The sequence below is a fragment of the Vicia villosa genome, linkage group LG1, assembly GCF_029867415.1.
Source record: "Vicia villosa cultivar HV-30 ecotype Madison, WI linkage group LG1, Vvil1.0, whole genome shotgun sequence".
Lineage (NCBI taxonomy): Eukaryota > Viridiplantae > Streptophyta > Magnoliopsida > Fabales > Fabaceae > Vicia > Vicia villosa.
This window is the reverse complement of record NC_081180.1, coordinates 110,106,646-110,178,734: the sequence shown is the minus strand read 5'-3', so window position 1 is coordinate 110,178,734 and position 72,089 is coordinate 110,106,646. Positions and strand designations below refer to the sequence as shown.

The following is a 72,089-nucleotide window of genomic DNA, read 5'->3' as shown; positions in this document are numbered from 1 at the left end:
CGTGACTCAATTGTCGTGACTCAGTTGTCGTGACTCAGTTGTCGTGACTCAGTTGTCGTGACTCAGTTGTCGTGACTCAGTTGTCGTGGTCTTTTGAGTGGCATGATTAACTCTTTAATGGCACGCTTCAACGGTCTATCATCCTTTACACCATAACCAGGATTGTTCGAATCATAAGCACATCTCGCATTGTAATTGTACCCCAAGAATAGGAGTGCCTTTAATTCTTCTTTCCCCTTGGCCGGGTTAAGGATCATCCCTCGGAACTGGTTATTCTGAGCCTGAAGATTTATGACTGATTGCTCGAGATCCATTTGTGCTGAAATAAACAGCGAGGAAGGACGAGAGACCTGTTATGCGATGTTATGAATGCAAATGCAATGTTTTCAAGGATCTATAGGAAATTTATTTTGCAACGTTTAGACATTGAATCAAACAGAGTTATGTCTAGAGAATTCTGGCTTTCGTCTTTGGACGTCCTTCTTTGAGAATCAAGCTTACCATATCGAGTGGGTCATCGCCTCTGATTCGGGATATTTCTGAATTTGAAGGTACATGGCTAGAGGAAAATAAATCCTCTTGCCCCTTGATAGGTATCGAGTCTCTGGATTGGAAGGTACGTGGCCAGAGGAAAATAAATCCTCTTGCCCCTAGATGGGAATTCAGTCTTTGATAAGAGCACCTGAAATTGTGCGCCCTAAATTCCTAAGATCCTTGAAAGGGTTAGTTGATCATTTTATGCTTATGATGTCATGATGTCATGATGTTATGCAAATGCAGTTCATTAGTCATGGTGTGAGATAGTAAGGACAAACAAGTCCTTTCAATAAAACCTGCGAGGAAATGACGGTTAGTAGTAAACACGAACAAGTCACACAAGTCACACAATTTTTGGCTTAAGGCTTGCATGGAGTCTGATCGGGTGTCCTTCCCAAGGATATTTCTATGGATAAGGAGATTTCAGCAACGGGTTCTACCAAGTGACTCAGAATTGTCAGCCCTCCTAAAGCACCCTCGAACATGATACATACATACCATGCAATGATACTTTGAGAAAGAACCTATCTGAGTTGTAGTATCGGGTAGCGACTATGCTCTCAACATACATCAAGAGTAGTCCCCCCACTACGTTCCTAAAAGTCAGGATGGGTTAAAGGTAACTAAAGGTCCTTAAGCTCCGACTCACCCACAGACATCGGCACGAACCTCCCTCATACAAGAGAAGCATGCAAACACCCATGGAGGCCTAACTTAAGCGTGAACTCTCATATTGACCAATCCCAAGCATACACAAGGGAGGTCGCCATGACTATGCCACTTCCTGTCTTAGATGTACTTGAATCCGGGAATAGGATTCGTCCTTCAGTTAATTCCCAAAACGCCCCTGAAAAATAAAACAAACAAAGCAAACAATTTAAAATGAATCCTAAACTTTTAAGGTAACCCCTCTTTTATCGGAAAATCCCCAGCAGAGTCGCCAGTTCTGTAATACGGTGAACTGACTTTTTGATAATCGGAATGTACGGTAAGCAAGAGTCGCCACCGACTTTTATTTTATCCAAACAATATTCGGAAAGGCAAAAAGAAACAGAAAAAAACCTTTTTAAAGAAATCTAAGTTCGGGGGGTAATTTATGCAAAGGGAAGGTGTAAGGCACCCTTTGCATCCATGGTTTTCCATGGGCTCTTAATTGCTTTGCTTGCTCGTTTGTTTAAAAAAAAAGTAGATGAAAGAGATAGGGACTTTAGCTTGTGAATAAGCGTTGCCCTTTTGAAAAATTATGAGAAAGAATATAATAAAAGGGTTTGAGCATTGCAAGGCAATTAGGGGCAATTACCTTAAACTCAGATGATAGGTCTCTTTTTAGCCTTTCAGAATGAAAGGGTCTATCCTTGCCATAAGAGGGCAGGAAGCCTTTCGTTTGGAGGTTGAAGGGTCATCGAAGCATCCTTTGCCATAAGACTGTCCCATGCCATAGAAGGGCAGGTAGTCTGAGGCAAGGATCAGAATAAGCCATTTTCGTAGGCAGCCAGAAGATACCTCAGCCTTTTTCCGTAGGCAATATCCGAGGGTCGAGGTCATATTGTGTATCGAAGGCAGCATCATTAGGGTCGTGACCTTTTTATCGAGGCAACATGGCTGAGGTATCCTCGAATTCGAGGGACGAGGCTTATTCTGCAAAAACACAAAGGCAACAGGCAACAGGCAACAGGCAACAGAGAGGGTTACCCAAAAAGCGTGCGTGTGTGCACCAATCATGTGATTCAATTCAGATTATATTATCTTGTGTTTAGTTATTCTAATTGATTCAGAGTTGCACTCCCTAAATTACTAACCACGCAGTACATAATAATATAAAGCAATAAAGGGGGCGGGAAATTGTAACCAGTGGATCCCTTATCAGGGTTTGATACAAGTAATAATAAAACAGAGAAAATATTAAGACAGGGTTACCAGTAACGTAGCTTCGATAATTGATAAACCTGACAAGAAAGAAGAAACAGAGAATTGAAGGTGAGCGCATAATCGGTTCGAGGGCAGATTTCATTAATTAAGAAAAATAAAATAATGAATTAAAGGTAAAACAGAGAGAATGTACTTAGCTTTGGTGTTTGCCTGCCAGGGTTGAGGGCAAGGGTTTGTCAGAAACATTGACTCTGATCATTAGAACAGACAAGGAAACGGACAAGGCGTGAGTGTATTATTAATTCGAAGATAATCAGGGTCAACGTAAATAAAATGAAAGAGAAATAAACTAATAATGAATAAATAGGGAATACTTAGCTTCGATTCGAATTTGATCTGATATGGTTGTTAGGCGCCTTTAGGATTGACCCTGAAACAAGGCAGAAAATAGGTGAAGGCAAAGCAAACCCTAAAAGTAAATTAATTTAAGTATAATTAAAATTAAATAGAATAGAACACTTATCTTTGAGGTTTGTTGAGATTGGCGCGTATTCGGACGGCATTTGAAAACACAATCCTGAAAAAGGCACAGAAGAAGAAGATTTTTTTAGTGTAGGGCATGATCTTCGTAAACCCTGATTAGGGTACGAATTAAATAAGAAGATAATTTAATTAATTATTGGCCGAACGACCTAATTAATTAAATCGAATCGAGAAAATAAAATTGAATATGATATTTTTTGTTTTAGGATTTTTAGAGTTAAAACAAAGTAAATATGAGATTTTGAAATAATTGAATAATTAAGTGTAATATAAGAAGTAAAAATAAAAACAAATGAAATAAATGAGTTATTAATTAAAATAGAAAAAGTTTTGAAAATAAAACATAATGGTTTTTATAATAATAGTAAAAAAACAACTACATATATATATATATATATATATATATATATATATATATATATATATATATATATATATATATATATATATATATAAATTAAACAAGTTGTATGTAATAAAAAATAATAAAAATTGAAAATTTCTTATCTCTTGATTGTGTGTAGCATGGTTGAGGGTGCATATGATGGAGCTTCGCCCAGATACCCTTGGATCTGACCTTGAATCGAATCCAGTGGTTGATGGCTGATGGTGTATCGTAGGCCACGTGAGGGCATGAGCATTAGATCTGGAAGCAAGTATTTCACAAAAATGTTGTTGTGAGAGGGACTCGAACCACGCCCCTTACGTATCCAAAGCCTTAAACGCTTTTCACTTGCCACTGAACCAGAGCTAATTCGCTGTTAATTGCACACATACTAAACAATATATAAAAAAACTTAATGCAATCAAAAGTTTAAATGGAATTTCGCGCCCAGCAGGTCTTCTTCTTCGCCAATTTTCTGCAACATGCTTTTTACAGCGCTTGCCCCAGATGTGCTATAAAAGGTCTTGCTTTTAACACCTGCAAAAATAGCGAACCATACCTAGAGCACAAATAAATTGTTCGCGAGGGCACCATCAGATTCGTATGTCCTTCGCGAATCTAACCATGGTCTTAATTTGACCAAAAGCTACCTGTATCAGAAAGCCCTAAAAAAAAACTTTGGAAACCTAATTATGGCATCTTGCTCACGACACCACCATAACTCGATTAAACATCCAGAAATAACAATCATGTGATGCTAAACACGAATATATGGATTAAATGCTTGAATGATGCATGGATAAAGCAAATCGAACAAACTTAAAAGTGCCCAAACCGTGGCTTATTGGAGCGTGTTCTTGACGTTCTGGGTCTCGAAAGCAATCGAGAATCCTTCAATGATGATCAGGGAATGTTTCGCAATCACCAAAAACACTTGAATCGTCCTGGAATTAGGAATTGGAACTTTGATTTTCTTGGAGCTTTTGACTCGGGTTTGGAGCTTTTGGAGGCCGAATTCTTGTCCAAAAACCCTGCTCTTGCATCTGAGTGACTTAAGTATATATGGAGACCAATTTAGGGTAACAAGAATAGGAGAAAATCAATTTGAATCAATCTTTGCCAATTTGGAAAATTTGATTAGAGATTGTTTCTAAACTAGGCCAAATTTCAATATTTTCCACCAAATTATGTGTGCCCGAATTTGTTGTCATATACTGAGTAATATAGTGATTGATTTTGATTGGAGCTATTTTTAAAATCAAATCTTTGATTTTCTCATAATTATTTGTTTTATATCACTTTTAATTGAAAGTAAAATTAATATAAAATCAAATAATTATGTAAAAAAACATGGACTTGAGATATGATATCATGGGTTGCTTGAGGATCAAGATTGGATCACAATAACTTGGGCCCATTTGCAAAAAGTTTCAAGCTTCTTCACATTTTTCCTTCCAAAATAGTCCATCTTTAACAAGGCCTATTTCTCCCAATTTTTGAGGTATGGAAGTGTTCTAGGACTTTTTAGAAACCTTAGGGAGTCCTCTAACCAGTGTCTTTGGTCTCATATAAAAATTATTTTCCATGTTCATTTTATGTCCTTTTGAAAAAAGTGTCCTTTTGTTGACTTTTGAAAAGGACCTATAATGTATGAAGCCATATCTCTTAAACCATTGACCTATGAGCTCTGATTCTTGGACCATTGGATAGAGGAATGAATTCCCTTTAAAATGAGCTTTGGTGGGAATTTTTCTGATGAAGTATGAATATTTGGTGAATTTTCCAAGTTTGGTTGACTTTTTCAGTTCATGCCCAAAAATAGTAACTTTTGACTTTTGACTTCTCTGATCTTTCCTTGCATCATCATGATCAACCCTTGATCAAATGATGATTTTAGGGTTATGAGAATGTTGTTGACCAAATATCTTGAGTTTTGACTGTATAATGTCTGTTTTGCCCTTGGGAGTCGACTGTTGACCTAATCAGGATTTGAGGGACTAAATTTGCTCTGTTTGACTTGAAACTTTATATGGAGATACTTTGGGATGTTAGTGACCCTATGGAACCATCTTGAGCCATTGATTCAATGATTTTCCTCTGAATTATTCAAACCCTAGTTTAGAACTTCTGTGTGGGAGACTGTGTTTTGGAGCTTTGTCTTTTGATTTGGTTTTGTGTATGAAAAATAGCATGGGCAAATTTTGGGGTATGACAGATGAAAATATGAAATGTTGGGCTTTCAGTTCTTCCACAATTCATAAGGAGTCTTATTAAGAATAGGTCTTATAGAGATTCTATTCTGAATATAACATGCAGTGTTTATTGCTTCTGCCCAGAAATGCTTAGCCATATTGGTTTCGTTGATCATGGTTCTGGCCATTTCTTGTAGAGTCCTATTCTTTCGCTCTACAACTCCATTTTGCTGTGGAGTTCTAGGGCAAGAGAAATCATGGGCAATACCATTTTCTTTGAAGTACTCCTCAAAGAATCTGTTCTCAAATTCGCCACCATGATCACTTTTGACCTTTATGATTTTACACTCCTTCTCAGATTGAATCTGAGTGCAGAATTCAAAGAACACTGAATTAGAATCATCCTGGTGTTTCAAGAACTTTACCCATGTCCAGCGACTATAATCATCTACGATGACTAATCCATAATTCTTCCCTCTGACAGATGCTGTTTTGACAGGGCCAAACAGATCAATGTGCAGAAGTTCTAGCGGCCTAGAGGAAGAAACAACATTCTTAGACTTGAATGCAGGTTTGGAAAACTTCCCTTTCTGACATGCTTCACAAAGAGCATCTGATTTGTATTTCAGATTAGGGAGTCCTCTGACCAGATTTAGTTTGTTAATCTGAGAAAGGCAAGTTACCTTCTGATTCTTAAGATCTTGAAGATCAATCTTGTAAATGTTGTTCTTTCTCTTGCTTGTAAATATGATTGAGCCATCCTTCTGATTTATAGCCTTATAAGACTTTTGATCAAAGATTATGTCATAACCATTGTCACTTAATTGACTTATGGACAACAAGTTATGAGCTAATCCATCTACCAGAAGAACATTAGTTATGGAAGGAGAGTTACCAGTACTTATGGTTCCTGAGCCAATTATCTTGCCCTTCTGATCTCCTCCAAACTTAACTTCTCCAGCAGATTTAAGCACCAGGTCTTGGAACATAGACGTTCTTCCCGTCATGTGTCGAGAGCACCCAGAGTCCAGGTACCATGACATGCTTTCCTTTGTCTTCTTTGCAGCCAAGGATATCTGCAACGGGAATAATCTTTTCCTTAGGTACCCACATTTTCTTGGGTCCTTTCTTGTTAGTTCTCCTCAAGTTCTGATTGAACTTGGGTTTAGCATTATAAACAACAGGAGGTACAACATGATAATTCTTATTCTGAGTTACATGATATTTTCTAGGTTATGTCACATGCTTCTTAGTGTGTGTAATGTGAAAGCTTTTAGCATGTGATGTGAGCCTAATATCATGGGAGTGACCATACTTGAACTGATCATACAATGGCTTGTATGTGATTTTCATATCATCTACAAGTTCAAGTTTTTATGGGGTGTCACCCTATTATCCTATGCCAACTCTCTTGTTTCCACTAACAGCATATATCATAGAGGCAAGTTGACTTCTTCCAATACCTCTAGATAAGAACTTCCTAAAGCTCAAGTCATATTCTTTAAGAATATGGTTCAGACTAGGAATAGAATTTTCTGAATCAGAAGGAGATCCAACATTTTTGGATAATTTTAAAACTTTTTCCTTCAGTTCAGAATTTTCTACTTCCAGCTTCTTAGTTTCAAAATCAAATAGCTTTTTCAGCTTTTTGTATTTGATACTAAGATGATCCTTGAGTTCCAGAAGTTCTGTTAAACTGGAAACTAACTCTTCTCTAGATAGTTCAGAAAATACCTCTTCAGAATCTGATTCTGATGTAGATTCTGATCCATCATCAACTGTGGCCATCAGCGCAATGTTTGCCTGCTCGCCTTCAGAGTCTGATTCTGATTCTGATGAATCTGAATCATCCCAAGTTGCCATAAGACCTTTCTTCTTATGAAACTTCTTCTTGGGCTTCTCCTTCTGAAGCGTTGGACACTCATTCTTGTAGTGACCTGGCTCATTGCACTCAAAGTACGTGACCTGCTTCTTGTCATATCGTCTGCTTCCAGAAGATTCTCCTTTTTCAAGCTTCTTAGAACATTTGAAGTTCTTGAACTTCCTATGCTTGCTTTTCCATAGTTGGTTTACCCTTCTGGAGATCATGGACAGTTCATCTTCTTCTGATTCTGATTCTTCAGAATCTTCTTCTTCAGCCTGAAAAGCGTTAGTGCATTTTTTATAATTAGATTTTAATGCAATAGACTTACCTTTCTTCTGAGGTTCATTAGCATCCAGCTCTATTTCATGACTCCTCAAGGCGCTGATCAGCTCTTCCAAAGAGACTTCATTCAGATTCTTTGCTATCTTGAATGCAGTCACCATTGGGCCCCATCTTCTGGGCAAGCTTCTGATGATCTTCTTGACGTGATCAGCCTTTGTGTATCCCTTGTCAAGAACTCTTAATCCAGTAGTTAAAGTTTGAAATCTTGAGAACATTTTTTCAATGTTTTCATCATCCTCCATCTTGAAGGCTTCATATTTCTGGATTAAAGCAAGAGCCTTGGTCTCCTTGACTTGGCATTTCCTTCATGAGTCATTTTCAATGATTCATATATGTCATAGGCAGTTTCTCTGTTTGATATCTTCTCATATTCAGCATGAGAAATAGCATTCAGCAGAATAGTCCTACACTTGTGATGATTTTTGAATTCTTTCTTTTGATCATCACTAATTTCTTGTCTTGTCAGCTTTACTCCTCTAGCTTTCACTGGATGTTTGTAACCATCCACCAGAAGATCCCATAAGTCACCATCTAATCCAAGAAAGTAACTTTCGAGCTTATCTTTCCAATATTCAAAGTTTTCACCATCGAATACTGGTGGTCTAGTGTAGCCATTGTTACCATTTCCATTGTGTTGCTCAGCAGAGCCAGATGTAGATGTAGGTGGTGGAGTCTCAACCATCTTAACTTAGTGTTTTTATCTTCCTAAATCTTTTCTAACACAGTTAAGTGCTTGCACCTTAGAACCGGCGCTCTGATGCCAATTGAAGGATAGAAAAACACTTAGAAAGGGGGGGGGGGTTGAATAAGTGTGACTTTAAAAACTCTTAAGATAAAAACAATTGCACAATGATTTTTATCCTGGTTCGTTGTTAACGAAACTACTCCAGTCCACCCCCTTAGAGTGATTTACCTCACCTGAGGATTTAATCCACTAATCAACCTTGATTACAATGGTTTTCCACTTAGATACCCTCTAAGTCTTCTAGAGTATTCTGATCACACCTTGATCACTCTAGGAACCTTTTACAAATTAATGTAAACAAACTCTTACAAGAGTATTACTATGCTTCTTAATAAGCTATAATCACAACTGTGATATTTCTCTTAAGTTCTAAGCTTAAATCTCACTAAGATATTACAACAGTAATGAAGTGAGGTTGAAGATGAAGTTTGAGAGCTTTTAAATTTGACAGCGTTTCTGTATTTTTGCGCAAGAGTTCCTATTCAGCTTCTCATCAGAATTTCTATTTATAGGCATTTTGAGAAGATGACCGTTGGGAGCATTTAATGCGCTGCGTGATCCGTACAACATTGCATTTAATGTTTCACTCTTTTGTCAACTACCTCGAGCCTTGCTTTTCCTGCTTTAACTGACTTTGCCTTTAATAGCTTCTAACGTTCCTTTTGTCAGTCAGCGTAGCCTGCCATCTTGTACTTGCTTCTGATCTGATCTTTGTAGATACAACGTTTGAATTAATCAGAGTCAAACAGCTTGGTGCAGAGCATCTTCTTGTCTTCTGACTTTGGAGTGCTTCTAGCGTGATACCATAAGAACTTCAGTGCTTCTGCTTCTGATCTCAAGTTCTTCTGATGCTTCAATAGACCATGTTCTGATTCTGCTTGACCATCTTCTGATGTCTTGCGAGAGCATGTTCTGATGTTGCATACTGAACCTTCTGAGTCAGTGCTTCTTGCGCTGAATTGTGCATACTCTTTATATATTTCCTGAAATGGAAAATGCATAGGATTAGAGTACCACATTGTCTTATACAAAATTCATATACATTGTTATCATCAAAACTAAGAATATTGATCAGAACAATTCTTGTTCTAACACCATCCTTGCCTCTGGTCCTCACTGCAAAATTTAAAAAATCAGGAAAATAGCATTTTAAAAAATAGAAATACCAGAAATTTCAAAATTCCGGTATGATAATTAGTAAATAAAATTACCGTAAATTTCAAAATTTCCGGTATATTTCAAAATGATCGCAAATACCGTAAATTTTAAAATTTCCGGTAAAAAATATCAGAAATTTTACAAAAAAAATACCGTAAATCTTCCTTGTCTTCGCCAAATTTGCGGTATGCACTCGAAACTTTCGGTATCGTCCAAAAAATTGAAATGTTCGATTCCTCACGTAAATTTGTTAAAATGTGGTAAGAACATTTTGGTCTTTTCATAAGTTTGGGGAGGTGCCATGTTTAATTTGAGGGGTGGCATGTTAATTTCTCAAAAATTTACCGTAAAGGATTTTAATGATCAGTTGCTTGTTCGACAAAAACAAGGATTTTAATGATCAATTGCTTGTTCGACAAAAGCAAGGTATGGATAGAAGCTCAATTAAAAATATTTTGTTTCATCATTTCCAATAACTAATCAACGAGGTTTTACCATTGAATTTAACTATCTGAAGTCTAGTAATTTGAATGAAAAATCTGAGACTTACACTTATTATTAATTAAATGTGTTGGAAGATCTATTTTTGAAAAAACACCTGAATTTAAAAATAGGAATTAATTTTGCAATGCATCTTCGAATTAAATTTTGACAAAGTAAAAGAAACTCATTTTTGTTTATTTTATGTGAAAACGATACATCTAGAGATGCATCTTTGAAAATTTGAGCCATTTAGTCATTTTTTTTTTTAAATTTCACCGGGAGTTAGGGAGAACCTGTGAAGATGACAAAAAAATTTCCAAAATTAAGTAGAGTATATATGATAGGTGTCAATAGAATCATTGGCAATAATTAACAAATTATTAGAAATAATTTTGTTGAGATTGTACATTTATTTGTAATATTTATTCTCTTAATTAGTATATTCTGTTGAGATTTTATACTAATTAAGTACAAACCTTTCTCTTAGTTAACATGGTATCAGCCTAGCTAGGATAAAATCCAAGAACCTAGTCTGTTTTTTTTCACGACCATAGTCTGTTTTTTTCACGATCCTGTTTCACTTTTGTTCACGCTCTCGTTTTTTTCTCTCTTCTTTTTCAATTCTCGGTTATTTGTTTCCCAATCCAAATTATCCCCTCATTCTTGTTCAATTCTTATTTCCATAGTTCCATGTTTACCGAAAAGTATGAAGTCCTGTTGGTTCGCCTCAATGGCAAAAACTACTCAGCTTGGGCATTCCATTTTGAGATATTCGTCACTGGAAAAGATTTGTGGGGTCATGTCGATGGCAGCACTACAGCCCCTAACAAAGACAAAGATAAATTTGCACACGCCAAATGGGTAGTCAAAAATGCTCAAGTCATGTCCTGGGTCCTAGGTTATGTTGATCCCAACATTGTCCTGAATCTTCGACCTTACAAAATAGTAGCAACAATGTGGAATTATTTGAAGAAAGTCCACAATCAGAACAACACCGCTCAAAGATTCCAGCTTGAACACAACATAGCTGTCTTTAAACAGGATAGTCTCTCGACCTCTAATTTTTACTCTCAATTCATGAATCTGTGGGCTGAATACACCGGTATAGTTTATGCAGATTTTAATCCTACAGGTCTTAGTTTTGTACAATCTGTTCATGAAACTAATAAACGAGATCAATTTCTTATGAAATTGAGATCAGAATGTGAAGGCATTCAGTCCACCCTCGTGCTTAGAAACCTTGTACCATCATTGGATACATGTTTCAATAATCTGTTACGTGAAGAACAACGTCTCCTTACGCAGTCCATCATTGAAGACAACAAATCACCTATTGTTCCAGTGGCATATGTAGTACGAGGAAAATCAAGAAGTCATGACATGAGTGTTGCTCAATGTTTCTGTTGCAAGCAATTGAGACATTACGCTTCAAACTGTCCGAAAAAATTCTGCAACTATTGCAAAAAAGACAAACATATTCTTAAGGAATGTCCAATAAGGCCACCAAATAGAAATGTCACAGCTTTTACAGACTCGGTTGGTTCATCTATTCCAAACAATTCAGCCGATCCAGCACCAGTTCAACAAAATGTTTCTACTACTACTTCAACGGTGACCCCTGAAATGGTTCAACAAATGATCGTTTCAGCATTCTCTACTCTCGGATTCTCAGGTAAACCTTCTTCCTCTTGGTAATTAGATTCAGGGGTTTCCAACCTGTCATACCCCAAAATTTGCCCTCATACATTTGCAAATGTCATTTTATTTCGAATAAGTGACGTAGCACAGTTGGTAAGGATTTGAGGTTAAAAGCTACAAGAGCGAGAGGTCCTGGGCTCAAATCTCACTTTTAACATTTCTCCTTTTTTATTTGTTTTTTAATTTTAATTCTAACTTTATTTCTATTTATTCAAAAACCATAAAAATTGCATTTTTTATTATTTTAATTTAATTTTCGCACTAATTAAATAAGTATTTTTTAAAATAGTCAATTTTCACTTTTATGCAATTTTTAGTCAAAAAATCGCCAAAAATCATAAAATATTCAAAAAAATCCAAAAAAAGAAGTTTTTAATCCTAATTTTTGTTTTTTATTTTAAATTTTTTTAAATATTAATTTTTAATTGTAATTCATTATTTTATGCATTTTATAGCAACAGCAAAAAAATCAAAAATTAAAATAGTATTTTTTGCTTAGCTTTTGGTCCAAGTCAATTGACATTAAAATTTATTTGATTTGATTCTCTCTAATTTTAGATAAAATCAAAACAAATAATTTTGTTATGTCAATAGTATTAATGTTAATTTATTTTTTCCTTTTTTCTTTTAACCTAACTTTACACTATAAATTGAGTCACTTTGTACATTTTAGAAAAAAAACAATTACCAACTTTTCAATTAACTCTCTCACAACTAAACTTTTTTATTAACACCTTCAACATCATTCTCCATTACTGATTTCTACACATACATAACAATTCACCACAATTTCTACACTATACTAACATTTTTTTACACACTTTTCTTCAATCTCTTTTCTTTCAAGAGTCTCTTCAATATGTCTTGTTGATTTTTTTCTTGGTTCATGGCCAGTGATTTCATATGAGGCCTCCTCCTTTTAAAAACCTTTTTTCAAATCATGTAACTAAGATTACAATATTTTTGGCCAATGATTTCCTTTGAGGCCTTCTCTTTTTTTAGAAAAACTTTTTCTAAATCTTTTTATCAAAACTAAAAACAAACCTTTTCTTTTCAAAAACCTTTTGGCCAATGATGATACATGAGGCTTGTCCTCCAAAAACCTCGTTTTGACCGATGATTAAAACATTCATACGAGGCCACTCTTTTTCTTTTTTTATTTATTTTTTCTTTTCTTTCCTTATTATTATTATATTATTACTATTATACTATTATTATTATTACTATTATTATTATTATTATTATTATCATCATCCTTTTTAGCAGGTACTTCCTTTGGCCATTAACCATGTTTTGGCGATAAAATCTCTATTTTTAAATTCGAACTTTTTGGTCAAAAGCCAAAAGCCAAATCAGATATTCCTGCCCTTTTGTCCAAGATCTAATTTTCTGAACCTTTCTTTATTTCTTGGGAAAATTGTATAATTTAAAAACCCGGTAATAGTTTAGTTTAATTTCTCGCACTTTTTGGCCAATATTTATAACTGGTGATGGTTTGTAATAACTAGTATTAAGTTTTTTATTTGTTTTGACATAAATTTTTTTTAATTAATAAATTAGACATAAGTTTTTATAATTTAATTAATTTGTAAATAACTTATAATTAGGTTAATTAGTCTTTTAATTAAAATTAAATCATAAAAAAACACAAAATATTAGTTCTAATTTGATTTGATTTTTTTTCTAACATTAATTTTTTTGATTAAATTTAGGATTTGATTAGGATTTAATAATTAGAATTAATTTAAAATTTAAAATTTCATTAGATTAGATTAGATTTAGTAATTAGAATATTTCTTTAAATAATTAGATTTAGGTTTTTTATAACTTAAAATATTTTTCTAATTTAAATCTCTTTCTCTCCATCTCCGCTATTTTCTCGATTTCCTGATTCGTGCGATATTTATATTTTACTTGCATATTATTTTTACAATTATTATGTAATTGTCCATATTTTGTAATAGTTTAATTAGGATTTATTTTCCGCATTTTTTAAATTATGTAAATGCTCCTGGTTTGTAATAGTAATTAGGATATTTATTTTCCCGCACTTTTACTTTCCCGCAACATTTTTTGGTTATGTAATCCCCCATCCCGAAGTCTTGTAATAGCGTAGGATTTTATTTTCCGCTCTTTACTTTCCGCACCATATAAACTGCTATAACTGTTAGATGTATGTTTATAGGATTGTATGGTAAGATAAAACTGAACATAGCTAACAACTAATTCAAGATTAAAATAACTGAAAACAACACACTCTTTTTACTTGTTCACACACGCACCTTTAGGGTAACCCTCTTTTCGTTGCCTTCGATTAAATGGTCAAGTCCCTCGAGCATAGGGATACCTTAACACATGTTGCCTACGATTCAAATCATCATGGTCCCTCCAATATAAAGATCATAGTCCCTTCGAGTTGCCTATGATAAAATGATCTTGTCCCTCGATAAAATGATGATAGTCCCTTCGAATTGCTAAGGTATCCTTACATGTTGCCTTCAATGACAATCTGATGACCGTTCGATGTCCCTTTACATCCAATGTATAGGACTACCTATCCACAAATGGTATGGATAGTACTATCACTCAAGGAAAGCCTTAAAGTATAGGAAAGGCCTTACAATTTAGGGTAGGTAACTCCTGATTGCTTTCTCAACTCAAAACATTCAAAATGCTTTTCACACCTCGTTTTTCAAAACATCTTTCAAGATAAATACTTTGTATATATTCGAATGATGAATCATTACAAAGTTAAACAGTTTTTCTATACACACACTACACTCTTTCAAACAAATCAAACAAAAACAAGTGAGCTAAGCAATTAAGAGCCTATGGATAACCATGGATACAAAGGGTGCTTACACCTTCCCTTTGTATAACCTACCCCCCGAACCCAAGTCTTTTAAAAGGTCTTTCCTGTTCTTTTTACCTTTCCAAAAATTGGATAAAATAAAAGTCGGTGGCGATTCTTGCTTACCGCAACATGTTTTGTGCAATACAAAACAAAAAGTCAATTCTCTCACTGTATTACATAACCACATGACCAGCAATGCCCAATTTCTTACGAATATAAAAAATTATTTTGGAATTCTCAAGATTCATACTGCTGATGGAAATCAATTGCCTATCTCAGCCACTGGTGATATTTCTTGATATCTAACAAATGTTTTTGTCTCGCCTGGTCTCACTAGTAATCTCATTTCAGTCGGTCAATTAGTCGAGAATGATTGTCAAGTACAATTCTCACAATCTGGTTGTCTTGTGCAGGACCAACAATCAGGGAAGATAATTGCGAAGGGGCCTAAAGTTAGACGTCTTTTCCCAATTCAGTTTTCATTGCCTCCAAGTCTTTCTCTGCCTTTAGTTTCATGTAATTCTACTATTGTTGATTACCAAATATGGCATGCGTCATGGACATCCAAACGCAAATGTACTTCATGACCTGTTAAAATCTAGTTTTCTTGGAAATAAACACATTCCATCTCTTAATTCTGTTAATTTTGATTGTATTCCTTGCAAGCTTGGTAAAAGTAAAATTCTGCCTTTTCCAACACATCAATCTGTTGTAACACAAGTTTTTGATATCATCCACAGTGATGTCTGGGGTGTGGCACCAGTTATATCTCATGCTAATTATAAATATTTTGTAACTTTTATTAATGATTATAGTCGATTCACGTGGGTCTATTTTTTGCAATCAAAAGATAAAGTCTTTTCAAATTTCAAATTTTTAATGCTTATGTTCAGACCCAATTTTCATCAAAAATAAAAATATTTTGCTCTGACAATGGAGGGGAATACATGTCACACTCATTTCAGGAATATTTGCAATCCAATGGCATTGTATCTCAAAGGTCATGCCCCTCAACTCCATAACATAATGGAGTAGCGGAAAGAAAAACCTGACATTTGCTCGATGTTGTTCGTACCCTTTTGTTGGAGTCTCATGTGCCTTCACGATTTTGGTGTGAAGCCATTTCCACTGTTGTCCATCTTATAAATAGAATGCCATCTCCATCAATAGGTAATGAATCCCCTTTCATTCGGTTATATGGTCACGCACCAAATTACTCCACTCTTCGAGTCTTCGGTTGTGTGTGTTATGTCCATCTTACTCCACAATAACACACCAAGCTCACTGCACAATTTGTTGATATGCTTTTCTCGGATATCCTCCTCATCAAAAGGGATTTCTATGTTATGATCCTAACCTTCGTAGGATTCGTGTATCTAGAAATGTCATTTTACAAGAAAATTTATATTTTTTGCATCACATCAGGATCTCGTCTCGTCTCCAATTTCTATTTTGCCACTATTTTCTAACTCCCATTCAGGTCAACAATCTTCTAAATCTCTCTTGACCTACAAAAGACGTAGTACTGCCGCTCAAAATCAACCAACGGATGGGCCCCCTCAAGAAAATTCCTTGGTTGTTGGTCCAGTAGAAGAAGAACCAGAACCAGCTCCTCTACGACGCAGCTCACGCGATAGAAAACCCCCGGAAAGGTATGTCAATTGCATGACAGCATCATTATCTTCTATTCTCATTCCTTCATCTTATAAACAGGCCATGGAGAATGATTGTTGGTAGAAAGCTATTGAAACAGAACTTCTTGCTCTGGAAGAAAATCAAACTTGGGATATAGTGCCATGTCCCTCATCTGTTAAACCTTTAGGCATCAAATTTGTGTTCTCCATAAAGTTGTGTTCGGATGGATCCATAGATCGATACAAGGCTCGTTTAGTTGTGCTTAAAAATAAGCAAGAATATGGACTAGACTATGATGAGACTTTTGCTCTGGTTGCCAAGATGACAACCGTACGCATTATTCTTGCTATTGCTGCATCACAAGCTTGGCCACTACATCAAATGGATGTTAAAAACGCATTCCTCCACGGTGATCTTAAGGAGGAAGTTTACATCAAGCTTCCTAATAGTATGCCTACACCTTCACATAATACTATTTGTAAACTGAAACGATCTTTATATGGATTGAAACAGGCACCAAGAGTATGGTTTGAAAATTTTCGATCGACACTAATTGGTTTTGAATTCAATCAAAGTCAGTATGATCCATCTCTTTTCCTACAAAGGACTTCTAAAGGCAATGTGGTTCTTCTTGTCTATGTGGATGACATTGTCGTCACCGGTTCTAATCAAGATGGTATTTCTATAATCAAACACCTGCTGCATTCAACTTTTCAAATGAAAGAGTTAGGTCGTCTCACTTATTTCTTGGGTTTAGAGGTGCATTATCATCATGAAGGTATTTTTCTAAATCAACAAAAGTATATTCAAGACTTGGTCCTGCTAGCTGGACTCACAAATGCAGCCCCTGTAGACACTCCTATGGAAGTTAATGTTAAATATAGAAGAGATGAAGGTGACCTTCTTGATGATCCCACTCAATATCACAAATTGGTAGGAAGTCTTATCTATGTAACTATCACTCGCCAAGATATTTCTTTTGTCGTACACACAGTTAGTAAGTTCATGCAAGCTCCGCGACATTTCCATCTATCAGCGGTACAAAGAATCATTAGATACCTCCTTGGAAGTCCAAAGCGTGGTTTATTTTTTCATTTTGATTCATCAATCAAACTCCAAGCATATAGCGATGCCGATTGTGCAGGATGCCCAGACACTAGAAAATCCACTAGTGGATGGTGTATGTTCCTAGGAAATGCTCCTATTTCATGAAAATGTAAGAAACAAGATTTAGTCTCTAAGTCATCCACAGAAGCAGAATATCGCGCAATGTCTGCCGCTTGTTCTAAAATAATATGGTTGCGCGGTCTTCTTACTGAGCTTGGATTCTCTCAACAACAACCAACTCCGCTACACGCTGACAATACCAGTGTCGTTCAGATAGCAGCAAATTCAGTTTACCATGAACGAACAAAACACATCGAGGTTGATTGTCACTCTATTCGGGAAGCCTATGATAGAAGAGTCATCAATTTACCACATATCTCAACATCAGTTCATACAACTGACATTTTCACTAAAACATTGACACGCCAGCGATAGAATTTTCTACTTGGCAATTTGATGCTTGTAGATTTACCAGCATCAATTTGAGGGGAAATGTCAACAGAATCATTGGCAATAATTAGCAAATTACTAGAAATAATTTTGTTGAGATTGTACATTTATTTGTAATATTTATTATCTTAATTAGTATAATTAGTTGTAAATGTAAATATGACAGTTTAGGAAATAATCGTGTATTTATCTGCAAAATCAGAATGAAAAGAACAACAATTTTGTCCAAACCTTTATCTTAATTAACAATAGGGGCCCATGGCCCTACGGATTTGAGGATTTAATCATTGGTCCTCAGTGACATACTTATAGGTTCTAGGAGGTTGTGGAAGCTAAAACAATACACCCTCCATTCTCTTCTCTTTTATAAGTCAATTTGACTTTTTATCTTCATTCAATAAATAATGTATTTAAATTATATATATAAACTATATACATCATTTATTCAATGAATATAGAAATCATTTATTCAATGAATATAGAAAGATAAATTTTACTTATGGAATGGAGGGAAAAATAATTAGTTGGCATAGTCCCTAGATTTTAGGGAAATGAGTAATGAAGCAAGAAAGTTCAGAAATACTCTCTAGGAGCAATTCTGCTCTAGTTTAGGATTTTTTGGGAGCTTTTGTTTAGTTTTCTGTTTTATTCACCATTGTAAGAGTTTTAAGCTCAATCATTTGCAGTGATACAAAGTGTTCATCATAATTTTCTGAGTTATATCAGTATACTTAAGACACATAAATTGTATTCCAAATTGTATAGCACAGTAGTTTATACTGACCCATCTCAAGCTTTATAACTTGAAATAGGTTATACAAAATTCCACTTATTACATTGTCGATGAGCTTTAAGGTTTTAAAGTCAAATGAATGTTTTGAAATTTATATTATGGAATACTCTCTTTTCAACTCTCACTCTAACACAGAGTTGTTCATTAAGTAAGAGAATGAGTATTAGAATAAGGGTTGAAAAAGAGTATTACTAGCACTCCTTCCAAATCTCCTTTGACATTCAGAATATTATCTAGTTACATTTCTCCTGGAAGCATGGTATCACCAGGAAGATCACAAACAGCAATTCCCTGATAAGACATAATATGAATGTTTAGATCAAAGTGAATATCACAAATATGCAGATTTTTTTAAAAAGGTCGACGACTGCAATTTAGGCTATGATATTTACCTCGCCTGTTAGGTGAGCCACACATTTTTTCTCGGCCAATAACTCAGCTTCCGTCTGCAAAATATGATATTTTGACATGAAATTCACATATAGTAATAATCTCGTATAAGTTACACTGGGCTATGGTATTTTTCGGCGAAAAATGAATATAAGTAAAGCATTTGTATATACCAAATGTATCAAGTTTCACACTTACCTTGGCTAATTTTTGTCTTAGGTAGTCATCAAATGTAACATCCTTGACAAGCTCATAATCACCATCTCCCTAATGAATAAATAGTTGTCATAGGAGGCACAAAAGCAATTCATAAGTTATTAAGAATGGAGAACACAATAGACACACTTGCCTTTGATCGACATGGCATGCTGAAAACAATATCTTCAGCTATTCCGTAAGGATTTCCATTGGTATATACCTGGTATAGAAATTGCAAACTCTATGATCGAAGTAGATACTTGAAAATGCAAAACAAGTTTGTCATCTTTTGGAAAAGATCAAGTTAATACGCGAGGCCGTTTAAGTAATATTAACTTACACCGGAAGAAAACCAGTCACCCTCCGGAGTAGGAGTGATCAGTGATCGTATGGCATCAACTATCGACACTGAGGTTGATGCAGCAGATGATCTTCCCCATTTTTGAATAAGCACGCCACCTCTCTACAAAATCAAACATTAACTCGTCAACTTCTTACACAAGAAAACTAAATATTCTCTACTCTGCGTATTAAAATCCATGGATTCCAATTACAAAATTTACCTTTTGAACCTTTTCAGTGAACTCTTCCTCTAACCACTTATTATCCTTAATCACTTCTTTGACAGGCAAACCATCGATTTTGGCATTTAAGAAGTCAGGGACCTGAGTAGTTGAGTGGTTGCCCCAAATTGTCATATTCGAAACTTTATCGTAGAAGACACCTGCCTTGAGGGCTAGCTGCACATTCAATCAAAGCAATGCAAGGAAGATTGTTGTTATTTCTTCCTCTGCGGAACAATTTTTCTTTGTAAAAACTGAAACTTATATGCTTTTTACCTGACACTTTGCCCTGTTTTCATCTAAACGAGTTAAAGCATGAAAGTTTTTTGCTGGAATATTTGGAGCATTCTTCAAACATATTAATGCACTGCATTAAAATTACACATGAACATTAGCAACATTAGGAACGAGGTGTAACTTCTAGTTTACAGATGAAGCACCGAACTAACTTGGTATTGCAAGGGTTTCCCACAACTATAACTTTGGCATTGCGGGATGCGACAGCATTAAGTGCTTTTCCCTGTTGTACACATGGAAAGATATGATGTCAATGATATAGTTAACAGAGAAAGCATCGATATGACTTAAATTTGAATAACAATTTACCTGCTCCGCAAAAATCTGCCCATTTATGTCTAGCAAAGCTGCACGCTCCACTCCAGGTCCTCGAGGCTTTGCGCCTATTAGCAAAGCCCATTCCGCATCTTGGAAGACCTCATAAGGATCAATGCTGATAACAACCTCTCTCAGCAAAGGAAACAAAGAGTCCTCCAATTCCATCGCAACACCTGCAATGTTGAATCATCATGTTACAACGGTCTTCAGAGAGATTTGAACTCTGTCCCTTGAAATTACAAAGTCATACTCTTACTGCAGAGTTGACGCTTCATGATACGCGTGTAGGAAGATTACCTTCAAGAGCTTGGATTGACCTTTCTGATCCTAATAATTTCAACGCAATAGGTTGATCTGGACCGAAAACTTCACCAGATGCAAGCTGACATAACAAAATAAAGTCAGTGGAGATAAATTGCATGACCATTAAAGGCTTGTGCTTCTCCAACATGGTTCTTATCTAAATCAAAGACACACTCACCTTGAAAAGTAGATGATTGGAAATCATTCCAGCAGCACCTGAGACAGCAATGTTAATTAATTTCTTCCATGATTTTGTCTCCTCTTCCTGTAAACACATTGGCCAAATGTTTCCACAAGACATCAACACATATAACACAGACTGATAAATTTAACTGCGTGTTGACATCAAAGAGTCATTAGATAGGATGATCAATTGAATATTGGAAACACAGTTTTGTTATGAGACAACCGGTGGTGTTTTTGAAGCCTTTTGGTCGTCTATTGGTACCACCCACACTTCAGATTCAAGGTGTGTACGGCGAAGCATGTGACTACATTTAATCACTTATATTTTCTTAATTTATTACTTAAAGGTCAATTGTGTCAGGTGTCAGTGTCAATGTTTGATAGGTTTCAACATCAAAAGTAAAACATCCTATCAAATCACAAATTTAACAAAAGAGGATGAATCAAATCAAGCAAAGTATGTGTACATTTGGTTTCCATTTTGGTAGGGCCAAAAGCAACTCTAGAGGTGTAAAATTGATTTTGAATTGATTTAGACATGTATGTTTTTTCAAAAGTAGAATTAATTTTGCTTCCAAAATTGATTCTAGCTAAAGCTAGGTTTTGTACCTTTTGAATTTAAACGTGATTTGAAATTTGTTGTTCAACTAACTTACACATAAATGTATCCAAACATAGATCACTTTACATTCAAGTCACTTTTAACCAAGATCAATTCTACAAAATCAAATCTCACAAAATCAACTGTCGTCACCTCAGAACCAAACACATACTTAAACACAGACATGCACCAACTAGTTCCACTTCTATCTCTAAAGCCTAGACGCATTATAAAATGGAAATTATGCATCAACATGCACATATTGACAAACACCATATATACATGGAATAAATACAGAAAGGTAATGAAGAAGAATACTCACAGCCTTCAAATCATAGGTAAGGCAGAAGACACCATAGCAATCAGGCTTACCCTTGGGATCCTGAGTTTGTGCAGCTGGAACCTGCACTTGACTGAAAATCAAAAGCACAAAAATTCATTCAGACCCAAGAAGCTAAATTGTAATTAACTTGACTAAAAAAGAATAAAGTTGCTTACTTTGGTGCAACAGAACAAGAAATTCTAGCATGCTGAGTTCTGTGAAGTGGAGCAAAAGTAGAGTGATAGTGCCTAGGAAGAGTCCTAGTCCTAGAGAGAAATGAGAGCTGTGATGAAGAGTGAAGTTGAGTTTTTGAGCAAGTGGAGTTGTTTAACTGAGTGAGAGCCATGAAGAGAGTTCAAGAATAGAATTCAAGAAACACTGGTATTGTGGTTCTTGAAAAGAGTATTAAAAAGGAACACTTTTTTGAAGAAGAGTTGTAAAAGGGTATAAGAGAATGAGAAAAGATGGAGGTTTGGTTGGAAAGTTGATGAAGAGAAGAAGTGTAGAAGGGAGGAAAAGGGAGGGTATGTAGGAACAAAGAGGATGATTTTGAAATACAAGTATAAGGCTATGGAAATGACACTTGTCAAAGTGATTAGTCACAGTAAACATCATCCACAACTTGTCTTTTTTTTGGGTTAAAAATGAAAACATTTAGAGATTGGGTTGTCATTTCATTTATTGATCATCACAATTTTATCTTCTTGTTAATTTGTTATGAGACATCGTTGGATAATTGAATCACATGATGTACTTTTAGATTATGCAATTTTTATTTATTTATTAATTATTATTATTATTATTATTATTATTATTATTATTATTATTATTATTATTAAAAAAAAATTAACTTTTTTGATAGAAAAAATAGGGCAAAATTGGTGTAAGGAAAGAACAATCCACTGGACCAACCCAAAAAACAAATGGTCCCTCCATATGTTATTCATAATATAAAATAAATTATTTGAGAATTTTTTTATATAGACTCCTACCTTCTTAGAAACCCGCGGTGAAATTTCATAAATGTTCTTATATTTTAGAAGTGCATCTCCGGATGCGTTTTTTAAAAAAAATATGATTTCGGAGATGCACTTCCGAAATCACCCTATTTTCAGAAGAAAAAAAATATGAATTCGAAGATGTACTTCCGAAATCACCTTTTTTTTTTTCATAAATAAAAAGACTTTGAATGTGCACATCCAAAATCACTCCTTAGGATGATTTGGAGATGCACTTCTGAAATATTGTCTGATGCAGAAAACAAAAAACAAACCAACAAAGCTCTGATTTATCATAAATAATCGAAATTACAAAAGATAGATCAACATGAACTTAAAGTTACATATTGTTAAACACGGGTAGTTGATAATGGGTCAACATTTTGATAACGTGATTCGCATCCAACTCGATCGGACCCTTCGAAGAAAATCGATCAAAAGTTGACCACATAATTGCTAAATCTTCGTCGTTCTTAACCTCGAATGGGGTGAAATGGATGTCTCTATCGTCGTCAAGTGACGAAGAGCGGTACTCAAGCTTGCCAACCTTTCGATTTTCCGGGTATTGCAAGAAAGAGTTGAGCGTCGGTATCAAATCCACGAATGGCGTGTCGCGCGAGAACCTAAATTGAAGCGACATCGGATAACCACTGCTGAAGTAGACAAAAGCAAGGTGGGGGTAGTTTGAGTCATTTTTGTTCGTGGCTTGATGTTGATGGAAATCTATAGAGGCATTATTTATAGACTTCTTGGAGTAATAATGACCCAACAAACCTTATCTTGCTATTGGTGGATGTTTCGAAAATGTATTTCCGAAATAAGCCCTGAAGCATTAAATTTTCGGAAGTGTACTTCCGAATTTTACAGAGAGAAACAGAACAAAAGCTGTCTATTTTGTGCAGTCTGTTTTGTCCAATTACCAAGTGCACCAAATGACAACAATCAAATTTGAATGATATAAACATTAATAACATTAAATATAGGTATATTATATATGTGTTGAATCAGTTTGGTTTTACATTCGTCACGGCAATACATACCAAAAATGTAACATACTCGACCAATACATACGAAAAATGACTCAAACCTAATCTAAAATTCCCCGAATGATTCGTTGGCGCTTAAATCTAAATCGGTAAATTCTCCGACTTCTCTCTATTTTCCTCCCTCTCTTGCTTCATTATTTCTTCGAACTTCACCATTCTTTCAACAAAAGGATCCGGCCAAGTGTCCGCCTCTTATGTATGATGTGTCGTCCACTAACAAGATGTAGTCGGAATATGACACCCCAATTTCAAAAAAACTTGCACAAAGTGGCGCAATCTTTGATACCCGATACAAATGATGCGGCCGAACACGTCTAAAGGTGGGCAACTATGAAGCGCAAAAAATGTCTCCGAAAAACCAAATCTCGTTAAATCGACACACACCCGGTCGTACGCACTTGCTATAAGATGACCCATCTTGGGGAATGACATCCACTTAGAAACCGGTGCATGACCGGTTAGTGATGGAACTAGGGAATCGTGAACTTTATCAAAGTTTTCTTGTTTCTCATAAATTCGGCCGTAGATGTCCCTATGCGAAGTCAACTCTGAAATAAGTGCCCGTCGAATAAGAGTGTGATTTTCTTTTCCTTTTCCGAGCAAACCGGCAACAGTCTGATACCCACGATTACCTTCGATACCCACATCAACTATATTATCAATATATTTGTGCATAAATAGCGGCTTCTCATCAATGTAGATCATCAGAGGTTTTTTAATCAGAGGTGTGCGAGACAACTTCGAAATACGTGCTCCTTTGTTAGCACTACACTTAGACTTTGGTGTAGGTGAATCCGGGATCAATGCATCAACATGTTCACAATAAGAAAGATCTAGTTTAGTTGATGTGTCATCTTGAGTAGTTTTTGGCTTTTTAGGCCCACCTTTGGTTTTAGCCGGTTGAGATAGAGGTTTCAAATCGGTGGTCTCTGGAAATGCAATTTTTCTCAATTATTCTTTTATGCGCAATTGCATGGTGTCATCCCCTTTAGAAAAATTATCCATTATCTCTTCCAACTCGTCGGTGAAGGTAATTTTGGATTCACCCTCTTTCGCCGGTTCGAAATCATCAAAACGGAGCTTTTTCCAATGATCGATTACTTCATCCATGCGTATCGGGGAATTCAACTTCATCTTTTTAGAAAGTATACAAGCACACGGAAGCCCGTAGGTTTTTTTAATCATACACCCACATTTTAAACTATATCCGGACCCGTTATTTCCGCCCGCTTTGCTTCATGAAAAACACAATTCAATCCGGCACGAGATATGTTATAAATCAATTGCGAGTAGAGATTTTTACCCTTAAACCGGTGTTCCACAACTGTATTGATCCGACCAAACGATGTTTGAATTTTATTATGTTAATTTTGGAGAATTTGGTTCACTGTGTCTCATCCCGTACACAAACCCCCCTTGCTATCACCCAACCATTTCTTCAATGCTGCATGTGCGGATTCAACTCGGTTAGTTGTAGTGCAACCAAGATGTCTAACTCGGTCCGTCCAAGCACATACAACTTATCTTTTACTTTTTCAAGGATAGTACTTTCGACGTAATGACAAAAGTGTTCAATCTGACACACAAAGTCCGGAATTGTACCACTTTCTCGGTATACAATTCCTCGGAACGTGCATCTAGAATCTCCCTCCATGCGGCCATTATCTTATCGACCACAACACCGGCTTTGATGATGTTTCTGTTTTCATCCTTTCTTTCTTTTGAGCCAACTGCGAGTTTGAGCTTACATCTCACATTGCATGTTATGTGAAACCGACAAAGTAATGCGGTTGACCGCATTCATAAGAGCATTATCTTGGTCGGTAACAATGACACTAGGCATATTCTTTTGATCAACCAATAAAGTCTTACATATTCCCAAAGCCCATGTAAAGTTATATTTTTTCTCACATTTCTAAAAAAGCAAATCCAACTGAATATGTCTTATCCGTGGAGGTCACACCAACAGTTTCTAGAAGCGGAAGCCTATACTTGTTGGTCTTGTACGTCGAATCAATTATAAGAACGGTTGGAAATGTGTTGAATAACTTGATACTTTCGGGATGAATCCAAAATATGTCACGAACCGTAACTTTGTCCTCACAAGTTCTGAAGCTTGAAACGTATTGGTTATCACCCAAGAGCTTCAAAAGGTGTTGCGTTTTCCACCTCGGGCTCATTTTCTCAACTTTAAGATTGAGCCGTTTATTGTATACCTTCTTAATATTTGAAACACTATATAGTTTTTTTCACTTTAAATCGGCAAGTATGTTTCTCAGCGCAACTTGGGTTATCGATAATTCCGAAATAGCATCCTCCTCTTTGTGAGACAACCGACACGTAATTGGATGCCTGTGTAGCTTAGTGTCCAATGCGTGATTATGAAGTCCACAAATGACGCTAAAACACCACAAATCATCATTCCTACGAGTTATTCGCAACTTAAACGGATACGTACACTTTCTCGATCCCGTGTCATCGTGTTTTAACACCTGGTTTGTCGGTACATACTTCTCACCCCTCTCGTAATTCAACACAACAAAAACTTTCCTTCTACTAGTTCCATTGTCGGATCTTGATATCACAATGCCAAATCCAAGCTTACTAACTTTATTTCGGAAGTGCACTTCCGAAAATTATTAGGTGGTGTATTTCGGAAGTGCATTTTCGAACTGACACAGTTTCTTCAACAATAAATCAGCAACAATGTAGTGGAATAAGAGATGCAATGAAGATTCTTTACCTCAAATTGTAGCTTTCTATGCTCTCTTTGGTATGATGAACCTCTTGAAATTTGATTTGGAGATGAAAAATAGATTAAAAATGATTGAGGTTTTGGAGAGGGTTTCGGTTTTGTTTGGAGGAAAATGAGTGGAATAGTGGAGGGAAAATGGTATATGAAGGGTTTTTTCGGAGATGCATCTCCGAAAAAACACCTAACATTTTAAATCCAATATTTAAATTGGAAAATATGTGATTTCAGATATGCATCTCCAAAATAATAGAAAATGTGAAAATGAGTTACTTCAGAGATGCATCTCCAAAATCAAGGAGTATCAGCAGGGGTTCTCACCCCAGGGGGGTCTATAAAGGAATTGTCAATTATTTTGATCTTTCATCAATTTATCAAGAGTTATAAGACCCGTTTGTTTTGCCTTTTTTAAAATTATTTTTATAGTGTTACAAAATTTCGTATAAAAAAAATTTACAACGAATTTTTTATAAAAGTTTTAAATGAAAATTTGGTTTAAGTAGTTATTTAAGGTATTTCATCTTTTTATTGAAACTTTTTTAGATATCAAAATTTCAAAAAATCACCTATTTCAAATAGATTTTCATAAAAATTATTTTTAAATTTTTTTTTTTTAAAATTGCGATTTTGACTAGATTTTTATTTTCAATAATGTATGTTTTAGTTATAGGATGTCAAAATTAGTGTTTGAATTTAGAAAAAACGAGTATAAAAAAATTTGTAATATTTTAAAAAATAGTTTTGTAAAATCTATTTTCAAAAATACAAAGAATTTTTTTTTAAAAAGTTGAAACAAACTGATCCATAGTCATAGTGATCCTTTTATTCAACTACTTCAAACCATTTCCAGACAACTCCAACCATTTTTAGGGATGGATTCAAGGTTTTCTTTTTCATCTTGTATATGATTAATTTCTTGTAGATTGTAGCCTCTTTTCTGTTGGGTTTCAATAGAAAAGTTCTTTATTTCCCAGAAAAGGATTCTTTATTTATTTTGGTTTCTTTCGCATTACTTCGTTTTATTTTCTATTTTGTTAAATTATATATTGGTGATTGGAACGAACAATTTAGAAATCTACATGATGAATAAAAAATTGCAAGAAATTTTGAAAGATGGAAAGATCTTTATGATCTAATCATATCAATGCATTAGATTAACATTTTCAAAAAAAAAAAATTGTCCATACTATGAAAATAGTAAAATTGAAGTCGGGTAAGGATGTTTTCACCAGGGTCGTCTTTGAGGACGTGCAAGACAGACTACCGCATAGGACCTCAAAATTTCCACACTTAACATGTGGCTAAGTAGAGCCTCATGAAATGTTTATATTGGTTAACATATGGTAAGATAAGGCCTATATTTATTTTTCCATGATTAAACTACGACTAATCTACACAGGGTCTCCGAAAAAGTTGAGACGGCATTGGCCTTCATCATCTAGCGGCTTAGGACATCTCTCTTTCAAGGAGGCAACGGGGATTCGACCTCCCCCGTTGGGTAAGGTACCACGAAAAAATGGATCATGAATTATCAATAAATACTAAAATTGATTCTCCATTGATCGATGTCAGAGTGGTTAATGAGGACGAACGGTAAATTTGTTGGAAATATATTCATTATGTCACAGAAGATTAATTTTTTATAGTAGAGTCAAAATAGACCTATCAAAATGAATATATTTTGTTGGATTGGTCCATTGAACATGAATCTTAGTATGGATCGGGAAAAAAGTTGATTGTGTCTTTCGAATCAAATCCATTGAACTAGTGTTTTAGTATGAGTTGGAGTTGGCTTATTAGACTTCTATTTTAACCATTTAAATATTATTCTCAACCTATCCCTTAAATATGGAAAATTCATCAAAAAATATATTCCCGACAATTTATTTTATGAGATTTGAGCATATAGGAGAGTAGATTGAAAAATTCCTTTTAAAAAAACATTTTTTTTCATAACTTATTAAAGAAATAAATGTCTCAAATAAAAAAAATATCAAGTCACTCTATTTATACGATATTGAGATTAACCGTGTGACAATAGTACTATGGAGACTGTTATATATATATATATATATATATATATATATATATATATATATATATATATATATATATATATATATATATATATATATATATATATATATATATATATATATAAAATTAACATTGTCAAGGTACACAAGAGCAGTCTGAGAAATAGAAAAATGAAACTCCAAGAGAAGGTTGTGGAAGTAACATGATTTTGAAACCGCATTAGCAACGTCTTGGTACTCAGCTTGTACACTAGTAGTGTTAAGGGAAAAACTACTGTAGAGGTGACGATTTTGATTAGGTTTGGTCCTTCTTTTATGTTGTTTCCAGACAATATTTTTCAAAAATAAAAATACGATGACATATGTTATGTAGTATTGATGGGGTAGTTGTATTAGCTTATTGTTGTAATAGTAGTTGTGTTGTTGTATTGAGCATCTTTTCTGACTAAACAATGTCAAATTCGTTGCAGTGGTTTCATCACACACTTTCACCATAATCTTTAACATGTTATCTATATTATTTTACTAATCATTTTTGTGATAATATAGTTCAGGATTTCAAATACTCCGTCTTCAAAGGTGTTTTACACGATGGACATAATATCAATTGATGGTCTCCTCTTTTAAGTTTCTTCATACAGTTTTCACACATAATGTAATTACATTCAAGTGTATCTTTCAATTTCATTTATAATTACTCAAATTGTGAAAAAACAGCCTCATATATTTGAAAGTTTAGCAAAGTTTGATAGTAGAGAATGCTTTTTCATTTTTTTTATAAAAGATTTTGAAAGATAAGTTTACAGTGTACCTAAATATTTGACTTTTATGTCATTGAATTGATAAATATTATTCTCTTCGTTTTAAAATGAATGTGGTTTAAGATTTTTGCACACAATTTAAGAAATATAATAATATTATTATAAAACATTGCACTTTTACTAAATTAACCTTATAAATATATTGAAACTAGACAATTGAAAAATAGCAATTATTACTATATTAAAAAGTGAAAATGACATCATACAATATAAAAAAGCAAGATGAGTTATCTGACAAGTTTGCCACATGTCATCTTCCGAGAAGCCTTACCATTTTAAAATTTGCTTTAATAGTAATCTTACTATAATTAGCTTTAATTATTTTATTATTATTTAATTAAATATTTCACTCATTTTTAACCACTATTTTTTATTATATATTATTTATGATTTATTATTCATTAATTAACCATGGATGTTTGAAATTCCTTACTCGAGTTCCACATTTATTGGATCGAAGGATTAAGTTTTATACATTTTAGTGAATCTTGAATACATTGATATATTATAAATATTTTTTTTAATAAAAAGATATACTGTAAAATGTAATTTTTTTTCTTCGCCTTTTACCATTTTTGTCAGTTCTTCTTCTTTAACCTTACACATTTTATTTTTCTTTTGTAATATACAGGAAATGGTTTGATGAGAGAACATCATTTGCACCATTTTCTTATATTCATCATCAAGTTTTGTTCTTTTCGATTATTATTTCATCATCAAAGCATCAAAGCTTCTCTTTTTTTTTTTATAGCGTATGAATTCAACAATTTTCTCTGTTTTTCAGGTTGACTTTTAGAAAAAGTTTTAATTAGAATTAGGTTAAGATTTTAGATATACATCAAATTTGTAGTTGTTTTTATGGTTTTTCTGCAACATTGTAGTATTGTTTGATCCATTTTATTTTTGCACTATTCATGCTATGCTAATGGTTGTTTGTGTACTGTAACATAGCATTTTGAATGTTAATCCATTTTATTTTGACACATGAATAATCAAGTGTGACTCTTTCTATTTAGCTCATTTTTCATTTAAATTTTATATTAATCCATATTAATAAGTTATTAATAACCATTAACATTAATCAACCTAATACAAATAAAAATATATTTATTATTTTTTCAATTCTAATTCTAATTATTATCTAGAAGTTTATATGCATTTTAAGGTCCTGATTCTAATTATTATCTAGAAGATTCTTTGCATTTACAAGTCCTATTTCACATTTTTATATTTTCTATCAATCCCAATAATTCTAAACCATTTATTTATTTATGTAGAGCTGTCAATATCGGCTACCCGGTCCATATGGGCTTCGGGTTTTTTAGGGCCGGGCTCAAAAAACCCATTTTAAAATGGGTTCTAATTTTACTACTCAAGCCCGGCCCTATCTGGGCTGTGGACTATCCGACCTTAAATGGGCTTCGGCCCTAAACGGGCCCATTTCTATAAAAAATTAAAATTTTCTCCTTATATTTGTAAGTAACCATATAATTGCATGCAAGAATACATTTTATATATATTAAATAACTAAAATTAAACTATATAAGTTTAAATTGCATGCAAGAATACTAAATTTAAATTTTATATCCAAAATTATAATTTCTAAATAATCTATATAAGTTAATAACTAAAATGTAAAACAACACATTAACTTAATTTAAACTATCCAAAATACACCACAAATTATATAATGTAGCACAAATAATTAAATAACTTGTTCCAACAAATTTTAAGTTATAAATATTCATGACAATTATAATTTTATGATAATTATAACAAGAAAATGTTATAAATTTTTATAATAATTATAATTAGGAAAGGATAAATTTTAATTATATTAAAAATATTTAATTTTTTCGGGCCGGTGGGCTATCTAGGGCCCATACGGGCCGACCCATATTTTTGGGAGCTTTTTAGGGCCGGGCTAAAAAAGGCCCGAATGTAAATGGGCTCGAAAAATGAGGCCCAGACCCTGAAATTTTTCGGACCAAATGGCCCGGCCCATGGGCTTCGACCCATTTTGACAGCTCTATATTTATGTCATTAAAACTTATGGAAACTATCCCACGTTTCGAAAAACAAAATCTCTGCTTTTCAAAATTTTACACAAATATTCATAATTACTTCAATTAAATAAATAATTTTTTAGTAGATAATTTTTTAGTAGATAACTATTGTAATTTATGGTAAAAAAATATGACTTTGTCAATAAATAATTTTAATTATAAATTAAATTAATAGAATGTTTTATTTCTTAATAATCTAACTATAATCATTACACTACAAAGTACTTATTTATGTAAGAAAACTCTCTTAATATATTATTTTTTCAACTTGCATACAGTGAATGAATATGAATAGTAATAGTAGAGGATTTCATTTTCCAATAAGAATTTTAGATAATTTATTTTTATTTGCAATATAATATAAAAGTAAATATTTATTTAATTTCCCATTACATATATATCTAATTTTTAAAGTCATGTTTTTTTTGAATTAACACAATTTTCCTTTAAAAATTTATAAAATAATTCTAAACTATATAATTAATTAATATTTAGATCACAAGCACGAATTGGCATATTCTTATTTATTATTTTTAATAGTATATTTTGTATCCATATTTTGTAATCATTACTTTAACATAATTATTAATTATTTATAATTTTCTTTAATTTTTAATGGACTGTGGTGGAAATTTTAGTGTTATTATTGTTAAATAAATATGTTGCTGAAATTAAAAAATTGGAGAATAAATATTATGATTTAAAAATTTTAAATTAATTATTTCCCATGTATTATGTATGAGTGGTTTTATATATATATATATATATATATATATATATATATATATATATATATATATATATATATATATATATATATATATATATATATATAAATATTATAATTCTTAAATAGTTAGACAACATGCTTCTAAAATAAATATATTTTTAATAAATAATTATACTACTGATTATAAAATAAGTAAGAGGCTTAAAAACTGTAAAAAAAAATATTTATTTTTTTTAAAAAAAGTGAAAATATTATAGATAATTATTATAAGATAAGAGAGTGTATATTTTATCTCTATTAGAATTAATTGTCTTATTTGTAAAAATTAAAATAAATTATTTAATATTTACAATATATTTTATTTTAATTTTAGGCATATGTAAATCAAATCAAATATAGTATTTTTTTAAAATTGTGTTGTTTTGGTATAAATGAATATATTATTTGTAAAAGACCTAAAAAGTGAAAATGAGTTTAACTTATAAACTAAAGATAAATTAATATTTTATGTTTATTTTAATATTAAGAAGAAAAAACAATACCATATGTTTATAAATGGTGAAATTAAATTTGAAGATGACAATTTTGTTTCTATCAAAATTGATTCAATTAAGAATAATTTATTTTATTAATTTATGGAAAAAAATATGAGACAATTATGATCGGTGAATACATATATTTTATATGTCTACCACTATTTTATTTGCTTTTTAATTTTTTTTCTTTTAAAATGTAACTCACACAATTACCTAAGGTGATTAATATGGTTACTGAATACACCGATTAACTAGGTTGATTAAGCAACAATCGATTAATGTATTTTTTTTTAGAGACAATAGTAAATAATAATAATAAACAACAATACTAATAATCATATAGCTTGATAATATAATACTTATAGACAAAAAAAACTAAAATTAAAATAGAAAATTGTTAGAATTTAATAAAATAACAAATGTAACTTTAGATTTGGTCTTTGTTTCTTAATATAATTAAATAAGATCTTAATTAAATAAGTTCTCTTCTTTTTTTTTTAGATTTTTTTTTGGTTTTTTGATTTTATTTTAATTTGATTTTTATTTAGTTGTGGATATTAATTAAATAGTAATAGATAAAAATAATACTTTTTTTACCGTGGACGGTTATTTATTCTTTTTTTGGTTAAGTTTTCTTTTCATTATTTTGAAATAAAATAAAAATTAAATCCTTTTTCATATTATTTTTTGTTTTTATTAAATAAAATTTTAAAAAAATTGTTAAAAAAATATTTGAACGAATGGGGCGCTCCTTCCCCCTGTTGTAGGATAGTCCTTATTTAATTTAATTTTATTTTGTTAATAAATTTTGATTATTGATTAATAAATAAACCATACTAGTTTTGAATTTGGTCATTTTTTTTTTCTTTTTGAAAAAATAAAAAAAAATCAAATTTATTAAAACCCTGAACTTCCCTCTCCTTTCTTTTCCCATGTCTCGCACGTGTATACAAACTAGTTGATTTTAAAGCAAATTATATTTGCTAAATCGACACTTCTTGTGAAAATGTGAGAATATTTATTGGAAAATATGAGAATATTTATTGGAAAATAATGTCAGTAATAAAGTTTTTTTATTTGCCATTTTATAAAGTTGTGACGTTATTTTTTTAAATAGCAAAATTATTATTATTTTTTAAAATTATATTCATTGTTCTAGTAGACATAATATTATTATCCATGAGTCTTTGCGCTCTCTATAAAGATCAACTGCTTTTGATGTTAGATAATCAATTATATTAAAGATAAATGGTATGAAAGCATGTTGATTGTCGAAACACGTTTTATCATGTTTGACCATTTTACTTGAAGTGGCTGTGAAAGTTATTTATCACACAAACCTATTTTTTATAAATATTATTTTTTATTTGATTTTAAAAAAAATTGTTGATCATATTTATGAAAGTAAGTAAACATGGTATAGTGAATATTTTAGTGCCACCCTTCAGTTATATCTCGCACCCCTTATATTTTTTTAATGACAAAAATGTCCTTGCTATTATTTATTTTAAAAAATTTACAATCATTCACTATGACTATACAATAAAAAACAAAATTTTCAATAGCAATATTTGAATTTTCGATACGAGCTTTTTTTATTTTCTAGCCAAATTCGCGTTTTACCGAAAATAGTACAGAAAAAACGAAATTGTCGGGGACATGTTACCAGAAATTTTGAAATTTTGGTGTTTTATGAAGAAAAAAAAACATATCGGAAATTTTAGAAATTTCTGATATGTAACAAAAAGTTCCGGATTTTTAGATATTTCTGGTATACTTGAAATTTTGTATATATTCAGAATTTCCAATAGTGCAGGAAAATGTTTCGCTTGTGTGGTCCAGAACCGACAACTTCTTCTACGGATTCCTGTACAGAATTTACGCAATTCTTCACTACTAACGTTGTATGTTTTCTATGTAACAAATTCAATTTTTAAAGGTTTTTCCATCTCTATGATATTGATACTTTACTCTTTATATATTGTAATTGACAGATATTTAAATCCTGATATAAAGTTTTAACATGGGCGTAGACTACTGATAAATGACATGGTATTATTGTTGTCATTGTTCGTTCAAATTCTGCTAATAGAAAACGGGGAGGAAAGATAAATTGATTATGGATTGTGAGAGGAGGAAATTACAAAGGAAGAATGCATCTGAAAGTAATAATTTCTCAGAAGGCATTTATAATATGAAAGTTAAATGTCATTTTAGGCTGAGATCTGTTCCATGTGGTATCGATTGGAAAGTGATTGTTAGGTATGGGATGCACAATCATAAACTATCTAAGAATTTAGAAGGTCATGACATATTAAGCCGTCTAAAAAGTCATGAAAGGAAGTTTGTGAATGACATAACAAAGTACAATATGACTAGATACATAGTTGCTGCTTTGAATGACAAAGATCCAGAAAACCTCACGAGTGTTACCCCAATGTATAAAGTTATAAAGTTGAAGATACATACAATACAAGCAAGAGAGGTTCATTGACGGAAATGCAAATGCCTTTTAGTCTTATTCATAGAAAAATACATGTGTGGACTAGAAATAGAGACGACTCAAATGTTGTTGTTGATATCTCTTGGACACATCCTGATTCGGTGAAATTGTTAAATATATTTTATTCAACGTTGATTTTTTATTATACATACCAGACAAATAGGTAATGACCACTACTTATTAAAAAATACAGATTTTGATTTATTAGTTTTTTTTCCTTATTTTTGTACATCGTGATCATACAGGATTTGACTATCACTGTTGATTTGTTTCTTCTGGACACTATCATTGTTGATTTGTTTCTCTTGATACCCTCAAACCCTTCCCTTTCCTTCACAAATCTTGTTATATAGGAGCAAAATATTTAAAAATTTCAAGAAAATTTCAATATAATCAATGCGCAAAATTAGAAGCATTATTACAATTGCCTAGAATATGTTTGGAGAGGGACGTAATCCGGGAAATATCGGGTTCGATTCCTAGGTGGGAACAATGCTTGGCCAGTGCCCGTACCTCTCGGCACGAGCTCTGGATTACTAGGGCCCCTTTCCCCTAGGAACTAGAGTGCGAAAGCAAAAAAAAAAAAAATGTTTGGAGAGGGTATTTTAATGAAAGAAACGAACGTTTAGAAAAAATTTAAAATAATTTAAATAAAATTCAATATTTTGGATAAAAGTATATATTGAAATTGTGGAAATCTATAAAATGTTTTTTTCAAATTAAATTTAAAGGTTGTACAATAACACTTAAAATCTAGGAATTTGAATTTTCTCTTATTAGAATGTCAAATAGGTTATTGTTATTCTTTTCTATTTTATAAATTGATTTTTATATTTTTCAAAATTTTCAAATCAACCTCTAAAAGCTTTTAAAATTGCATTAAACTTTTCAAAAATTATAAATTAATTCATATTTCTCAAATTTAAAATTTGACACAAAAATTTTAAAATTCATAAAAATAACTTAAAAATTAAATAATAAATAATTTTAATACTTTATAAAAAAAACAAATTAAAAAGTTTGAAGGAAATAAATCATCCAAACAGAAGGTTATATTCATATATTTCCTAAATTGAATGTGTTGTTTTTCGATTTAAGAAAATAATGCCACAGAGGAAAATATCGGCTGAGTCGCAGATCTGTACGCTTTCTTTAAGACGTTTCGCGGTACTGCCAGATTTATGCAAAGCAGCTCTTAAATGCCCACGACCCCTCCAGGATAAAACAGCTCGTTTCAATATGATTCACACTTGCACGTGTGATGAATCGTTCTAAATGATACACCTTCTGATGGTTAAAAACCAGTCTTAGTATCTGGATTTATTCCAGTCGAAAAAGAAAAGAAGAATTTTAGATGAAGCAGAGTAAGAGAGAGAGGAGAGAATTTGGAATTGAATTCTGGAGTGCCGAACAAGTGAATGGAACAAATGTATTTATAGGCAAAAAATATCCAACCGAGTGGAGCAAAACTAATTAATTAAACAATGATAATTAATTTTGAATAGTATCATTGTTTAATTAATTAATTATCATTGAATATATTAATTCGGGTTCCAAAAAATTAATTCATGTAGATCGAACCGAATCGGACGGACGGCGGCGGCGCGCGTCTTCTTGGCACATTGGTGTGTCCTCACTCCTTTATAAAATTTTAGGTGCCCTTGGGCCCAACAACAATTGTTCAAGTTGGAATATATATAGACTACTAATATTTGTGTTCCCTCTAATGTGGGACTTAAAATGAACCTTTTCAAATTCATCTCCATATTAGCTCTTACTTGTGTTCATTTATTGCTCATTTAATGTCAATAAATCTTTTCAACTCTTCCTCCAAGTTATCATTCCAAGTTCCAACAGAATGTATGGTGAAGTTCAAGGAAATAGTTCCAAGACTTTGAAATATCCATCCCCTTTTCCAATGCATTGGAACTATTATCATGGTTTAACTATAGTGCACCATCATTTAAGGAAGGAACACCAACACAACACTCGCAATTATTCTATTTTCTATTGTTGATGAAAAGAATATTTATTTTTCAATTATTTCTCTTGGCCTATGCAGAGAACATCAGGTATATATCTTCTAGCTACTACTTGTTATCTATGTCTCACACTCTCTTGGCCGGCCACAAAAAACTGAGGACAAAATTATACTGTCTTACTAACCTTAAACTTCAATATAATTTACATAGTACTTAACAACGTTAGTCCTAGTACTTCACGAAAAAAATGCATTGTATATATATATGTTGTGTATTGTTAACTCTCATTTCACCTCAACAACAGTTTCGCAGGAAAAATGTCAGGAGAGGAAATTTGGTCATCTGTTGAAAAAGAATCTAGAAAATCTCTGCCTCCATTTGATAACAGTAGTGGCTACAATTCAAAAACAGGAATATATCACTCTCTTGAAAAGCTTGGCACCAAGCATGAAATCCCAACAGACCAAAACCTTACCACTGCAAGTCTTGTGTTATCACAGTTCCCACAAGCAGAACTTGCTGACGCGAAGATTGCGTTTATTGATTTAAATACTAATCATAGTGTAACCTACGGCGAGCTTCGCCGATCGGTTTACTCGCTTGCAACAGCTTTGTTCCATGGACTTGAGGTTAGAAAAGGCGACATCGTGTTTTTATTGTCTCCGAACTCGACTTTGTACTCGACTATATGCTTAGCTGTGTTATCAATTGGTGCAATTCTTACCACTGCGAATCCTCTCAATACGAAGTCGGAAATTGCGAAACAAGTACGTGATTCGGGTGCTAAACTAGCCATCTCAACACCAGAAGAGTTACACAAACTGGTCCCAACAGGTGTTCCTACACTTCTTACCTCTAGTTCATCTGATGAAAAGTTTTTATCAGTTGAAGAGTTAATAGAAGGCTGTTATGATTCGCAAGAGTTGCCGCGTGTTTCTGTGGAACAATCAGACACTGCTGCTATACTTTACTCTTCAGGGACCACAGGAGTAAGCAAAGGTGTTGTTTTGACACATTCAAATCTCGTAACCATTATAAAACTATTCTGCTGGTCTGCTGATATATCAGCATCTCAAGATGATGTTTTCCTCGCCTTCATTCCAATGTTTCACATCTATGGACTCACGTTCTTTGGATTTGGGTTGTTGTGTGTTGGTGTTACAACAGTTTTGATGCAGAAATACAATTTCCAAGCTATGCTTATTGCTATCGAGAAGTACAAAGTTAATAACATACCAGCAGTGCCGCCCGTGATCCACGCGTTGGTGAAACATGCAATCAAAGATGGGTGTGACCTGTCTAGCTTAAGAAGGGTTGGTTCAGGTGCAGCACCTTTGAGTAAGGAAATGTCACAGGAGTTCAGAAAGATGTTTCCTTGGGTTGAACTAAGGACAGGGTATGGACTAACGGAAAGTTGTGGGGGAGCATCCTTTTTTGCGTCGGATAAAGACGCTAAAGCTCATCCAGAAGCATGTGGAAAGTTGATTCCGACTTTTTGTGCAAAAGTGATGGACATTGGAACAGGAAAGCCTTTGCCTCCTAACAAGGCAGGAGAGTTATGGCTGAAAAGTGGCACTATTATGAAAGAATATCTAGGAAATATGGAGGCAACAGCTGCAACAGTTGATTCAGAAGGTTGGTTGAGAACAGGTGATCTTGGTTTTATCGATGATAATGGAGTTGTCTGCATAGTTGAACGAATAAAGGAGCTAATCAAGCACAACGGGTATCAGGTACTCGTAAATAATTTCAGTTTTTAACGGTGACCGTTTTCAATAGTTTCAGTGAATCCCTTTAGTTCTGAAGTATGAAGTTGAGTTTGGTAATTGGAATCGGTTTTCATTAATACATATGTTGATTGCTTGTGTCAGGTAGCTCCTGCAGAACTGGAATCTGTGCTACTAAGTCATTCCCTAATTGTTGATGCAGCAGTTATACCGTATGTTAGCCTCGACTTATTTTCACTCTTATTTTCATTCTCTCTGTGACTTCATTTAAGTGGGAAGAAAAATGATGCAGGGTTGAAGATGAAGAAACTGGACAGATACCAATGGCGTATGTGGTGAGAAGATCTGGCTCTCAACTCTCAGAAGACCAAGTCATTCAATTTGTTGCGGGCCAGGTACGCTGCTCTCGGATCCTGACTTCGTGCAGCGAAAAATGCTGTTTTAGCTGTAACCATTGTTGCTTAGTTGTTGGATGAAGATCAAACCATTCATATTCTAAGTTTGTGTTTTAATCTGTTTCTCTTTATTTTTGAGAATTTTCAGGTAGCTCCCTATAAGAAAGTGAGAAGAGTGAGTTTTATCGACAATATTCCAAGGTCGGCTGCTGGCAAGATATTGCGCAAGGATCTAGTTTCTCAAAGCAAATATCAACTAGTCTCTAAGTTATGAGTAGCTTGAGTATGAATGATGGTGCTAGGGAATGTTTTGCTTTGTCTTCAATCAATGAAGGAAAAGTTCAAAACTGAAGAGAAGCCACCTCAACCCCTTCAGTGCATCTAAAATAAAACAATAAAGAATATTGATGCTTGTACTATAGATTTTGTACATTCGTGAATTTTGTGTTTTTGTTTTAGGCTTTAATTATACATAGACCTGCTATAATATGAACATTTTCAAAGCTTTGCTTGTTGAACAAAATAAGATTGTGGTGGTGGATTGATTGCCAGTGGCAGAAGAATGATGCTAGTTTTCATATTTGGATGTTGAGATATTTCAAGGAATGAACAATTATCTTGCGAGAAATAAGCCAAGGGAACCATGTCATGAGCATATTTCCTTTGGCGATATTGATCCTACTCGTCCTGTAATTATTCTTCTTTACGTCAAACTAAAAACCATGTCATCACAAAAATTAAGATAAACCATTCTCGCGAGCCTCTCCAAACTCTTCTCTCTAAAAATTAGGGTTGTGGTTATGGGTGGCCGCAGCCTCCTCTTTGATAGAGGTCTTTCCACCGACATCGGTGCTTTGCTCCTCCGACATGGAGGATGTACTCTCCTCAGTGGAGCTTCTTCCCATATTGTGGGGTTTTCTCCTACCCTTCTCATTCCCCTGATATCTCCAACCTCTATCCCTACGTCACTCGTCTCCGCCAGGAACTGTCAAACCCTTGCAACTCAACAACTATCTTCACCAACTAAGGGACAAAAAGAAACAAATATAAGAAACGCCCTCCTCCAAGCCTCCACCATCAAAAGATCCGCCATCTCTGAGATACTGTCTTGTCAATTTGGTTTTCGTTTTGTTTCAGGTGTGTGATTTGTTTTTAAGTTCAGTTTATTTTAAGGTTGCTCTCAAGGTGTTTGTTGAAAGGCCTCAAATATGTTTGGCTAAGGAAAAGTGTTGATGAGTGAAAATCTGATAATGGTTGTTGCAAATCAGTTTTTCTTTTCCACTCGACAAACCATTCGTTCGCAGATGATGAGTTTATTCAATCTTGAGAACCTGTATTATCAAACTGTGCGATCCAAAGCTAAAGAAATAATCTGTAACGGGATAGATATAAAGATTATGGTTCCTAAACTCATTTCTCTTTTGTGGAAGAAGAATTCTGTTTGGTTGTTTGATTTAAAGAATGGGATTAATAATACCCTATTAGTTTCCAACTTTTCTATGCTTATGAATATTCAAATATTTGTCGGCTTAGTTTTTAGTGTTGCTGTTAGAATGTGGATGGGAAATATCCCAACACAAAGTCTTTCAATTTGCTTGTATTCTCTCTATTTCATCTATTGAATGATGTTTTTTCTGTAAAAAAAACAAAAAAAAACCCTGTCATGACAATCCAATGAATAAAAAGTGAAAAAGGGCGATGGGAGTTCCAAAGGACACCATATCATTCTTGATATGGCTGAAGAAGTCATCATGCTAGAAAGTTGAAACAAAATAAATTTTAAATTCTGTTCCTCTAGCAATTGAAACTAAAGTACTAATAAGTCAAATAAAATAGTATAAATGAAATCAATCCTGTAGAATATAATGGAAACATGAGTCTGGAATGAGCCAGACAAAGTAAACCTATTAAAAGTGTGAATTACAAATTCAAAAACCTTGTATACCCATCTTTTGAAAGTTCAGTCCATCAAAATTGCTGCATGAACTTAAATATCTTATCCATCATGCATTGCAACACAAGATGAGGGCCCAAAAGCTCTATAGCAAAGAAATGCCATTTGCTGCATGAACTTAAATAACATAAAATAATCAGCCGCTAGAAAAAAAAAGAGCAAATTTCTCAGAATAAACTCCCAAATCACTTTAAGACAACATTGCTCTCAGTCTTCATTTTTCACTCCCACCAAACAATCGCCAAACTCCACCAGAACTCTGCCTCTGAACAGTTGCAGCATGCTCCATCTCCTGGTCAAAAGCAGACTTCTTTTGCCGAAGAGCCTGTACCTGATCTTCCACAGACTGCATTGATTCAAGCAACTTTTGGAGTTCTGTAATTTTGGCCTGGAAACAAACATTACCTATATATTCAAATCCTACACACCCATAAATCAAGAGTTAACTTCAAAGATGGGAAAGTGAATTTTAACCTCCAGGTTAAAGCATCTTGATCTCTCAGCCACAAGTTGTCCCTGAACTGATTGGAGTTCCTGAAAATACATATTTATGATGAAAACCACGATTATCAATTAAGTTATAGTGTACCTTCGCAGAGAAATTGTAATACATACCTTGGTCAATTCAGCATGAGTATTATTTACTTCATGTATCTCACCTCCAAGCTTGGAATTTCCGGCCCTGACTTCTACAATTGACAGTTCCAATAAGCGCTTTTCTTCTTTAATGGCTTCGATTTTAACCGTGACATCATCTTTATGATGACCACCATTTACAGATGACTTGGGATTTGTAACATCTAGTTGCGAGAAATCCAACTTTTCAGATTTAGACAATGCATAAGCAGAAGTAACAGAAGCTGCTGCAGCTGCGGCAGCTGGTGACTGGAAAATCTTGGGACGCAAAGTGTTCTTTGCCTTGGGTCTCAAAACAAAAACCTAAATTTGCACAGTCTGCAATCAGTCACAGAAACCACTACAGAATACACCAAAATTTTAATTAAAAAAATAGAAGTGCGCTTAAAAATATGTAAAGCTAGCAAGTTTAGAAAATAGGTGATGTTCTACTTAGAAGGTTTCAACCCACAGTGGTTTCAAATGTGGTGGAGGTGATGTTGAGGCTGAAACAAGAAGGCACGGTAAAGGAATTTCAAAGCTTTGAAGCTCTTACTGGGCCATCACTGAAGAGCGGGCCCTTCAACCAGAATTGGAAGATGTGATTGAGCTAAGATTCAACAACCAGGGAGCAGCAGAAGTGTTGGCAAAATGGAAACATTTGCCAAAAGGTGACAACTCATGGGAAAGCATGGATAGCTTACAAGCAGCATTTCCTTCTTTTCCCCTTGAGGACACAGTGAAAGTCCTTGCTGTTAGTAGGGTGTATGTTAGGAAGGGTAATGTGGGAATTAAGCTCGTAACTATAATTATTACAGTTGTAACAAATGAGTAACTAATTCTGTTAGTAAAACAGAATTATACATAGTAGTTACAGTTGTAACAGATGAATAAAAACAGGACTATAAATACTAATTGGAGGTGAAGGGAGAGTTAGTTTTTGAACTAAATTGTAATTGGAGAGTGACTTTCTTGAATCAGTCAGTTTATTGCATACTGTGAATTCCTTGAGAATTATTATCTTCTTCCCTTGTACCAATTGAACCTTCGATGCTAACAAACACAAATAGCTAATGCCGAGAAACCAATTCTAAAAACTTGAACCTGTGTTTTTCTTTGCAAACTAGTTTGAACTCGAGTTATAGTAGAGCCTAATTTACTTGAATTCAACAAAATCAATTAGCTAGGTATATCGTCCATCTATTATAAGAAAAGTAATCTTTGCTAAGATTTTGACAACACAAATGCTATTTAATAATTAAATACTCAATGTTAAGATAGATATTCCTACATACCTCATTGCTATACTTCCCATTGTAACCACCAAAAGAGAACAAATATGTTTCACCATCAATCAATCCAGAGCAGATACTAAGACCCTGATAAGCAATGAAAACTTCCGTCACATATAAAACAATATGCAAAGGGTGTGAATCATTATCACACTCATTTTTGTACAACTTTGGCAAACAAAGTTAATCAGAACATCTCAAATGTGGGTCAAAAAAGAAAGTGGTTCCCCATAAAAAAAATTATACGAAACCAGTCTTGGAAAAGAGAGAATTACAATCCTCCATACAACATTCCTGGAAACAGTTGAAAAATATGTAATGAAGAGATTGCATAAAGTAATTACCTCACTTGAAAGTGGATCTTTTTGCTTCACAACATCCAATACTGACCAAACAAGATTAGACATGTTTAAGACCAGGGTTTCGGGGCAACCTGTTTTGAAAATCAGATAATCATACATCCATAACGAATGGAGTTTCATTAATGAAAAGAGCATAATTATGCATAGTTGACGGCAATAATTAATTTAACTACCCCATGCTTTTAAGCAGTTTATTTTGGTTCGTTTAGAAATAAGGAAGCAACTTTTATTTTGGAGTGTGGGGTTTATGCAGTCCGCTGATATATTTGGTCTGAGTAGAATGCCCACACATTCTTAGAGGGAGTCATTTTTCCCTTAGAATATGCTTCAAGATAGGATTGTATTTATTCTTTCACGCCAGTGCTAAGGTCAAAGCATTTTCTAGTTAGTTATTATTTATTTTTTTAACAAAAGTTTGTTATTATTTTAAAAAAGACATGAAGTGGACTTCCATGCAGCATTGTTGATTCTCTCTATGTCACTAGTTTTTTATTTTTCTTGATTTAGTACATACCATTTTTGTTATCGCCACCACCAACTATGAACCAGCTTTCATCAATAGTGATACCTGCATGTCCAGCCCTGGGGGATACTAAATCACCTTGAGATTGTGGTTGGGACCATTCCATCTAAACCAAATGAGAAAAAAACAGATTTGTCGCCATTTCATCAGATTTCTCGGTGCTAAACTTGTAATGATGAAAAAAACAGCTTTGAAGATCGACGGCCAAAACTAAAGCATTTTTCAGAATAAAGAATTGAAAGTATAAAACTAATTTGAATTTTGAACTTTGAAGTTGAAAAGGAATATCAAAGTTGTTCTTTACTTCCACTTCATGGATTCCAGTGTCCAGGTAAACAAAGTAAGACCATAACCATTATTTTTCCAAGGAAACACATCACACTTCAAAAGCCAGCATATGAAAGGAAATCTCTAAAAATAATAGTTGTTGTCGAGCATAAGATGCAGAAGAGTGTAGTAGGAGTTGTATATTATGCTCGGTAGTTATATAGATATCATCAATACTCAACTGCCAAAATGATGATGAAATGATACAATGAGAAACCACTTTTGTGTATAGGTGACCTACACTAAAAACTGTTTTGGGTATGGGTGACCAACGGAAAAAAAAAAAAAACTGCTTCGTGAATGGGGGGACAAACAGAAAAAACTTCTTTGGGAAGGGGTGACCTACGGAAAAAAAAAAAAAAAAACTGCTTTGTGTATGGGGGACAAACAGAAATAGCGAATGCCCCAGGTAGAAGAAACAACCTTATTAATACTTTGGTTTAATTAAGCATGTGAAAAAAGTTTGTAACTAACATCTACTCACAGTTTGCAAGTCTAATATGTGAAGATCATTGAAGAAGACAGAGTGAGAGCAACCACCAAAAATCATAAAGTATCGTTCGCCATGCATAGCAGCTGCATGATCATATCTAGGAGCTGGAGGTGTCTGCCTATCAAAATGCAAGAAAGTGGTATAATCGCACTGAAATTTCTCTAAAGCATGAAAACACATTTTCTAGAAGTGAAAAACAGCTACTACTTACGAAGTCTTTATTATATCCCAAGTCATACTTTCAAGATCGAGAACATGGACGTCATTCAACAGCTTCCTGCTCATATCTTCCCCGCCAAACAATATAACTCTTGAACCAACCAATGTTGCAGACTGTCCCACACGGGGTACCTGAAAAAATAGACGAAAAATATTCAAATGTCTATTTAACCACACTCAAAGTGACTCCCATATTTATTAATGGATACTAAGAAGAAATATTGCGCAGATTGAATATCCTAAAAATATATTGATCAAAAAGAAAAAGAAGTAGGATAAAGGGATATAACCAGAAGAGCAACAACCAACCCTTACCCCACTACTAGGGTTGGCTACATGAATCAATCAACACCAATAGCCTCTCATAAACCAAATTTTCAGTGAAACCATTTAGTGTAGGAGATATCAAAGTCCTTAACCAAACAAAAAACGCACATCCAAGGATGGAACTTCAAGCTTTAAAATTAATGGACACACTTACCGGAGCACTTCCAGATGTCTTAATAACTCCAAACTGACACGTTTCAATGTCAATGTATAGAACTGCAAGAAATCCAATGAACATTTTAAGTTTTAAATGTAAAACCACGCCATGCTATAATATGCTATGCACATATAGGAAATAAATTAGGCCCTTATACATACTTCCTCCTCATGATAAAAATTAATTTACAGATAGCAACCTGTTAATGTATCATAAGTACCCCTTGACTTGCCACCAAGAATGAGTAGTTTCTCCCCCCATCTAATCTGCAGAAATTTACAAATCTCTAAATAAATCAAACACCCAGATAGTCACTAAAACTCTAGGTTCATCAATTGCCAGACCAAAAAAAAGTAATATTTAATACTGAAATATGTATGCATGCAGAGAGATTATTTGTGCGTAGAAAGTTTTACCACACTGTGACCAGATGTGGCTGGCAGATTTTCCTGTGAATTGCTGCTATTATCTTTTACAGTATCAGCTTTTAGCTTTAGAGAAGACCACGTCAAACTTCTGAAGTCAAAAACCTGCAAACAGCTAAATCATGTAACTCACTACAAAGAGTCCAAGATTCAGAGCATCTGAGCATACCATATACCTGAACATCTGATAAATGCCGACCATTACGACTTCCACCGACAATGTATAATTTTTCATCAACTACTGCAGCTGCATGCTACAGTGAAAGGACAACAATTGGAATGAGAATTTGACCCAAGGCTAAGAAAGGTTTGCAGCTAAGAAGCCGAGAATGACAAATGCATTTTTATCATTCAAAGCAAAATAGCTCATGACAAGACTCAATCACTCACAAACTACTTTTATGCTTTCGTTTTAATTTTGTATTCTTTCATCCTCTAATAAAATAAGGAAAAGAGAAAGATGGAGAGAAAGAAACCTTGTAGCGAGCGGGAGGACGTGCACCAGATACAGTAATAGGTACCCAATTATCATATGTAAGATCGTTATGCCAATTGTTGACTCCCATTTCTCTCTGGTTCTCCTTTAGTCCAGGAATAACTGTTACAACTGTTACAGATCACCTTGATTGTCACTTTAGTTTATAAAATAACTGACAAACAAGCACAGCATCTCAAACGTCAAATTCTATAAGGTACAAATGCAAAAAGATCCAATGGGGTGAACCTTTAAAAGCACATATACAATCATGAACACAAGAGAAAACACATATATGATTCGACAAAATAAAATTAACATGAAAACATAGATTTTAAATTGAATGAGAGAATAACACATTCAAAGTCAGCATTATTAATTAGTAATTAGTAATAATATACATACTAAAATACTTTATTTATTTAATCACAATGTATTCTTGTTTGTATTAGTATTAGTAAATAATAATACAATATATCGTTCAAAGAAATATGACAAAAGCCAAATGTTGCTGCTAGAATACTCATTACACAAGTGGTAAAAGTTCAAGGCACTGGATATATTTTTAAGATTTTAGATTATGTTTAGATATTATAAAATGAATGGAATGAAATGGAGCAAAATGGAATGAAATAGAGCAGAGTGAAATGGAATGGAGCAGAATGAACGAAGATTTCATTCCATACATCTACATTCCATAGTTTGTATTTTTAGAACGGAGCAAGGTAAGTTTTTCATTCCGCCCAAATTGGAGGGGAAGAAATACGGTGGTGATTGGTGAAATGGAATGGAATTCATATCACCGCATTCCGCTCGGCTCCATCCAATTTAAACTTATCCAAACAATGGGATAACACGTTATTCCATCTCATACCACTCCAATCTATCCAATTCCATCAATCCAAACGTACCCTTAATCAAAAACATCATGAAAGACAAGATCAAGGTTTTAAAAAACAGTCCGCGACCGCGAAAACGCAGCGACAAAACGGTTTCGGCGGATGCCAATACCGTTTTCACCGTTTTTAGATTAAAGAACAAATTGTGATTAATTCACACCACAACGAACGCAAACTCGCGACACCGGTACCGACCGAAATCGAGAAAGCCTATATACGGCCGTTTTTTTTAAAAACTGGACAAGACTCAAAAGTAAATTAACTATGCAACAAATAAATTCACATAGTATGCGTAATTTATAGCATCACTCCACAATCCACACCAATCTCCAACACCTAACATATATGCATAAACTTATTAGAAAGAAAATCAAAGACCTGAGAAGAGAGAAACCTTCAGTTAAAGAAATCTCTTAACACAATTCTCGGAGTCACGTGAATTTTGCAATGCTTAGATAACAGGCTAATTGTATCTCAAATTGGAAATCTAGATCGAGTAAGCCGTATAGGTGAATTTCAAATCCTGAAGTTCATATTACATTCAAGACGACGATGGGAGAATTCGAAATTGGCAGACAAAAATGAATCAATTGGGATTGAATTGGAGCAGAATGATACCTGTTATCAGAGAGAGGTTTCAGATCTGGAAAATGCGTCGTCTGAAGCAGAGGAGGAGGTTGGACGGTGGCGGATCGAGAGCCACCGTCGAGATCTCGGTTGAAACGCTGCTATCGTCGTCGTCGTCGCGCTAGTGAGACTTGTTTCGGACACACAGCAGAACAAAAGTCGCGGCAATAACTTAGAAGCTCAAGGTAGTAAAGTAACTTCTATGAATATTTGGTTTTATTTTTCAACAGTTTTTATTATTTTATTTAAAGAATTAACTTATTTAAAAATTGACATGAGTTCTAATTACGGTGAATCTCTCAACATTTTTTTTAATTCTTGATATAAAATATAACAACTTATTTATATTACTAATAATAAATATAAGACTTTATTTATATTAATAATAAATATAAAATTTAAGTGTAACTTTAGTCTTCTATTCTATCTTTTTCTTGATATTTTAAATCCTCTATTTAAAAGAAATATTTTAGTCTCTTTTTTTTAAGTTTTCCGTGCAATTTTTATCTTCCTATTTTATTATTTTTTTGTAAAATTAATCTCTATTTTTGTCTCTTTCTTAACCGAAAATTCAAGGGAACCAAAATCGTGGTTTTAAAAATAGGGGACCAAAATTGAAAAAAAAACAAACTAGAGACACTAAAATTGTAATTAAACCTAAATATAAAAATGATGTGGTAAACTATTTTACTCTAGACTATCAATTTACAATCATTTAACTCAATTCACACATATTAGTTATCTTAAATTTATCTAATAAATTTGACTTGACTTTGACTTTTAGATTTTAGGTGAATTAATACGTCTCATTCAACATTTAATCCTTTTAATTTTGCTTTTCATTAGAATAATTCTTAACTTATAAATTTGAGAGTTTTCAGTAATGTCTAAATAAGCTAATAACTGCGTAAAAATGATAGTGTCAGAGAAGCAAGTTACAACTTATCGACTATTTCCAACTTAACATTTGTTTGTTCTTAAACAAAAATAAAAGACAGTGATTCAAACTTGGTTTCTTGGCTACATGCATATACAATTCAAGGTTTTCATTAAAAATGTTTTTTTTAATAACTTGTATAACTTTGTCAGCAACTAAATTCAAGACAATCACAATAGTATTCATAAATAATTTTTTTTATGAATATGTTGCTATAAAACAATAAAATCAAATATTTTATTTTTTTTACAACAAATCATGTATTTATGCTTTACATTGTTTCACTTTCAATGGTGAGTCACTACTATGAAAACTACTTATCTTCACGACTGCGATAAGGATTTCATCACGGTTCGAGGTTTGTGGTAATGAAGTATCTGATAATGTGTCATACTTTCCACTACAGTCTAGTGGACATTGTAAAAAAACAAGACAGCGTGCCATATTTCAAAGAGTCCAACTGAAGCCAAATGAGGCATGGTCATGAATTCAATACCCAACAACCCCTCACTAAAAATATAATCTTTCAAATTAATTTAGATAGTAATAATCTAATCAATTAAGTTATATTTAAAGAACAACTTACACTAATCAATAATTTTCGAGCTTCTTACAACTCTATCCATCTCCCGATATCTAACAATTAGAATTTGGTTCAATACTTCTAGTTTTTTAATCAACATTTTCTTCTCTACTAGTTCATTTTTCAAATATCAAATTTGTTTAGAAGTTTCTATTCATCATCATCTCGAAAAGTATTTATTAGTGTAAGTTGTTCTTCAAATATAACTTAATTTATAAGATTATTATTTTCTAAATTAATTTGAAGGGTTATATGTTCAGCGAGAGGTGTGTGAACCACTGAATCTACATATAGTATAATAAACTCAAATATATCTTTTGTCACTCTATTATGCTCTATGCATGTTGGACTGGACAAAATGAAAATTGTACATGAAATCAATTAGGAAAAAATATTTTGCATCATCTAAAGAACAACAACAATAACAACAACATATATAACATTCTCAACAACAACAACATATAACATTCAAAATTTTGCTAAGTCACGTTATTAAAACTAAATATTGTTAAGGCACAACAACAACATTTATCATTCTCAGCAACATAAAAACATAAGAACTCTCAATCTCACTCTTAATCACAACAACATATAACATTAAAAACTTTGCTAAGTCAAATTATAAAATCAAAACATTGATAAGTCACAACAAAATAACAACAACAACATATAACATTCTCCACAATATGAAAATACAAAATCAATCTCAATCACAATAATATATTACATTCAAATCTTTGCTAAGTCATATTAGAAAAACAAAACATTGCTAATTCATAACAAAACAACAAGAATAACAATAATAACAAGAACAACATATAACATTCTCAAATGCAAAAACACAAAAGCAATCTCAATCTCAATCATAATAACATATAACATTCAAAAATTTGTTAAGTCGTATTATAAAAATATAACATTGCTAAGTCACAACAACAACAACAACAACAAAAACAACAATGACACCAACAACAACATATAGCATCCTCAACAACACAAAAACACAAAAAAAAAAATCTTAATCTTAATCACAATAACATATAACATTCAAAACATTGCTAAGTTAGAATAATTAAACAAGGGTTAAATATACAAAGCCCCCTGTAATATTAGCGAAATTTGTTTTTAACCCCTGTAAAGTTTTTTTTTTAAAAAAGCCCCTCGTAATTTCCAGATTCCCTCATATACACCCCTAATTGCCACATTGCGGTAAAGATTCCTTGTGACTACCAACGTGGTAGTCCACGTGGTATTTTTTAAATCGACATCATATTTTTTAAATCCACGTTATATTTTATTTTTATATTTTTTAAATAAAATATATCAATTAATAATTTTTATTTTTTTAAACTAATGAATTATTTAATTTTTTAATTTTTAAAGAATATATATTAATTAATCATTTTTATTTTTTAAGTATATATTAATTAATCATTTTTATTTTTTTTAAGTTTAAGAAATTATTTAAACAAATTTACTATAAACATTGTTGGGCTAGGCTTATGGCCTATTTACTTTAGGCCTGTTATCAATTTATAAGCTAAGTGCTTGTTTGATTTATAAACATTAATTTTGTTTACATAAAAATCAATGTGGGACTCGCATTTTCCAAGACTTTTATTTTTTGAAGAGACTTAATCATCATAATCCTCGTGATTATAGTAACAGCCAAAGCAATCAAAACTGTATTATGATATTCATCGTATTCTGAAGAGACTCAATCCAATATACCATATTCTCTTATTGTTATTTTCTTTTGACCCTTCAACTTCCATTTTCCAATTTATTTTCATCGTTTACATCTTCGTGATCCTTTTTTTTTGGTATAAAGGAGGGCCTAAGCCCAAAACAACAAAAAACTAAACACAGACAACCCTGGAATACCACACTCCCCTTTGATCTCTATTGGAGCAATCACTTAACCAAGAAGGCATCTCAAGAAAAATCTGAAGGTCACAACCCTGAAGTTTCCCATGCAATGCCAACTTATGAGCATATCCATTAACTTCCCTAAAGACGTGCGGAAATTCCACCATCTCCATCTCCTCCATCTTTGAATTAATATGCCTCAAAATGATGCAACAAGTCTTCTTTCCAGTATTGATAGCATTGCACAGATCTACAGCTTCGTGATCCTTTATTACTAGTATTATGATTTTTCCTAACTCTATGGAAACTTGAATTAAAACTTTTTATGTTATTTTTGCATTCTTCTCTGCTTTATTCCTTGGGTTTTGAAATTTCAATGAATGTTTATTTTGAATGGTTTTTTGTGTATGCGGGATTCAAATGTTTGATGCAGCTTTGAAAGTTACTGTTTTGATTGCTTTGTCTATTTTCCAATCCAATCATCATAATCAGTCCTAGTTGATTCTTTCAAGAAATTCATTTGCATAGAAAATACTGGGGAAAAAAGTACATTAGACCAGTTATATCAATAGAATATGGCATCAACAAAGAGTGAATGTAGCCGGAGAAAGTATATGGCACTAACCTTGTTCGATGAGTGAGAATGGAGTTTGGTTAATTTCTTTCGTCCTCGAGATGATTCTAAGTCTAGAAGAAGAAAATATAGATAGCTGTGAAACACCAAAAAAATATAGATTGTAAATTTTCATGATATTGACATGGATAGTGGTTGAAAAGCTACTACTAAGATATCACTAAACTGTTGAAGATGTTGTTCTTCCAACACAAAATTATGCTACTACATCAAACAGTGTAGTCTATTTTCGAATGTTAAAGTTGGTTCTAGTAGTTTAAATTTGTCGGAACTTGAACTTGGTTTCAAAGGTTGTTTGTATACTCATTGTATGGTGTATGGAATATGGTTTTTATTACTACAAAATAATTGGAAGTTGTAAACAAATAGATTCTTTGAGAGTTTATGGTTCCAAATTATATACTGATACATATATTATAGTAACAAATACAATGGTTGAGCTTGGGTTAATTTTCTATAACTTATTAGCTTATGTTGTTTTCCATTTGTAAAATGATGTAATAGATTTTTTTGGTTCTACTATCTTATACTTATATTGTATTTTTCTTTCTATGTGTTGATTAATGGAATTTAGTTTTCACACCAGTAAAACACATAAAACACTTACTGTCATCGCCATAGCAGTGCCATTTGTTTTTGTGGTTTTAGTAGCTATTCTTATCTAGTTGTTGTATGTTATACTTGTTGTGTCATGCGTTAACTAGTTGAAAAATGCTATAGTTGTTGTTGTTAAACTCTCTTTCTACTCCACTGCATTCACGGATCAAATATGTATGAGATTTAGTAAAAAAAAAAAACTGCAAGTAGTTTCATCTATTTAGGAGTCCCACATTGGTTGGTAGTAAAACAATATTAGTGTTTATAACCAATCAGTCACATGGGTATATGAATTGAAATCAGGATGAGAGTAAATGGGTCAAAAGCCCATTATGTGTCATAATAAATTTTGGTTTAAATAATTTATTAATTTAAAACAAAACAAAAATTAATAATTAAAAAAAACTAACCTAATAATAATAATAAAATTTTAAAAAATCCACTTGGATTTTAAAAAAAAAAAAATCCACCTGGACTGCCAAGAAACTAACAAAATAGAATCTTGACTGAAATAGTGCGCAGGGGCCATGGCGAGGGAATCTTGATATTACGAGGGGGAGTAAAAAAAATCTTTTATAAGGGGTTAAATCAAATCTCGTTTACATTGTAGGGGGTTTTGTATATTTAACCCATTAAACAACGACAACAACAACAACAACAAAAAAAACAACAATCTCAATCTCTACAAAACAAAAACAACAACATCAATAAAAAATTTATTATGTATTTATCTCAACAAAAACAACAACATATAACATTCAATAACAATCTAAACAACAACAACATTAAATCTCTAGTGCTTAGGGTTTCAACAACAATTTAGAAATGTTTCACGTATTAGAAATGTGAAGAAGATGTCAGAGAAATGAGCTTTGTCATTTCTTCTTGCAAGTATTGTTCGAGTTCCTCCTTTGAGTTATTTCTTTGTATTTTCTTACTTTGTATATGAGTTGGTATGGATGGAGTTCTTCCTCTTTTCTTAAATAACTAGTTGGAAAAAACATGATGTCGAAGAAATGAAGATGATATAATGGTTAACGAGTTGGAGATGACACGTTTTTAAGGATCTTGTTGTTAATGGAGATGATAAATTTTGTTCGGACTCACTATGGTGTTCGTAAGGCTAAATGTGATTTTCGTAGTGAAGGATAGAAAAACACTTAGAAAGGGGGGTTTGAATAAGTGTAGTCCAAAAACTTGAACGATAAAAATAAATTGCACAGTTATTTTTATCCTAGTTCGTTGTTAACTAAACTACTCCAGTCCACCCCTTGGAGTGATTTACCTCACCTGAGGATTTAATCCACTAATCTCAACAGATTACAATGGTTTTCCACTTAGCCCACGACTAAGTCTTCTAGAGTATCCTGATCACAACCTGATCACTCTAGGAACAACTGCTTAGACACAAGCTAAGACTTTCTAGAGTATCCTGACCACCACGTGATCACTCTAGTTACAACTGCTTAGACACAAGCTAAGACTTCCTAGAGTATCCTGATCACACTTGATCACTCTAGTTACTTACAAATTAATGTAATCAAATCTAAGAGTATTACAATGCTTCTGAAAAGCTATAATCACAACAGTGATATTTCTCTTAAATTTTAAGCTTAATCTCACTAATATATTACAACAGCAATGTAGTGAGCTTTGACGAAGATGAAGTTTGTGAGCTTTGATTTGAACAGCGTTTCAACAAGTTAGTATTAGCAGAGTTGGTAACCTTGCTTCTCATCAGAACTTCATATTTATAGGCAGTTGAGAAGATGACCGTTGGGAGCATTTAATGCTTTGCGTATTCCGTACAGCATTGCATTTAATGTTTCACTCTTTTGTCAACTACCTCGAGCCTTGTTTACGCTGTGTCTACTGACGTTGCCTTTAATAGCTTCTAACGTTCCTTTTGTCAGTCAGCGTAGCCTGCCATCTTGTACTTGCTTCTGATCTGATGTTTGTGTATACAACGTTTGAATATCATCAGAGTCAAACAACTTGGTGCAGAGCATCTTCTTATCTTCTGACCTTGAAGTGCTTCTGAGCGTGATACCATGAGAACTTCAGTGCTTCTGCTTCTGAACTCGAGTTCTTCTGATGCTTCCATACACCCATGTTCTGATTCTGCTTTGACCATCTTCTGATGTCTTGCCAGACCATGTTCTGATGTTGCATGCTGAACCTTCTGAGTCAAAGCTTCTGAGCGCTGATTTGTGCATACTCTTTATATATTCCCTGAAAGGGAAATTGCAGTGTATTAGAGTACCACATTATCCCATACAAAATTCATATCCTTGTTATCATCAAAACTAAGAATATTGATCAGAACAAATCTTGTTCTAACAATCTCCCCCTTTTTGATGATGACAAAAACATATATAAATGATATGAATTTGCGATCAGAAAGATCAGACGGCTAAAGACAATTACATAGCTATAGCATAAGCATATAGACATTTGTGTGAATATGTCTCCCCCTGAGATTAACAATCTCCCCCTGAGATGAATAATCTCCCCCTGAAATTAATACTAGAAGAATTTTATAAATAAAATACTTCCCTGAGTATTTCAGTAGAGACATTCACATATGCTTGATCTTCAGAACATTCATGACTTCTGATTTCTGCTTCCATAGGACAGCTTCAGAACTTGAATTTCTTTAGATCCTCAGAACATCCACAGCTTCAGATTCCTGCTTCCATCGGACAGCTTCAGAACTTGAATTTCTTTGATCTTCAGAACATTCACAACTTCTGACTCCTGCTTCCATCGGACAGCTCCAGAACTTGAATTTCTTTGATCTTCAGAACATTCACAGCTTCTGACTCTTGCTTCCATTAGGACAGCTTCAGAGCTTGAATTTCCTCTTACATCACTTCATGCTAGATTGTATCAGAACATTGTTGAATGTACCAGAGCATCATCAAAGCATCTCTACATCCTGAAATGTTACAGAACAAAGCTAAACGACAAAAGTCAGCATGAATGAGTCAGAACATAGAATATGTTTCAGAACACATAATATGTATCAGAGCCACATAATATGTATCAGAACAAATAGACATAATGTTTCAGAGCATATTCTATCATCAGAATATCTGAACATTCTTCCTTCTTGCTTCTGATCTTGAAGCTTTCTAGCACTCAGCTTGCTTCAAGAATCCAAGAGCTTGATTCTTTATAGAATTGCTTTTCCCCATCTTGTTGCTTCTTATGTTGAGCTTTTAAAGAGAATCTTCAATTCCTGCAACAACAAAACTTATAGCATAGAACTTTGCAAGTTCTGTTAGAAATGTGGGGCCTTTTTACCCGGTAACTGATAATATTAATCAGATCATTTATCACATATTTCTTCCCCTTTTTTTCATAACATCAAAAACATAAAAGATTCAGATGAAAAACAAAAGGAAACATATGGAAGAAAAAGATAATTTTCATTTAAGCTCAAGAAGACAAAAGTACAGAAGTACACGAAGATAAGCAAGAGAAGATGCACAAAACAGATGCAACAAAGCAAAAACGAAAAACAAAACAACTAAGACTCAATCTAAGATGACCCTAGCTTCGACAAGATCTTGGCCAGCATCTCTTGAATCCCATTGTTGTGCTCATTCTGCCTCTCCATGAAAGCTCTAAACTCAGCATTGACTGAGCTTTGCTCATCCTGGTTCTTCTGAATAACTTCCAGAGTCCTTGCAAGACGGGAAGGTTCATCAGAAGACGCTTCACAGCTTCTATCCACAGGGATGGCATTGTGATCTGCAGCTTCCATTGATAGATCATTTGCAGGGTTTTCCTCAACAGGAACTGTTTCAACAACATGATCTTCTACATCTGCTTCTTGCATAGAAGCATCTTCATATTCTGCAGCCGGAATCTCAGAGTCTCCATTCTCAAGTTCCTGAAGAATGGAAGCTAGATTCCTAGGGGAAGAAGGACCTTCAACTTCTGGTGGGTCAACAACTTCTGGAATGACCAAGCTTGGGTCTTTCTTAGAAGGGTTCTCCCTTAGAAAGTCAAAGAGAGTCTTGAAGTCTCCGAGCAGAACAGGATATTGAGGTCTCCAGACCACAATTTCCCTGCAAGGGTTAGCTTCCAATGCAGCAGCCAGTCTTGCTTCTTCCAATTCATCCACAAACTGCTTCTCCTCAAAGATATGTCTCCCTCCGAGACGAGCAAACCAGAAGTCTTCATATCTTCTCAGAATTCCACGAGGCCGTGGAGCATCTTCTACGCAGGCTTCCTAAAGTTCTATAAAAAGAGCATCTGATTCTCTACGTAAGATTCTCCTGAACTTCCGCATAGCGACGTCATTTAAGCCAGAACTTTCAGCAATTCTGAGGGTATCAAAGATACTTCTGAGATTCCTCTTTACCTTTTCAAAAATTACACCAATAGGGTAGACTAGGCGGGATTTTATAATGGTTCGAGAAGAAACAGGGTTAGGGACAGAATAAGGTTGAGGCTCTCTATCCCACCTATAAGAAGATTCTGCTTCATTATCAGACTCTAACACAACCAGTTCAGCTTCAAGACGAGGCTTTGGAGTGTAGTTGCAGTCACAGAGCAGTTGCTCATGTGATGCAGAGTTTGGAAGATCAGAACCACTTTGGTTGTTTTGAGAAGTGGAAGGAATGGGTTCAAAGTTGGCATGGGGAGGAGGTTGAGAGATGGAGATATTTGTGTGAGGTGGAAAGAGAGTTTGAAGGGGTGGTATATCCAGAACAGGATTGATGGAGGGTGGAGAAGAAGGAATGGTTACAGGAGAAGATGGAGGTGTAAGAACATGGACGGTTATAGGTTGTCGCTACCGCGAAAAATGGAATCAGAGTCGCCACTAATATATTTATCCCAAAAGGGAAAGGAATACCAGAAAATCTAACTCAGAACAAGAACAAGGTCTTTCGACCAGAGAACAGGGCACGTGAGTCGGTTACGCGAGGGGAAGGTGCTAGCACCCCTCACGCCCATCGTACTCGATGGTATCCACCTATGTTTGTTTCTATCTAAAGGGTGTATCTATGTCTAAACTTAAATGCGAATGCATGCAAAAGAAATACGGGGAAAAGAAGGAATTATTTACAAGTGTGCTCGCTTAGGCCCTGCGACCCAATGCCTACGTATCCCTTTAAAAGGAATCAGAGCGACCGTAGTTCGGCTCCATATTTTCTATGTTTTTGTGTTTTTTAGGTGAACAGAGGTTAAAGTCGCACTCCACGATGCTCGACCTTTGGAGACTTATACGCCTAATTATGGAATGGATTCAACATGTTCTTAAGAATGCCACGAGGGCGAGAAATAGAAGAGAGTTTGAGCGTTTCGAGGAAATCCCTTAAGCAAGGGAAACTCGAGTTACTCTTTGGTTTGTGTTTTTTAGAAGTTGGGAACTTACGCCTGAATGGCACCCTTAAGCAAGGGAGATCCAAGCACTCGAACATTCCCTTAAGCAAGGGATGTTCAAGCTTCCATTCCCTTTTTAATAATTTTCACTTTGATTATTAATGTTTTAAGTGTTTTCTTGGTATTTTTTAAAGGGATTTTATTCAACTATTTATTAGTGTTTTAATGTTGAAAAGAAAAAGAATGAAAAAAAGGGGGACTAACCTAGTTTCTAAACCTAATGTTATTCTAATTCCTATTTAAAATCTAAACTAAATCTAAAAGAGATTAACTAAAAAGAGTTGTTTTAACAACTAGGGGCGTTTTTGGCATTTCACAAAATACGGAAATTATATTCACAAAAATAAGAGAAGTAAAACTCTAAACTATTAAAGAAAATATTCACAAGCATTGCATTTTTTTATCATGTTTAAGACTATTTTTTGAATTAAAACTAAACAAAAACTATGTATTTTTATTATGTAATCCAATCAAAATTCAAAGGAATTCAACTATTAAAATTCTAAAAAAACAAACTATGGAATCTAAAAATCTAATTGGTTAAGAAAATATTTTTTATCACATTTTTGTTTAAGCAAAAAAAAATCACATATCAAGCAAAAGAAAAAACTATTTTTATTTGCTTTTTTTTTTAGTCAGCAGGGGGGTGTGAAAGCAATTGCATATAAACAGAAGCTATAACCACAGACGCATTGGGCTCCCAATCAGGGGTGTGGAAAGGAAAGCGCTCTAAGGCCCAACACAGAAACGAGCCCAAGCTTATTACACTACAAATTCCATTGCTATTTCATTTTTTTTATTCAGCATCTATTTATTATTGAGACAGCATGTGCATTTATTTTGGCCATGATAATGAGAATTTGCATACTAACATGGTATCAATAGGTCAGCAAAACTTAAGTATAATAGGACAAATAAAAATGCCACGAGTCAATCATGAAGTGCCACCTCAACTCTCAATCATTTGCAAAGAGACAAAATAGGAATATAAGAAAGAGAACCACCAATAACAGCTGGACACGTGATCAAGAAAGAGGAAAACAAACCTGTACAGACGCCGACCCCGGAGCTAGGGCTCCGGTCGTCTTCTCCGATCCCCCGTCGCCGGAGCTACCATCAACACGCCCAGAAACCTCTACCACCACCACTGTTTTACTCGATTTTCAACACTGAGCATGTATCCAGCCTCCTTTTTTGTTAAATCTCCCTCTAACTCTGATTCTTGAAGGTGATGAAGCTGTCCACCATGGCTTCTCGCTGCGTGATTCTTCCACTGAGATAAACTCAGTATGCACCGATTCTTGCAATTTGTAACATGATGATGATAAGAGAGGGATCGGTGGTTGAGTTTGTTGAAGACGGTGGTTCTTGAATTGATGGCGATGGTGATGATTGCAATGAGATTGGTAATGGAAGGCGGTGAAGTTTGTTAGGATTTGGTGACGGTTAGGGTGAGAGAGGTGGTGATGGTTGATGGTGGATGAGAGGTGGTGAAGATAAAGTCTTGTTGAGTGTGATGGTGGTTTGATCGGAGAAAAATGTTGCGGTTCGTGGATGGTGGATGAAGCTGATCGGAGAAGATGATTGTTGTAAGGTCAGTGGCGGCGATGATGCTAGGATGAAGGTAGTTGGTGGTGGTTGAAGCAGTTAGAAGCGGTTAGGGTTGTTATGGTGGTTACATGGTGAAGGAGTAATGAAGATGAGATAACAGAGAGAAAAAAAAGAGTGGAGAGAAGAGAGAGTAGAGAAGAGAGTTGAGTGTGAAACTGGAAAAAAATGAGAGGTGAAGAATGAAGCGTGAGGTGAGAAAATGGGAGCAGGTTCGCTTTTATATTGTGTTCATGGCGTACATGGCATTATGGTACAACATGCTGCATTGAATCTTTTCCCTTTTACCCTTAACCAGCAGCAAGTTATGTTATTTATGGTAAGAATTTCCACGTGCTTTATATGTATCAGACTTTGCATGCGTATTTGCAGTGACATGATGATGGACAATTATGCTGTAAAATATTGCCATGCCTTGGCCTGATGTTTCTCAAACAAACACCATGAAGCTCACTTTTCCACCTTATATCCTTATCTATAGTTCCTTGTTTATGTCAACATTGTGATCAAAATGGAAAGGAGATGGAATAGAATAAATTTCATGTTGAGAGTGTCTTGAAGTGAGGTTTGGAGATAGGAGAAAAATGATCACAAATGTGTTGAGTCAATACTGCATCCCGCACGCGCGCGCAATTCACTCTGGTCGGTCATGTTTGGGGACCTCGAGCAGCTCACTTTGAGGCTTTGTATCTTGGCCGTTGCATAACCAAATGAGGGAATTATTTTGTCATTAGATAGAGGACATGGAGGAGAATACATTGACATTAATTTTGAGTAAGAAAAGTGTTCTTATTTCTCTAAAACCAACCTTGAAAATGTCCCACCATATGCTTGATCAAATGCCTCGCGTGTGCCCTAGCCAATGAACCACACAACTTCAGTTACAAGGGCATGACTTTGGAGCTTTGTATTTTGCTCACCATCCAACCAAAATTTATGGTTTTTAGCTCATTAGATAAAGATCATGGGATACAAAGGCTTTTTGTTTGAGTTGGATTGCAAAAGCGCATGTATCTCTTAAAAATTGAGCTTGAAAACGGCCCACCAAGTGTTCGAGCAAATGCTTGCGCTTGCCCAGAAAATATGCCTAACAACATGACTTAAATGACTTGGGATCTTCCAACTTTGCATTTCTATAACTTTTGATACACAACTCAAATGAAGAAATTTCCAACTACACAATTGTAGTATGCTATGAGATTAACATTTTTGGTGTTGATCTTGTCTTGATTTAGAGCCTCGAAGTCTGTGAAAAATGGACCTGAAGTTGGTTGATCAACCAATTCTCAATCTATCCAAAATTATTCTAAGTGTAGAAACTTTCCTTTTTTGGATATTCCCATTTCAACCAACTTTCCCAAAATGGTAACTTTGATTATTTTCTTGATTTTATTTTATTCCCTCGACTTTTCTTGACCGATCTTTCACCAAAAGTCAACATTTGCATATTGACCCTGACTTTGACCAAAAAGTCAACTTTTCCATGATTTTTCCAGTTCCAGATGAATTTCCCGATTAATCAGTTTCTGACCCAATTCCCAATCAATCTTCAACTTATTAAATCCACTGAATATTTCTTCAAGCATTTGCATTCTTGTACTCAAAAAGTCAATTCCTGATTAAATGTTTGACCAAAAAGTCAACCTGATCGACTTTTGTCAAAAACCCTAGTTTTGAAGGATCAGATGAATCTGGAGACTGTATCTTCTATCAAAGCTTTGACTTGTAAATATTCAAACCCTGATTTTCAGAAGGATGTGAATGAAATGTCTCACACATCAATTTCAGACCTGACTTTCCCTTTAACAAGAGCGTTCTCAATTTCCACTTCTTTTTATCAGTTTCTTGGAGTGATGGCAATGAAATGAATGGATATATGAATGAAGGACCTAGATGAGGTGTGCATATGAATGTGATATGAAATCCAATTGGATATAAATAAATGGGCAAATTTTGGTGTGCAACATAGGTGATTCTGATGGGGCTATTTTTGGTTCAGGGATAGGGGCAACCGCTATTGGTGCAACTTCTGAAATACCAGCAGTAGTAGAATCAGTTTCAGAAAATACGTATACCTTTGGATGCTTTCTGAATAGCTTTGACCATAGCCTCAAGCTTCTTCTGCTTCTTACCCTTCGGCTCTTCAACAACCTTTGTTTTGCCGCTAGAGATCTCTCTCCTTCTGATGGTCGCCAGAACTTCCTGCTGATTCACAGCCTCTTGAACAACATTTTCTTCATCGTAGTCATGAATTATTAGCTTCCTTTTTCTGGTTTTCTCCTTCTCAACAACTTTAACAATCTCAACATTGTTATTTGACTTCTTCCTCTTCTTCTCAGCCTCCTTCTTATTCTTCTCAAATTCAACTGATACAGCCTTAACAACCTTTGCAATGACTTCTTCTGGAACCACTTCTTTCTCAGTGGTAGCAGCAACTTTCTGAACTACCTTCACCTGATTAGCAGAAGGATGATCAAGTTTTCTTTTGGTCCTTCCTTCCTTCTTGCGATTTACTTTAACAGGAGCACCTTTCTCTTGACCTTTAACACCTTCGTCCTCTTTTAGTGACTTCAGATACCTAGTTCTGAATCCTGTTACCTCACTTCTGAAGAAGGTTTCAAAGTCTGCTAGAACAGGTTCTCTTCTGATTCTTGATCCAGCAAGAGGTTGGGGAGTTTTGATGATTGTATCAATCACCTTCATCTTCTTTAAAGTGAGAGCATTCAGGCAACTCCCAGAGGTGACAACAAGGTCTTTGATAATACCTTCAGTTTCCAGGTCCTCAACAATCTTGGAATGAACCAGAAGATTTGTGATGATTCTACTAAAAGGAATAGTGGTACAACTTTTTTCTCTGAAGGCATTTCTGGAATCCTTCACAGCCTTCCACATATGGTTGAAGATAATGTAGATAGCGTCAACCTTCTTCTTAGTGGCAATGCAATACAGAATGTATTTTTGCTCATTGTTGACAAAATCTGCAGCATGCGTACTCTTCATGAGATAGAAACACCCAAGAAGAATCTTGGTCCAGATTTTGTAGAGGTGTCTCATGTCCTTGACATGCTTTGTTTCATTTACATCTGTGTAGAGAGTAGATAACACAACTTTCCAATCAACCCTTTGATCGATTTCAAAAGCCCCTTCAGGGTTTCTCAGATCAAACATCATTCTTAGGACGTTCTCAGTTACTACCACAAACTTTCCATGGACGAAGGACAAGATGGATTTAGGGGCGACAGCTGCATGTACCCAGAATTCCTTGACAAGATCTGGGTAGACTGGTCCACAGAACTCAGCGAACAGTGAAGTCCATCCTTGAAAGATGATATCTTCTTTAAGATGATATTGGTGTTCTTCAATGTTATCAAAATCAACCATGAGTTCACATAGAACTTCCAATTCATCCTTAGGAATGGAGCATGCAACAACCGGAGTGATTTGCTGATTTTCTTCTTCTTGAGGATGGAGAGGAGCAGATGAATCAACATTTTGAGATGAAGAAGTAGCCATTGAAGCAGAATGAACAAATAAGAAGAACAAATTCTGGGTTTTCGTTTAGGGTTTTAGAAGAGACTAAGAAGTTTTCAAAAGAAAATATGCAAGAAGAAAGAGAGAATGGGAGCGAAAAAGATAAACGATATGATTTGAAAAGAATATATAGAGACGGATTTGAGAAAAGGAATACAATAAAATTTTGAGAATGAACAGTTACAGAATCAAAAGAAATCAATTGCATTAAATAATGAGTGACGTTAGGTGAGAGAACGTGGTAAATGAAATAATTTAACACAGTTACCTAGATCGGCGTCTGTTCAACTGCACGCTTTTTACTAACCGTACATACACGTGTTCACCATCAGAAAATAGATGACAGTTGTATTTTTCTGAATAGACTTTACGCCTTCTGATTCTGATCACTGCTTCTGATTGTCATTCTTTAGAAATGATCTTGTTCTGATAGGATCATCTTTCTTCCCAAGAATCACATCTTCTGAATGAGCTGATGAAAGTCTAGATGATCTTCTGACTGTTGGCTCTTCAGAAATCCTGAGATTCTCTAAAGATGCAGCAACTTATTCTTCTGATCCATTGCTTCTGAGACTTCCAGCTTTTGCAGCTTTGCTTCTTGGTTCTACAGCTTTTGATATGACAATATCTATATCTGCAAAATTCTCAAGCTGCTTTGGTTTTTCAAGACCAAGCTTATCATCAAACCTGATATTGATTGATTCTTCTACAATCAATGTTTTAGTATTGTATACTCTGTAGCCTTTAGAGCGTTCAGAATATCCAAGAAGGAAACACTTTTGTGCTTTAGAATCAAACTTACCAAGATGATCTTTAGTATTCAGAATAAAACACACACATCCAAAAGGATGAAAATATGAAATGTTGGGCTTTCTGTTCTTCCACAATTCATAAGGAGTCTTATTTAAAATAGGTCTTATAGAGATTCTATTCTGAATATAACACGCAGTGTTTATTGCTTCTGCCCAGAAGTGCTTAGCCATATTGGTTTCATTGATCATGGTTCTGGCCATTTCTTGTAGAGTCCTATTCTTTCGCTCTACAACTCCATTTTGTTGTGGAGTTCTAGGGCAAGAGAAATCATGGGCAATACCATTTTCCTTGAAGAACTCCTCAAATAATATGTTCTCAAATTCGCCACCATGATCACTTCTGACCTTTATGATCTTGCACTCCTTCTCAGATTGGATCTGAGTGCAGAATTCAAAGAACACTGAATGAGACTCATCCTTGTGTTTTAAGAACTTTACCCATGTCCAGCGGCTATAATCATCTACGATGACTAATCCATATTTCTTTCCTCTGACAGATGCTGTTTTGACTGGGCCAAGCAGATCAATGTGCAAGAGTTCTAACGGCCTTGAGGAAGAAACAACATTCTTAGACTTGAATGCAGGTTTGGAGAACTTGCCCTTCTGACATGCTTCACAAAGAGCATCTGATTTGTATTTCAGATTAGGGAGTCCTCTGACCAGATTTAGTTTGTTAATCTGAGAAATCTTTCTCAAACTAGCATGTCCTAATCTTCTATGCCAGACCCATTGCTCTTCAGAAACACACATAAGGCAAGTCACCTTCTGCTTCTCAAGATCTGAAAGATCAATCTTATAAATGTTGTTCTTTCTCTTGCCTGTAAATAGGATTGAGCCATCCTTCTGACTTACAGCCTTGCAAGACTTTTGATTGAAGATTATATCATAACCATTGTCACTTAATTGACTTATGGACAATAAGTTATGCGTTAATCCTTCTACAAGAAGTACATTAGTTATGGAAGGAGAGTTACCAAGACTTATGGTTCCAGAGCCAATGATTTTGCCCTTCTGATCTCCTCCAAACTTGACTTCTCCACCTGGTTTAAGCACCAGGTCTTGGAATGTAGACTTTCTTCCCGTCATGTGTCGCGAGCACCCAGAGTCCAGGTACCATGACATTTTGCTTTTTATCCTCTTTGCAGCCAAGGATATCTGCAACAGAAATTATCTTCTCCTTAGGTACCCACAATTTCTTGGGTCCTTTCTTGTTAGTTCTCCTCAAGTTCTGATTGAACTTGGGTTTAGCATAATATTTAACAGGAGGAACAGCATGATATTCTTTAGGTTTGTCAGCATGATATTTCTTAGGATGTGTCACATGCTTCTTGGTGTGAACAGTGTTAAAGCTTTGTGCATGTGAAGTGAGCCTAATATCATGTGCATGGCCATATTTGAACTGATCATACAATGGCTTGTATGTGATCTTCAGATCATTAATAGGTTCAAATTTATGTGAGGTATCACCCTCATAGCCAAAACCAAACCTTCTGTTTCCAGAAACACCATATATCATAGAAGCAAGATGACTTCTACCAATACTTCTAGATAAGAATTTTCTCAAGCTCGAGTCATATTCTTTCAGAATATGATTGAGACTTGGAATGGACTTTTCTGTTTCAGAAGGAGATCCACTATCTTTGGATAGATTTAAAACTTTTTCCTTTAGTTCAGAATTTTCCACTTCCAGCTTCTTAGTTTCAAATTCAAACTGCTTCTTCAGCTTTTTGTATTTGATACTAAGATGAGCCTTGAGTTCCAGAAGTTCTGTTAAACTGGAAACTAACTCTTCTCTAGATAGTTCAGAAAATACCTCTTCAGAATCTGATTCTGATGTAGATTCTGATCCATCATCTTCTATAGCCATCAGCGCAAAGTTGGCTTGCTCTCCTTCAGAGTCTGATTCTGATTCTGATTCAGAATCATCCCATGTTGCCATAAGACCTTTCTTCTTATGAAACTTCTTCTTGGGATTCTCCTTCTGAAGTTTTGGACACTCGTTCTTGTAGTGTCCAGGCTCATTGCACTCATAGCAGACAGCCTTTTTCTTGTCAGATCTTCTGTCACCAGAATATTCTCCTCGTTCAAATCTCTTTGAACTTCTGAAGCCTTTGAACTTCCTTTGCTTGCTCTTCCAGAGTTGGTTTACCCTTCTGGAGATCATGGACAGTTCATCTTCTTCTTCTGATTCTGATTCTTCAGAATCTTCTTCTTTAGCCTGAAAAGCATTAGTGCATTTTTTAACCTTAGATTTTAATGCAATAGACTTACCTTTCTTCTGAGGCTCATTTGCATCCAGCTCTATTTCATGGCTTCTCAAGGCACTGATAAGCTCTTCCAAAGAAACTTCATTCAGATTCTTGGCAATCTTGAATGCAGTCACCATTGGACCCCATCTTCTGGATAAGCTTCTGATAATCTTCTTTACATGATCAGCCTTGGTGTAGCCTTTATCCAGAACTCTTAATCCAGCAGTTAGCGTTTGAAATCTTGAGAACATCTTCTCAATGTTTTCATCATCCTCCATCTTGAAGGCTTCATATCTTTGGATTAGAGCAAGAGCTTTAGTCTCTTTGACTTGAGCATTTCCCTCATGGGTCATTTTCAATGACTCATATATATCATAGGCCGTTTCCCTGTTAGATATCTTCTCATACTCAGCATGAGAGATAGCATTCAGCAAAACAGTCCTACATTTATGATGATTCTTGAAAAGCTTCTTCTGATCATCATCCATTTCTTGCCTTGTAAGCCTTACGCCACTAGCTTCCACTGGATGTTTGTAACCATCCATCAGAAGATCCCATAGTTCACCATCTAGACCAAGAAAGTAACTTTCCAGTTTATCTTTCCAGTATTCAAAGTTTTCACCATCAAAGACTGGTGGTCTAGTATAACCATTGTTACCATTATATTGCTCAGCAGAGCCAGATGTAGATGCAGGTGGGTTTGTTGGAATTTCACCAGCCATCTTTTACTAAAGCGTTTTTCTCTTCCTGAATCTTTTCTAAACACGGTTAAGTGCTTGCACCTTAGAACCGGCGCTCTGATACCAATTGAAGGATAGAAAAACACTTAGAAAGGGGGGGTTTGAATAAGTGTAGTCCAAAAACTTGAACGATAAAAATAAATTGCACAGTTATTTTTATCCTGGTTCGTTGTTAACTAAACTACTCCAGTCCACCCCCTTTGAGTGATTTACCTCACCTAAGGATTTAATCCACTAATCTCAACACATTACAATGGTTTTCCACTTAGCCCACGACTAAGTCTTCTAGAGTATCCTGATCACAACCTGATCACTCTAGGAACAACTGCTTAGACACAAACTAAGACTTTCTAGAGTATCCTGACCACCACGTGATCACTCTAGTTACAACTGCTTAGACACAAGCTAAGACTTCCTAGAGTATCCTGACCACCACGTGATCACTCTTGTTACTTACAAATTAATGTAATCAAATCTAAGAGTATTACAATGCTTCTGAAAAGCTATAATCACAACAGTGATATTTCTCTTAAAGTTTAAGCTTAATCTCACTAATATATTACAACAGCAATGTTGTGAGCTTTGATGAAGATGAAGTTTGTGAGCTTTGATTTGAACAGCGTTTCAGCAAGTTAGTATTAGCAGAGTTGGTAACCTTGCTTCTCATCAGAACTTCATATTTATAGGCACTTGAGAAGATGACCGTTGGGAGCATTTAATGCTTTGCGTATCTTGTACATCATTGCATTTAATGTTCCACTCTTTTGTCAACTACCTCGAGCCTTGTTTACGCTGTGTCTACTGACGTTGCCTTTAATAGCTTCTAACGTTCCTTTTGTCAGTCAGCGTAGCCTGCCATATTGTACTTGCTTCTGATCTGATGTTTGTGTATGCAACGTTTGAATATCATCAGAGTCAAACAGCTTGGTGCAGAGCATCTTCTTGTCTTCTGACCTTGAAGTGCTTCTGAGCGTGATACCATGAGAACTTCAGTGCTTCTGCTTCTGAACTCGAGTTCTTCTGATGCTTCCATAGACCCATGTTCTGATTCTGCTTTGACCATCTTCTGATGTCTTGCCAGACCATGTTCTGATGTTGCATGCTGAACCTTCTGAGTCAAAGCTTCTGAGCGCTGATTTGTGCATACTCTTTATATATTTCCTGAAAGGGAAATTGCAGTGTATTAGAGTACCACATTATCTCATACAAAATTCATATCCTTGTTATCATCAAAACTAAAAATATTGATCAGAACAAATCTTGTTCTAACACGTAAGACAAGAGAGAACTGAAGAAACATGACAAGATAAACTTATAAAGTAAACCATTTTACTATAGTTGACAATCCCAACCATGATTAAAATATATTTATTTATTTCTATTGATCAAAGTGTCTGTATTTTAACAATTAAAAAAAAAGATTCTAACATTTCACCACTGTTAGACAAACCAACCGTGAAAAAAACTGGATTGTGTTTAATTTAAAAATAAAATAAAAGGGAAAACATCATTGTAATATGAAATAGACCACAAATTTACAGGAGTATAGATTTCGAACCCATGAGCAGAACAATGTTTTCCCACGTTTGTTAATTCTAATATTTGTAATATATAAATTATTTTTAATTTAAAAATAAAAAAAATGAATACATATGTTTTTAATGGTGTCACTACAGTCTGTTTCACAGACGTGTTGAAAACTCCATCATGGAACACTACAATAAATAACACTTTTAACCTCGGACGTAAAATGTGTTTTACCTCGGCTAAGGCATTGAGATAACGAAGGGCGTCATGAAAAGTTTCCACTTAACAACTTGGGTATTTGAAAATCAAGGGGTATAGTTATATGCACATGGGTTCCAACTCCAACAGCTGCACTTTTAATATTTACAAAACTAGCGTATTTTTATATCGGTTTAATAAAAAACTGAGGGGTATGATTAGTTTTTTTAGTTTTTTAAAATTTGTTACATTGTTTATCCATAATATTACATTGTTAACCCTGAATATTAGACTGATTACACAATATTACATTATTTACACAGAATATTAAAATAAAAGTAAAATTCCATAGAGTTCAAGAATCGAGATAGAAATCAATTTCCCTATAGATTTAGACTTTAGATCTTCTAACTAATGAATCTTGGAGAATATCTTCTGTTTTTTATGGGAAAAAATGGTAAGATAATTAATATCAAATATCAAATCATTTTCGTTTGGAATAAATATTTATGAAGACAAACCTTGAACCAAGAAAATTGTCTGTTGGTGCAATTCATAAAAGAGAACTTTTCCAAGTGTTCTTAGGTTTCAAGCGCTACATATCCTTCATATGGGTTAGATTTTCAATATTCAACATGGTTTTATAATGGATATCTATTAGGTTTAATGTGGATCACTAATGAAAGTGTCTTGAGCGTTGATAAACATTAAATGATAAATATTAAAAAAATGCTTAAACTATCACCTCAGACATGTAAAATCACCGAAGTGAATGCACAATTTTTTTTGTAACATTATCTTGAAATAATATTAAAAAATACATTGTATACAACAAATATTCTTCAATGATATAAAGATTTGGATGTTATATGTCTCATGCAAGATGTTAGGGATCTTTGGTGGAATCCAAGTTTTGTTGCATACCTTTATGTTGCATAAGCAAAAACACTCCATAACTTATTCAACTTCTGATAAGTTATATGTTCCCACTATGAGAATATATATTTTCTGCAGTTGCAATCCTTCTCAGAGATATGTTATAGTGGTGGTAAATATTTCCTCTCTTTAGGACTGCTTCATATTATTATGAATTAGGGTAATATATGTTTTACGGGTGTTTTTATAGTAAAGTATAATTATTACACCCTCGGTTAATTGTAAAACCAATATAAATAATCATTTCATTTAAACTATCACATCTATTTTTGGTAAAAACTGAGGTGAATAATTATTTTTTATTTATTTTAAATATTAAATTGTTTACACAAAATATTTAGGTAAATTGTTTACAACAAGTCTTTTCAACAAATATTTGCAGTTATTACAACAAATATTCTGCATTCAAATTCATCATTTTTTTACCGGTCTGTTTGTTTACAACAAATATTTGCAGTTATCACTGATAAGTTAAGATCCCTTCTTTGATTAACTTTTCAAAGGTTGAGCACCCTTTGTGTAACTTGAAGAAAAAATGATTTTTTGTACTTGCAATATATCAAATGAGCAAAAATACAACAACAAAATCAACATCATTATGTGAGATATATTGCAAGGGCGGAAAAAATATTTTATTTTAGATAGAAGAACGTTGAAGATTTTTTCTGTCTTGCAATCCATCCTAAAGAATGATGCATGCGAGTTTGAGGCAGCTTCATATAACAAAGAATTAGGTTAAAATTTGTTTGACAAGTGTTTTTATTGTAAAATCTGATTATTTGATCCATCGGTTATAACGAAACACCGAAGGGTTAGTTCCTTTAGTTTCCACTTATAAACAAATAAAAACATAAACTGCAATAGCTGGGACTAGAATCGTGTACTGATTTGTTTGTACCCTCGGTTTTCTTAACAACCGAGAGAATATGTTGTTTTTATTATTATAAAAAATAAAACATGGTGCGCCTAAGCATAATACATTGTTTTTTTCTTTTCTGAATGACGTGAAAGCTTCATCATGAAATGTATTATTTATAGTAGTAGAATGTTTTTTTTTATAGTAGCAAGTATTTCTCTCTTACCATACACATGCATTCATTTCAATCAAATTGATTACTATATATTAATATATATTAATGCAAACAAGTTATCAAACCATGGATCATTAAAGTCTTTCTTATATTGTAATATAGTTGGGCTCATAATAAATAGTTGTTTTTCTTGAATTCAGAGAGCCTTTAGGTTCAAGAGAGTAGTCATTTGTCGTTTTTTACACATTCTTTTTTTCTTTTGTTTCATCTTTACACTTTTTACTTCTTTTTTCTGATATTTTTTTATTGTCTTGAAATTCTTTTACTTTGCTTTGTCAATTTTTTTTATTTTCCTATCATTTTTATTTTTCTACACTTTGACTTATTCCCGATACTCTCCCTAACTTGTTTACAAAATTAGTGTAATGATTGCTCGCATAATCCTTAAGAAAAGAGACATGATTTATTTATGGGTCATGTTAACATGTGCACTTAGGGCTAAGAGCTAGGGGTGGGAATAGGCTGGACCGAGCTAGGTTTTGCCAAGCCTGAGCCTGACCTGCTATAATATTCAAAGCCTAAGCCTGGCCTGTAGCCTATCATAGGCTTATTTTTTTGGCCTGGGCCTGGCCTTTTTGAAGGCCTGATTGGCCTATTAGCCTACTTAAAAGCCTATTTCATTTGAACATTTGTAAATAAGTCATTCAACTCGTCTTTATATAGACTAACAAATTAAAAGATCAATGAGATTAAATAGTTGTTTGTATTAGTTTATTTGAGTTTACCTAGTAGCATCAATTTTGTGATATTATTTGTTTGAGAGAACTTATCGAAACAACTTATGACATTGTTCATAAGATTCTTTTCATCTTATTTTCATAATTCCTTCAAGATAACTAAAATTTATTTTTATATTTTTAATTCAAAGTAAAAAATATAATATAATAATAATAAAATTATTCATATGTATTTAAATAGGCCGGCCTCTTAGGCTTAAAAGGCTTTTTATGTGGCCTGTGGCCTAGCCTTTTTAGCTAAATAGGCTTATAAAAAAGCCTAGGCCTTTTCTATTTATCTAAAAAACCTGGCCTGATCTAGGCCTATGTAGGCTGGGCCGTAGGCCCCTGTTAGTCGGCCTGACCTATTTCCACCCCTACTAAGAGCACATGTTAAAGATACTATAAATGGAAAAAGTTAAATGTAACTAAATGCAATAAAGTTATATTTAAAATTTCAATACATTGAATGCACGTGTTTCAAGAAAATATTTTTATAAATATTTCTTAACTTGTGCTCTTGGGACACATGTTAGCTTTTCCC

General features: G+C 34.0%; 4 protein-coding genes across 7 annotated transcripts; 1 reads left to right on the top strand and 3 right to left on the bottom strand.

Moving 5' to 3' along the window:
• Positions 1 to 18,588: 18,588 nt before the first annotated feature.
• LOC131643825 (malate dehydrogenase [NADP], chloroplastic) lies at positions 18,589 to 22,364 on the bottom strand. The gene is made up of 13 exons (XM_058914155.1): positions 22,010 to 22,364; positions 21,834 to 21,924; positions 20,903 to 20,989; positions 20,719 to 20,803; positions 20,413 to 20,594; positions 20,256 to 20,326; positions 20,083 to 20,173; positions 19,807 to 19,983; positions 19,584 to 19,706; positions 19,391 to 19,463; positions 19,244 to 19,308; positions 19,048 to 19,101; positions 18,589 to 18,946 (listed from the first exon to the last, which is right to left on the bottom strand). Exons 1-13 carry the CDS (start codon positions 22,177 to 22,179, stop codon positions 18,893 to 18,895), a joined length of 1,323 nt encoding a protein of 440 aa, XP_058770138.1. The 5' UTR covers positions 22,180 to 22,364; the 3' UTR covers positions 18,589 to 18,892.
• A 1,726-nt stretch (positions 22,365 to 24,090) lies between these two features.
• Positions 24,091 to 24,987, bottom strand: LOC131651373 (uncharacterized). The gene is made up of 2 exons (XM_058921040.1): positions 24,924 to 24,987; positions 24,091 to 24,806 (listed from the first exon to the last, which is right to left on the bottom strand). Exons 1-2 carry the CDS (start codon positions 24,985 to 24,987, stop codon positions 24,091 to 24,093), a joined length of 780 nt encoding a protein of 259 aa, XP_058777023.1.
• Positions 24,988 to 37,602: 12,615 nt separating this feature from the next.
• On the top strand, positions 37,603 to 41,068 carry LOC131643823 (probable CoA ligase CCL5). The gene is made up of 4 exons (XM_058914149.1): positions 37,603 to 39,036; positions 39,175 to 39,242; positions 39,323 to 39,425; positions 39,574 to 41,068. Exons 1-4 carry the CDS (start codon positions 37,621 to 37,623, stop codon positions 39,697 to 39,699), a joined length of 1,713 nt encoding a protein of 570 aa, XP_058770132.1. The 5' UTR covers positions 37,603 to 37,620; the 3' UTR covers positions 39,700 to 41,068.
• Positions 41,069 to 41,244: 176 nt separating this feature from the next.
• Positions 41,245 to 48,314, bottom strand: LOC131643824 (acyl-CoA-binding domain-containing protein 6). Of its 4 annotated transcripts, none has more exons than XM_058914153.1 (15): positions 48,112 to 48,314; positions 47,888 to 47,980; positions 46,596 to 46,726; positions 46,296 to 46,373; positions 46,111 to 46,224; positions 45,894 to 45,960; positions 45,692 to 45,753; positions 45,203 to 45,342; positions 44,983 to 45,109; positions 44,163 to 44,277; positions 43,631 to 43,719; positions 43,290 to 43,373; positions 41,995 to 42,318; positions 41,854 to 41,913; positions 41,245 to 41,767 (listed from the first exon to the last, which is right to left on the bottom strand). In XM_058914153.1, exons 3-15 carry the CDS (start codon positions 46,683 to 46,685, stop codon positions 41,594 to 41,596), a joined length of 1,524 nt encoding a protein of 507 aa, XP_058770136.1. In that variant the 5' UTR covers positions 46,686 to 46,726; positions 47,888 to 47,980; positions 48,112 to 48,314; the 3' UTR covers positions 41,245 to 41,593. The 4 variants fall into 4 exon arrangements, with proteins under 4 accessions (XP_058770136.1, XP_058770135.1, XP_058770134.1 ...); XM_058914152.1 differs by having other exon boundaries at positions 47,888 to 47,966; XM_058914151.1 differs by lacking the exon at positions 47,888 to 47,980.
• Positions 48,315 to 72,089: the final 23,775 nt, after the last annotated feature.

Bases quoted from the DNA above. Each gene is read 5' to 3' on its own strand.
- LOC131643825 (XM_058914155.1), bottom strand. From the start codon at position 22,179: ATGGCTCTCACTCAGTTAAACAACTCCACTTGCTCAAAAACTCAACTT. The intron at 20,327-20,412 runs GTAAATTGTTAT...TGTGTACAACAG, and splicing joins GGCAGATTTTTGCGGAGCAG to GGAAAAGCACTTAATGCTGT. The intron at 19,984-20,082 runs GTAAAAAGCATA...TTGAATGTGCAG, and splicing joins AAAACAGGGCAAAGTGTCAG to CTAGCCCTCAAGGCAGGTGT.
- LOC131651373 (XM_058921040.1), bottom strand. From the start codon at position 24,987: ATGGATGAAGTAATCGATCATTGGAAAAAGCTCCGTTTTGATGATTTC. The intron at 24,807-24,923 runs GTGAATCCAAAA...TTGCATTTCCAG, and splicing joins TTTCGAACCGGCGAAAGAGG to AGACCACCGATTTGAAACCT.
- LOC131643823 (XM_058914149.1), top strand. From the start codon at position 37,621: ATGTCAGGAGAGGAAATTTGGTCATCTGTTGAAAAAGAATCTAGAAAA. The intron at 39,037-39,174 runs GTACTCGTAAAT...TGCTTGTGTCAG, and splicing joins TCAAGCACAACGGGTATCAG to GTAGCTCCTGCAGAACTGGA. The intron at 39,243-39,322 runs GTATGTTAGCCT...AAAATGATGCAG, and splicing joins GTTGATGCAGCAGTTATACC to GGTTGAAGATGAAGAAACTG.
- LOC131643824 (XM_058914153.1), bottom strand. From the start codon at position 46,685: ATGGGAGTCAACAATTGGCATAACGATCTTACATATGATAATTGGGTA. The intron at 46,225-46,295 runs GTATATGGTATG...AGCTGTTTGCAG, and splicing joins GGCATTTATCAGATGTTCAG to GTTTTTGACTTCAGAAGTTT. The intron at 43,720-44,162 runs GTATGTACTAAA...TTTTCAAAACAG, and splicing joins TGGTGGCGATAACAAAAATG to GTTGCCCCGAAACCCTGGTC.